The following is a 60,948-nucleotide window of genomic DNA, read 5'->3' on the forward strand; positions in this document are numbered from 1 at the left end:
GAACGCACACCGGGACCTAGTGGCCAATGTTCCCGGGTGGGAGAACCGTTCTGTCACTTACCTTCGGCTCTTCTCTAGGCTGTCTCCCTGACTGACCATGTCAGTCGGGTTTTGTAGAGCGAGGTATTACGTAACGTGTGGCAAGGTCATTGTCCCACGTGTATGTATAGACGTAAGATCCGGCGACGTTAGGAGGTGTTAATTGAAATTTATAGATAGCCCTGGAGATTAAGGGTCCTGCCCGGAGGGGCTTATGATAAGAGGGGATACGTCGAATGTTTGCTGAATATATTAAACAAAGGGCATAGAATTTCGGTGCACTTGGAAACATATTGAACCTGTTAGGTATTTAGACAAATGAAATGTTAAAAAAGTATTGAAATGGTTTGCACTGTTTAAGTAAAAGTATTGAAATGGTTTGCACTATAACAATAGGAAGAACCCAGCTATTGGATAGAGGGAAATCTTCAGCTCCAAGAATGGAACCACCCCGACAACTCCGGACCACGGACGAATAACCACTTGGAGGGTCGTAACAAACAAACGAAATTAGTGTCCAAATACCATCCTAACATTTTAGAAGCCTTGTACTACATCAGCAGCACCCACAACTCAGAAAAAACAAAGAGGAGAAGAAAATACATAGAGATCGACAACCGCCTGGCATCGTTAAAGCGTGACCTTGCTGCTGGAACCATAGACATTGTATCAGCTTCAGCTTCACATGCCATACATCAAGATTTAGAAAATTAATTTTGGTGTATTTAGTGATTGTATATATGTATCTCAAAGTCAAACGCAAATATATCTATTTATCTATGACTGTAAAATGATAATGATATATAAAATTGTAAATAAAAATAAAAAATACCACAATTTTGTGTTCAGTGATGTGTGTAATCCGGACTAACAGCTTATAACAACATGCGACATGGTCTATTGTACCGCTTAGCCTTTATTTGCCAAAATCTCACGAAGTCGCCCAGGGGGATTAACTTTCCCTTGTCCAGTCATTGGAAAGTCGACTACGTCTGCATAAACCGATTTCAATACCCTGTGCAGTACGCGTACAAGTTCTACTGTTGTATCACAAGGCTACATTCACAGTGTAATCGTGGTATTCATTGTACATGAATGGAGACTTTTGTCATGGCACGCCACGCGTTAACGGCGTAATAGATCAATAAAACTCCTAATTAGTGCAATAAAGCGATGAAATAGTTTTCGCAGAAATCCGCTGATAATCGCGTATTATTCGAGAATTATTTGCAAATTATTTGCAACTCATCCGCGGATTATTCGCAGTGTTACTGCAGAGCACGATAACAACCTTTTGCGGTGTAGTGTAAAACACGTGAAAACAGTGCACCTTGTCACCATTCTCCTATTACTAATGTTAGTTTAAACGCTAATCCAGGAATCGCAGTAAGTTAGTAAACACCACACTTAACAGCCTTGGCTCGGGTGAAAGACTGGCATCACCTGATGCCATCAATCATTCGTGAACATACTGCTTTATACATGCACAAAATTAGACACTAGCAAAGTTCAACCTGAGAAGAGTTCACTTAATTTATGCTACAGATTATAACTCGAGATGAGTGAATAAAATCCCCTACAACAACATTCAGACCGAGAGCACACTGAAATTGTTTGATAGGCGTTGCTAATTGGTGTATATTCTGCTCTTAGACGTGTCTCACGCTGTGCGAGTTCAACTTGTAATTGCTTACTTAAGCCTTGGTGATTATTGTCTAGTGTTAATACATCCTTAAACTTCACTTTGGTTTATCTTTGTCAATGCGCTTTATGACAATATTGTACAGGTATTGTAGATTCACGCAATCTCATTAAAATCATATCTTAGTTCTCGCCACCGGTAAACATAGATCTCAGGACATCTCATTTACGGGTCATGTCAGACCGACCTTGCGCGTACTTTGACCGACCAATGAAATGACTGAAAAGAAGTCAACATTAGCCAACAGAAGGCAGCTTTATCGTGCTTTACGGCACTAATTTCAAATTGGCGACTACGCTTCGAAACATATTTTGACAAATTCTTGATAAAAAAAATTGAAACCTGAACAAAAGAACATTCTGGAATGGTCTAGATTGTATGGATTCAGTCGTTGAGCCCGTAACTATCGTTCGGAATACCCTGTGTTAACGTTTTCGAGGTTGCATGATTAGCAATCACATTCCGACTGTCACTTTCATGATCTGGTAAGCGATGCTCTGATTGGTAGGATGAAAGGTCGTTCTGACTTGACCCCTAATGGGATGTCCTCAGATCTTTGTTTAGCGGTAGCGAGAACTAAGATCTGATTTTAATGAGATTGAGATTCACGTGGAGGAGGAATAGAGAGGTTGGCACGCGAATGTGGTTTTTGGTATGGTATATATCCTGTATGAGGAATAAACATTGTATTCATTGCGAGCCTTGGCGACTGTTCCTGCAGTAAATATCATTATTAGTAGTATACTGACCAGCCTGCAATCAAAACTTTCGTGATATTGTTCCTGGGATGAACTCGTAGCTACTAGCCGAGTGTGGACCACAGCCTACATCAATATCTACATCAACAAATAATTTTTTAATGACACGGGCTAAGTGACACTTTCTCACCCGGCTGACTGTTCCCACGTATCTATAGTATCAGTAAATACATGTACATATCATTTCAAGCAAAACCCACTCTGCTCTTGACAATTAATATTTATGAAAACGAATGTAAAGCGGGATTTAGTTTGTGCCTTCGTTGTATAGGCCGAACCCTCTAATTTATTGTGTTTGTTTTATCTTCCGGTACGTTCCAACACTTTGATTTCTCATGTCCGTTTGTGCAGCGTACACGTCAACTTCCTACAAGTGAATCAGTGATGTGAATCTAATGTAGCCCCAGGTGTGTGTTCGAGGATTGCTCTAAATATGTATGTGGTATCAAGCAGTAATATAAACCGACCGCCAGAAATAACACGCTGGCTCCTTTCCTCTGCGACTAATGCCGCTATCACACTAATCAGAGGGTCAACCAATGTCACTGCTACACTGTTATTCTATCAGTCAATTATTTAGAATAGCTTATTCCCTGCAGGTTTCTGTTGGGGTTGGAAAATAATTTTATTGCGCGGAGGTGGACCTTGTCTACAGAATGCCGTGCTTCACATGATTAACTGATTACTTCCCAGCTGCCTGCCCGACTTGAACCTCTCTCGGGATTTGCCACGTCCATGCCGTCCAGCATCAATAACTTGTTCACCCCCACTTGTCAGCCAATTTGTATCTCTGTTATTTTAATCATGTTTCATAATGCAAAATGTAGCGATTGATTGGCAAACAATGTCAGTTGCTTCTCAAGTATACTCTATGAGTTTTTAGTGAATATCTTCAAAATTCGAAATCACACTTTCAGTCAAGTACATTCTCAAATATCATGTTACATGACTGTATGACTTATCACATCGCTGTGTGTATGACATGTCACATCGCTGTGTGTATGACATGTCACATCGCTGTGTCTATGACATGTCACATTGCTGTGTGTATGACATGTCACATCGCTGTGTGTATGACATGTCACATCGCTGTGAGTATGACTTGTCACATCGCTGTGTGCATGACATGTCACATCGCTGTGTCTATGACATGTCACATCGCTATGTCTATGACTTGTCACATGACTGTGTGTTTGACATGTCACATCTCTGTGTCTATGACATGTCACATTGCTGTGTGCATGACATGTCACATCGCTGTTCCTATGACATGTCACATCGCTGTGTGTATGACTTGTCACATCGCTGTGTGTATGACTTGTCACATGACTGTATGACTTGTCTCATCGCTGTGTGTATGACTTGTCACATGACTGTATGACTTGTCTCATCGCTGTGTGTATGACTTGTCACATGACTGTATGACTTGTCTCATCCCTGTGTGTATGACTTGTCACATGACTGTATGACTTGTCTCATCGCTGTGTGTATGACTTGTCACATGACTGTATGACTTGTCTCATCGCTGTGTGTATGACTTGTCACATGACTGTATGACTTGTCTCATCCCTGTGTGTATGACTTGTCACATGACTGTATGACTTGTCTCATCGCTGTGTGTATGACTTGTCACATGACTGTATGACTTGTCTGATCGCTGTGTGTATGACTTGTCACATGACTGTATGACTTGTCTGATCGCTGTGTGTATGACTTGTCACATGACTGTATGACTTGTCTCATCGCTGTGTGTAAGACTTGTCACATGACTGTACGACTTGTCACATCGCTGTGTGTATGACTTGTCTCATCGCTGTGTGTATGACTTGTCACATGACTGTATGACTTGTCTCATCGCTGTGTGTATGACTTGTCACATGACTGTATTACTTGTCTCATCGCTGTGTGGAAGACTTGTCACATGACTGTATGACTTGTCTCATCGCTGTGTGTATGACTTGTCACATGACTGTATGACTTGTCTCATCGCTGTGTGTATGACTTGTCACATGACTGTATGACTTGTCTCATCCCTGTGTGTATGACTTGTCACATGACTGTATGACTTGTCTCATCGCTGTGTGTATGACTTGTCACATGACTGTATGACTTGTCTCATCGCTGTGTGTATGACTTGTCACATGACTGTATGACTTGTGTCATCGCTGTGTGTATGACTTGTCACATGACTGTATGACTTGTCTCATCGCTGTGTGTATGACTTGTCACATGACTGTATGACTTGTCTCATCCCTGTGTGTATGACTTGTCACATGACTGTATGACTTGTCTCATCCCTGTGTGTATGACTTGTCACATGACTGTATGACTTGTCTGATCGCTGTGTGTATGACTTGTCACATGACTGTGTCTGACTTGTCACCTGGCTAATAACTTTTCACTTGGCTGTGTTTATGACTTGCCACCTGACTGTATGTAAGGGTAAGTGAGTGTGTTTGAGGGCAGTATTTCAGTAATATCACGGCGTGTGAAATTGTGGGAAGAAAACCCGATGTGATGTAGGTCTCAGACGTTTACCTCTTTGGTAAAACCAATGAACACGACTGTCATCATCATGGAAATATGTTAGGATATTGCACAATTAAATATATGTTCAATAGATATATAAACGTTATGTACTTTATTGACATTATCACATGACTCTGTTTTACATACTTCTACATGTATTCATTAGCACATCCACCATGCAAGTCATACAAACCATCACACATGGTGAGCATCAGCCAGCTCTTGTCTCAGCAAACATGTTTCAGAAGCCAACAGATATACACACATATATGTAAGTTAAACTTAGCAATGTCAGTGCATGTACCTTCACAATAACTATTTGTTCAAAACTGCACAAAACAAAAAGCACTAAGTATCACAGTAGTTTAATAGCGCCTCACACGCACAGTGCAGCCATACCGATCATTATTGATGGGTTTTAGGTTTAAGTGTTACGTACAAGTGAAAAACATAACTGCGTGTTGTTTTTGTACCATATCTGTAACATGTACGTTTAATGAATATGACAGACAGGTTACAGCCGTTGCTTCAATGGCTGTCAGCGTTCAAACGTATATCTGCCAGTCACTTGATTTTCATTATGATAAAATACAATTCGTATATGTGAATTATGTACAAAGTGTAAAAATAACAATATATTCTTCGTCTGTTCATAACTAACCTGTACAAAAAAATACCAAAATACTCTTTCTGAAATCATTCGTCACGTTGTCCATTTTGCCAATATAAAGAACATCTGTCAGATGCTTGTCGGGCCAATACCGGGAACAGACTATGTTCAGGTCAACAATACATGTGGTTCAACAACTGAACAACCAAATCCTGTAGCAGGTATATCCTGCAGTATCCTCTGTTTCCCCTTATAGTCAGTCACACAGGAGTTCCCTAACAAGGTTTCCGCCACTGTGTCGGGATGGCGCCGGTCATATCATCATCATCATCATCATCATCATACCTTGCTGTCTCACCAGTCCAGTCGGCTGCAGGGTTATGCCTGATTAGGATGTTTCCCTGTGGATATATATAAGAAGGTTTGTTTGTTTGTTTGTCGCCGCACTCAGCAATATTACATCCATATGCAGCGGTCTGTACATAATCGAGTCTGGACCAGACAATGCAATGAGCATCGATCCCCGCAATTGGGGGACGATGACATGCATCAGCCATGTCAGCGAGCCTGACCACCCGATCCCGTAAGAATGACAATAACAAAATAGTGTAGCTTCGCGAGGCTGCCAGGACACTTGTCCTTATCTAACAACTTATTTGTATACTTTCTTTGGACGTTTCCATTTATGACTGATGTTGAAGATCACATTCACCGTTGTCATAAAGGTTTTGACAATAATTAATACACATAACATGGGGTGTTGATCTCAATATAAACACAACTTCATAAACGCTTTGTAAACCATGTGACGTTGATTTATCCATTGCTTTTTATTTGGTTTCCAAGTTACATTTCATCAGCTGGGATGGGCTGTGAATTCTTCTTCTTGATTACTCAATAGTATAACTAAATATGATTTTATAGAATGCATTTTGGAAAACTGATATTGAAATAACGACATCAAAGAGAATTGATGCTTGATACAGAGGGAAAGAGAAATGTTCTTGACTCAACTTAAAGACCAATGCTAAAAAAATTGACTATTCGAAGTAGGATCTCTACTACTATAAATATTATATCTGAGGCTTGATTCACATTAATGGCATGGTCCTCAGATGCCTATGCGGGAGTCTGACACATATTAAAGATTATTATTTACATATCAATACTGAATGAAGAAATATTAATGGCTGCAACGGTGTTTCATTTTTTAAACATATTGAACTACATTCAAATTTACCACCGATGTCATTCGCCGACTGTAGGTCACAGTATGCAACGGGCATATATTTCTTGATACACCATCTGTTTACACGTGTGTACAATACCATACTTGTCCTAGTTAACATGATTGTTGCAGATGAGCGTGTATTCCGATGACATTTTCTGACAAAAGAAGTACGTTTCTCGACTTCATAAGATAGAGGTATATGTGTGAACCAGGGCTGTACTATGTAGTGTACATTGAAGTAACAAGACATGGCTTACACAAGTCAACGAATTAGTTAACTGACATTGACCAAAGCAAATATGACCAGCTACTTACGACAAGCACATTGCTCCGGACAAGACTGTCTAAGAAGTTCCGCCATATCTGGATGGGAACAGTCATCCCGACCGACCGTAGCACAATAATCATAGTCAGCGTACAGCTCCGGATTCCGACACTCCTCTGTGGAAGAAAACCTTCCAAATGCAGGAATTGCATTGATGTTTTATTTGCTTGTTTGTTGTTTAACGCCACAATCAGCAATGTTCCATCTGCACAACGGTGGTTTGTAAATAATCTAATCTTGACGAGACAACCCAGTGACTGATATCTCGAGCATCGATCTAGGCAAATGGGACACGATGACATGCATCAACCTAGTCAGTGAGGCTGACCTCCCGATCCCGTTAGTCGCCTCTTACGACAAGCATAGTCGACCCTAAAGACAAGCATGGAATGTTGTATTGATGTAACGGTGATAGCCACTTTTATATATTAATTCTAAAATAAACGTCAAAACTTTCGCATCACATTTTGTCTGCCTGGGATCAAAGGACGAAGACTACTCCATCTGACATCGCCAATGGCACAAACCTTGTAAATGTGATAAACCATAACAGTGAGAGTGAAGGCAATAATAGACTACTGCCAATATGATACACGATGAAGTAAACTAATCTTTGCAGTTTTGGAATCGTCAGTATTTTAATCGTTTCGTAAGATCTGATAGCGATTCAACCACAACATGCACGAGCTCAGTCTGAATGTGAAATCAAATGTGAAACATAAACATCCTTATACACTTAATTGCAATATACAATGTCAATATATTTTCTGAAATAATCCGTGTTTCTTACCTGTTAACAATGTCTGTGGAATAATTTAGCTTGACAATGCATCATCACTTAACGTCAATTGACTAACTTGTCTGTTCAAAATGACATAATATATATAATAGTAAGGAACATGTTCACAGTCCGTATGTCATGGGACCTTTCTTTCTCCTGCTGCAATTTTACCACTGTGGTTGGCCTTTAATTTTATCCGATTTATTTTCATATCTTTGCATATACCCATCATAAATAAGACTTGGTCAATTAACCTTGAGTTTATGGCTAAATATAGAAGTTGTTTTCTGAGAAACAGCCCATTAACAAAATCGAACCAATAGAGTACATTCAATTCTCATGTCAGGTACACATGTGGTATGTATGTCCAGGGAAAGGATGCGTGGAAGTTTGCACCCACAACGCTACATTACACTATTGTACTGGCTGTGTATTACATTAATCCATCAACATTTGTTCATACCTGATCATCACAGCTTGTGGTCAATATTAGCGATTGACATGTCTTTTGGGCTTGCTCTTAAGGATGTTTCAGTGATTAGATTTGTATCACCTCAGGTATTAATACATATACGTGTGTAACTCCATTCGATACTTACCACAGATACATGTGTTCACTGAATATGTTCGTTATGTTGTGTTACTACAGGGGCTTCTTGAAGCGAGAAAATAACATTACTAAGCACGAAAATGTCAGATACATTTTCAGACTAGCTGGTAACCCTTCCACTAAGCATTCGTACAATCCTGACTTCAGTACTTCATGTAGTCAGTGTGTGGTATATGGCAACTGTCTGAAACAACAGTGGCACTTACCATCACAATTTGGACCAAGACCATATGTACAACTGCAAGAACAGGTAGATCTTTTGAGAGTTCCATTGCCGATGTCCTCTCGGATGCACGTCTTCCGACAATCTGGGGAAATGGACAAATGCATAGAATAATCATGTTGTCAGAAAATACCTTCTTAGAACATGGCCAAGAATATTCCGTGTTTTTATTTATTCAAATAGTACCCGTGAAGATCCGGGTCAGAATAGGTCTTCAGCAACCCATGCATTCCGTAAAAGGCGACTATGCTTGTCGTAAGAGGCGACTAACGGGATCGGTTGGTTGATGCATGTCATCGTAGCACATTTGTGTGGATCGATTCTCATGATGTCAATCACTGGATTGTCCGGTCCAGACTTGATTATTTACAGACCTACGTCATATAGCTAGAATATTCCTGAGTGTAGCGTAAACCAACAAACCAACCAACAACCTTTATTTTAGTGCATTGAAATGAAAACGGGAAGAGTGAATCTATCACTGAATATTTCATAGAAAAATAATATATGACTCTAACTTACCACAAGTCCTGTAATCTGAATGCGAGCATGCAACTGAAGAAAGGTATTAGTTAGTATGCGAGCGATGTGAACAATAATAATGGGATTTTAAATTATTTGTGTAGCAGTGATGCGTAATATGATAAGATATGTTTCGATGCATTATGTCTATGTTATGTTATTTTTTAAAGTCACGTATAAGGTTTCGGTAAATATTGAAATATAGCTGTAACATTTATTAGTTATCCAGTTGCCATTTCCTTCTATGTTCTATGGTGACACTTACCACAAAGGTCACGATGACAGAACGATTGAGTGTCCCGGCATCGAGTACATGGTGTGCCCGCTTTGTACTTGAAGGAATCTGGATCTCTGTGACAGGCAAATCAAATACATTTCATATTCTTTGGGGATAAAATACTCAAATTCGAGTGATATGTGTGTGGTGGAAAATTGTAAAGTCAAAGTGTCAGTTTGAGAATCTGATCAGCATGTGGCGTTGTGGAGACATACGCTGTTTTTTTGCGGCTATGTGTGTTACTGTGAGGGATATCTTCAGTCTTAGCGGGTCCTTTGTAAAACCTTTGCGAATAGGTACAATAAACATTCAGCTTATATTTCCGGTGTAGCCCTTTGTGAACATCTGACTCTTAAAATCATTTTATTCAATCGTATATTGCTTTAATAATAATTGTGGTCGCATTCTATTTTGTGAACAGGAATGGGGAAAATTGTATCTAGTACTTAGGAAAACTACCCAAAGGATGTCTGTACAACAGCATAGGTTAGGTAAATGTTTCCGTGGGTGTATTAAGACACTACCTCAAAGCAGCAAGCTGTATTCTACTATCGACTATAAGGTACATTGAAACGTTTTCCAAATTTCAATGTGTTTTTCGAAATAACTGTGTTTTACACGATTATTTCGATTTCGCTTCGGCAAATCATTAGAAATATGCTACACAAACTACAAGCATATAAACAGAGGAAATGCGTATTTTGAAACTCCGAAAAGGCAAATGAATTCACTATGAAGAAAACTTTAAATGTAAAGAAAAAGAACCGAAAACTAATTCCGCGGCGGTAAAAATATCACCATCATAGTGAGAACATATTTACACCGGGGTTAGAATATTCGATTATTTGATTATTTTCTAAGCGTTGTGGAAAATATGACGATATATGTTTGGCAGAAAACTCGACGAATATAAACACAAAGGGAGTAGTATCAGATTCAGTACCACCAACACAGCTTGATTTGTGGTGCTACTCTATCACGTACAATGATCTCTTCTTTCAGGTCACAATGCGTGGATTTGACTGTTGAATATTGTGACGTTGAAGTGAGTGACTTTGGCTTTAACGCCGCATTGAACAGTCTTCCAGTTATATCACGGCGTGTAAGCTTAATGTAGGAGGCAAGACTAAGTGTTGCAGGTCTCAGACATTTACCACTTCGGTGAAACCCCCACGAGCACGGGTATGGTGCTGACAAACCTAGGAACATAATCGGGGCGATGTTCAAGTTTATTTTGTCATTTTGTCAATGACAACGTGGAGGTTGGATACTCATAAAATTTCTGAGATTCCTATACAATTTGGAAGATTCGATACTTATTTTTTTTCAAATCCGATACCGAATGAAATTTACAGTTTTCCAATCCCTGTCGGCTGACCATGGAATTTAATTACGCTTCTTCATGCAAACATAATGCTGTGTTGGAAGAACATCATGTTACCATTCTGCGAATAGTAACAGGGAATTTGAGACTTAATCCTTCTTCGTAAGCACATATAGAAGATCAGCATGTACACTTACCCCCCTTCGTATAAGCACATTAGAACATAGATAGGCTGCGATGTGCGCCGCGGACACATCTTCAAGCTGCACCCAACTCTCTCCCGATCCGCTCCCACCATCTACAATATCATACAGGATGGAAATATAGAACTTACACGATGGAAACATTGTCAGTGATGATTATTCCACTAAGTCACCTACCGACGTGCTGATATGTGTAAAAATGCATTGGTAGTCAAAATAAACACTTGTTAAAACCTTTTTGTAACATCTATATTTTCTATATTCATTCATACTGACACTGCACACAAATGTAATGCGCCGATGAAACGGTTAACTAGTAGCCAGCTATGTCGCATACGCTTTCACTTAATAATACATTTCCGACATAATAGAATCACGTACCGTATTGTGCGCTACCTAAGGAGGTTTCTGAAATGTCCGTCACCCCACTACCCAGCTACCACAATGGCTAGCACCTAGAATATCTTGAAATATACCCTTGTGTGCAACCCACATGGTGTATGTGGACCAGTGGTGTCTGTCCACACCTTTAGTCAGCAGGCAAAGCGTTGTTATATGCAATGACATCATTGTGAAGTCAAGAAACAACATCAGTTACAAAGGAATGTTTACTGTATGTTGTTCACTGTTAATGTTGTATTGTACACGGGTTTTTTTCAGCACACGGCCGATAATACACCAACTATTAGACGTCCACAATATTTATGTCAACATAATGGTGTTGTGGGGAAGTTCATTACAACTACGAAGTATCGTATGGACAAAAACGACATATCCAGTTTTATCCTAGACGTCTCCGTTTGTTTATAATAAATAACATAATAATACCAATTGTTAATTCATTGTCATTGTATGTTATTGACGCGTTAAATTATGTTTCCATTATTGAACGAGATAAAAACAGAACGCATAGTAGGCGTGAAACATAAAGCATACATTTCTATGTATTTCTTACACCCCCCGTAAAGGATTAATCAATGGCTTAACTAAATACACTCTCATTGCGTTTCTTCGTGACTTCAAGCTTAAGTACATGGTTGTCATTTTAACACATGAAAAACCAACATTAACTTAATATACTGAATTGCCATCGTAACTAACAAAATCACAAAAACTAAAATACGGCTTTGTACCTTGGCTGACTGCCTGTCACCGTGGCCAGCTGATCGTTCCTCGTCTTATCAGTCACTGCTTTCAAGATTCGAGTATTTACAGGCCCCCGATAAATGGGTGGAATGTTGCAGATTGCGACGTGATATAACAACATTCACTCGCTAAGTATTGCAATTAACTCACATCAAGTCATTGCAACGTGCACATGTTCGTTCGTTTATAATTAATATACTGCACAGAAACTGAAGGCAACAACATCTAGATGTTTTTATAAGACATCGGTAGCACTGCAGAACACAGCACAATAACATGAAACATTAATAACTACACCTCACTGAAGAAGGTAAGTGTGTATGCGAGTCGCAAGACTAAAACACGTATCCCATCACGATCTGTTCACACAATCATTAATCATAGATTGCAATCACGAAGGGCCATTATGTAATCCAGAACACACCTTAAACTGATGTGCAAACACATATTGATCCTCTCCTGAATTATTTCTAGAATTTTGTTTCATTCAGTGGCTTGTGCTAAAAATAGATGAAGTGGGATGGGAGGTTGTCGAATTGTATTTTATTTCGAGTATTCTATGTTAAGGCGACGTCCCTCGTGAACGTGGTTTCCGCTGAGGGCATGTCCTTGTTATCGATCAAGCAGGTGGCTCTTAAATCGGCCAGCAACCACTTCCGTGCTCGCTTGGTTTACATTAACAACATTTCCAAATCCTCTAATAGGCATCGAGGGAACTGTGAATAGTGACATGGATACGAGTGCGTGTGTACGAGAACCGCGTTCTTACACAAGGAAAATAATGCTTTACTGTTGCTTTATAACGCCAATAAACACTGCGCCATTCCTCGTCATAAGACCGAAAGACTACATAGCTGTACAAAATTGTTGTTTGTCATAACGACATATTCTGCTGTCGTCAGAAGCATCCTGTAGAGTGATTAATGAGGACATTGGTCACTCTATATATTTACTAACGCTTACGTTCACAGTGATTTACAATTTGACAAGGAATAAACAGTAATTATTGAGTCAAATTTATAGAACCACTGAAGAGTACATGACTAAACGATTTAGCCAAACAGATTATGAATAACAGATTTTGTTCAAACAAAAATAGTGATCACTCCAAAGATAACCTGTCATATACTATTACCTGATGGTCATACAATAGCAAAGAAAGAAGTATGAATGTGTTGTCCACTCACCGCGCGGTACCTGTTGCAGCTGTCCCAAGGTATACAGTCGGCAGCTTCTGGCACATAATGTCTGCTTTCCCGATGCCAGAATGTCAATATCTTGGTGACATTTAGCGCCCTATACCTTCCATAGTTAATCATTGGCATGAGGAAGTTGTCGTCATTGTGTACAACGTTTCTTGAACACGTCAGCATATTTTCAGCGTTTTGTTCCAAAGTCTGACTCCATACCTTCAATATTAAACCAAAAGTTTTTTTCTAATACCTCTTGCTTCTGTTTATGGATCATACATCATTTTCATTCAGTTAAGAATTATATGAGAGGTGTGTAAAAATATGGGTTTTGCATTTGACAATAGAAAACAGTTAAGTGCTTGCGTCTATCAGAATATAGGCGTGAATATGCAGGGAAGGTAATGTAAGCGTTAAAAATACTGAGTGTAGCCCATTATCTATTATCTAGTCATAATGCCCATTGTGAAGACCATTGTGTGTTTGGAGGTCAGATGTTATAATGTATGCTACAATGAAGAATAGCCTACGTCAGGTCTTGACTCCATGACTCAGACAATATAATTTTGCATTGTTGAAAAGAACGTGACTTCTTAGTTGATGCCGCTATTTAAGAATCTTGTATTCTGTACCTACGGTCTCGGAGCTATGTTAGACCATGATATTGATGTTGACCGGTAGGCAATTTAAATGCGAATTTTACTTAATAAACGTTGCGAAATACCTTCTAGTGGGTATTCAAGTATCTAAAGCAATATGATCATGACGGAGAGCCAGACGTATAACGACTAACGAAGGGTATTGAGAACTTGTATACATGACGCCATAATATATATATTTCATATATGGTTCATTTGAAATTAAATTGAAATGTATAGACTGTTTGGTTAAACTGACTATGTGCATTGCTAGGCCTATGAGTAGGTGGAACATATTAATGGACATGAGAATGCAAATACTCTGTTATACATCTTGAACGAGAGATGACTCTACAACGAACAGGGTGTTTTCATAAAATATATGAGATATCTCACCAGTTCATTCATGTTGGATATGTAAGGTCCATGTCCTCCTGTGGCGATGTCGTGCCGGAACCTGTTGTGTAGTGTAAGGATTTCTTCCCTTTGTAAACTGTTGAGCGACGTGCAGATTAAAGGCATCAGAACTGAAAGTTTACAGAAAACATACAGAGCCAAACAGACCGATTTCCATCGTGTGTTCCATGTTTCGAATAGGGATTCAAATATGCGTGTGAATGAAGCGAAGCCCTGACCTCGCTGTGTTTTCCAGATGTATTTGAGACTATATTGAATTACTTTAATAATTCGAAAAAAGTATAGTTCCCTCACACAGTCCATGTTTTTTACGACCGCTGGACATATGTTATGTTTAAAGTTTAAAACACATATATAATTATCATTGGTGTACACTAGCCGACTGCAAACAGTCGACACTTGTTTCTGTAAATGTTCATCCAAAGATCAACATATCGATATTGTGTTCGCTACAGAGTAGCCAAGCTATTAAAGCGTCGATATGCCTCGCCGAAGGCCAGTTATATTTCCCACATTGACACCGTGTGTGAAAACCTCAAGTCTGACAGTCTCAAGCATTCGTAAGCCAGAACAGTGTGTCTGATGAAGGCGGGGGCCGAAAGCTTTAGACTGTATATTTACGTATTATAATGTTTGTCACAAAGCCATGGTAACCGAAATGGTGTAAAAGGTGGCTTTAAATCCTCATCCACTCAATCGATTTAAACCCTAAATGCCATTGAATCATTCTTGCTTATGTATTTGACTGTTTTTGTTAATAAAAGTAATTCGCACCTATTTATTTTAAGTGAGGATCTATCATTTGCCCTCAACATAGATGTAAATAAAAACGTCAAAACCCTTTCCATATTCTTAAGAAATATCTACCCAATGCAGAGTCAATTGTACGTTTCCGACCAAATCACGAGCATGTGTTTATGAATCATTATCAAAAAGTGAATGGTACCAGGTGAGCGTATCCTGCCTCGCTGTTGGCACCCGTCGCAAACACATGCAAAGGCAAGTAAATTTTTTCACAAAAAAAACACGGGAACATATATTCAAAATAGGGAAATGAATAGGACACCATTTTTGTCACTGATGATTCAAATTTGGAAATGTCCTCCACATGTCTACCATAAAACCCTTTGAAAGCTTTACTGAGGGCTTGAATGTTGATCTTTGATCCATAGCTCTCAATATGAAACAGATGAGGCGGCCTCACTGGTCTCCTTTATTTCTAATTAAGGTGGGTCGATCAGTGGAAGGGACTATCTTTTTGTGGTTATTGAACGATATTGTTTTTCTGAGTAATCGTAAGATGACTTTTGATTTCATTTTTGACAAATTGACCTGAACCACTGAAGATAGATATTTAACTATATCTATGGCCACCATGTTTTATAGCAAAGCCCCATGGATCAAGGAATGAAGTTTTCGCTGAAGTTTGTCATGTGGGATAGTAGTGTACAAAGTTGAAAAATCAAATGTTTTGACAGAACTGAACTTGGTTCTTTTCTTAGATTGTAAAATCTCAAGCAAATCCTTTGCGCTTTTTGAGAATCCACATGGTATTAATTCCATTTGTCTCAAATACTTTTTGTGAATACAAAGAAAGTCCTTCCTTGATTATGAAGTATTATTGTTAATCACTGAGACTGGGATTTGGTGGTACATTTGCTGTACCCAGCAACATCTCTCATGTAGGACAGCCAGACTTTGGATGACAGCAGGCTGGGACAGAAGGGGTTTATTCACCACGCACTGACTTCAATCACTCTGAAAGACATCCAAGAGGCCTCTCTTCTCTTTTGGTCCATTTTTCGGATATCTTGTCTCATAACATTTATTGTGGATGAAATTGACTTCCAAACATGTGATCTATAAACCTGTGATAGAAACAATCCTCCTGCAATTGGTTACAGTGAGGCTGAAAATGTCCTGAAAATGTGGAAAAAACTGACGTTCTTCTTCTTGACAACCTCATTGTTTCTGAGTCACATTCATTTCCGACAGTGCTGTTAGTCGTTTATTTCACGGTTGTTTGTTCTCAAATACATATGAAGAGGTATGGTAGGGACAGTTACAGACAAATTGTATCTACTGTGAGGAGAGCTAACATAAGTCTCACAAAGAAAACACCTGCTCAACAAAACGAATTGCCCCACCTTCAACCTTGAACACAAAATGCTACACGGGAAGAGAATTTTGAAACAATCGTTTTTAGTTACCTGAGAATTCGATTGTGATATAAGGCCGGATTTATTCTATCAAACCTTTCTAGTTAATCCATTGTTTGTCAACATGGCTCCAATTTATCAGTTCGCCTTCTTTTTTTGTGAGTTTTCGTCAGTCGCTGTTGTGAACACTATGTTTAAGCGTAGGAAATGTCATCGCTCTCATTAGTCCTCAGACTATAAATAAACTTAGTTAACTAAACTACGATACGTTTATTTTCAAATATATTTTTAGTAAATGGTTTAAACATGTATTGATACTTTACCACGTTGTGTGCTCTTACTGTATTATTGTGTTAAAATTGTGTCTTACAGGCATTTTAGGCCGGACGATTTATCATTTTGCAGTGATAATTGTTTTAATTCCAGAGTAACATATGCCGTGTGACACATTAAGACAATACTACTTTATCTTGTCTCATCATCTTAAACATCAAACACTAAACCGGTTGAGGGGTCCCCTTTGTCTATGCATCGCCGTGTGTTCAAGTTCACAATTTCCTATAGAATGCCCCCAGGTTCATTCGATTCACTGATTACTCACGTTTAAATTTTGAATTTCCCGATGTTCGAAGTCGATTTTGGCGAATCAGAAGGAACGCTTTGTGTCCTACTGTGTGGGTGATATGACAGATGAAGTGTCGGGTGAGTTATGATTTGGAGGGGAATAAGTTTGAAGTTTAAGGAATGGAACATTTAGGCCCGATATCGTTTACGGTATCCTTCATCCTGTGGTGAGACCATACGCTGGTGTCATCACATACAATCTTGGGATAAAAAAATATCTTAAGATTTTTCCTGCACATTCTTGGAATATTCTCCTCTTCAAAGATTGTACAAAGGTGGGTCGTGCTGCCAGTGGATGGGTTGTTACCAGTTCCTTGTCAAACGGGTATCCTCATAGCGCCTAGAGGGGCGGCCAAAGAGACAGGCGCTTGTGTCTGAGATTCTAGAATGTCCGTCATGAGTTATTCCTAGTTGGTAAGGGCCATTATACATCATCACATTACATAGAGGTGTATTATTCCTGTTTGTACATGTGTATTGGTCATTCTTAGTTGGTATGGTCCATTATACATCATCACATTACATATACATGTAGGTGTATTATTCCATGTTTGTACGTGTGAGTTGGTCATTCTTAGTTGGTTTGGGCCATTATACATCATCAAATTACATATAGGTGTATTATTCCATGTTTGTACATGTCAATTGGTCATTCTTAGTTGGTATGGGGCATTATACACCATCACATTACATATACATGTAGGTGTATTATTCCATGTTTGTACGTGTGAGTTGGTCATTCTTAGTTGGTATCGGCCATTATACATCATCACATTACGTATAGGTGTATTATTCCATGTTTGTACGTGTGGATTGGTCGTTCGTAGTTGGTATGGTCCATTATACATCATCACATTACATATAGGTGTATTATAACATGTTTGTACGTGTGAATTTGTCATTCTTAGTTGGTATGGGCCATTATACATCATCACATTACATATAGCTGTATTATTCCATGTTTGTACGTGTGCATTGGTCATTCTTAGTTGGTAGGGGCCATTATACATCATCACATTAGATATAGGTGTATAATAACATGTTTCTACGTGTGCATTGGTCATTCTTAGTTGATATGGGCCATTATACATCATCACATTACATATAGGTGTATTATAACATGTTTGTACGTGTGAATTGGTCATTCTTAGTTGGTATGGGCCATTATACATCATCACATTACATAGAGGTGTATTATTCCATGTTTGTACGTGTGAATTGGTCATTCTTAGTTGGTATGGGCCATTATACATCATCCATTACATATAGGTGTATTATTCCATGTTTGTACGTGTGCATTGGTCATTCTTAGTTAGTAGGGGCCATTATACATGATCACATTAGATATAGGTGTATTATAACATGTTTGTACGTGTGCATTGGTCATTCTTAGTTGATATGGGCCATTATACATCATCACATTACATATAGGTGTATTATAACATGTTTGTACGTGTTAATTGGTCATTCTTAGTTGATTTGGCCCATTATACATCCTCACATTATATATAGGTGTATTATTCCTGTTTGTACGTGTGAATTGGTCATTCTTAGTTGATATGGGCCATTATACATCATCACATTACATATAGGTGTATTATAACATGTTTGTACGTGTGAATTGGTCATTCTTAGTTGGTATGGGCCATTATACATCATCACATTACATAGAGGTGTATTATTCCATGTTTGTACGTGTGAATTGGTCATTCTTAGTTGGTATGGGCCATTATACATCATCCATTACATATAGGTGTATTATTCCATGTTTGTACGTGTGCATTGGTCATTCTTAGTTAGTAGGGGCCATTATACATGATCACATTAGATATAGGTGTATTATAACATGTTTGTACGTGTGCATTGGTCATTCTTAGTTGATATGGGCCATTATACATCATCACATTACATATAGGTGTATTATAACATGTTTGTACGTGTGAATTGGTCATTCGTAGTTGGTATGGGCCATTATACATCATCACATTACATATAGGTGTATTATAACATGTTTGTACGTGTTAATTGGTCATTCTTAGTTGATTTGGCCCATTATACATCCTCACATTATATATAGGTGTATTATTCCTGTTTGTACGTGTGAATTGGTCATTCTTAGTTGATATGGGCCATTATACATCATCTCATTACATATATGTGTATTATAACATGTTTGTACGTGTGCATTTGTCATTCTTAGTTGTTATGGGCCATTATACATCCTCACATTACATATAGGTGTACTATTCCATGTTTGTACGTGTGCATTGGTCATTCTTAGTTGATTTGGTCCATTATACATCATCACATTACATATAGGTGTACTATTCCATGTTTGTACGTGTGAATTGGTCATTTTTAGTTGATTTGGTCCATTATACATCATCACATTACATAGAGGTATATTATTCCATGTTTGTACGTGTGAATTGGTCAGTCTTAGTTGGTATGGGCCATTATACATCATCACATTACATAGAGGTATATTATTCCATGTTTGTACGTGTTAATTGGTCAGTCTTAGTTGGTATGGGCCATTATACATCATCACATTACATAGAGGTGTATTATTCCATGTTTGTACGTGTGAATTGGTCAGTCTTAGTTGGTATGGGACGTCGTACAGCATCAAATGAGATAGCACGAAATGTATTCCATACCATCTGTCGCTTAATACAAGACATACTGTCACGCGAGATAAAAAATTAGCAATGATCATAAAATTCTATTCCCTATACTACCTTCCCTTCTCTATATAAGACATATTAGTGTCTAGAAATAGTTGTATGATGATAATTATGAACGAATTTGGAGAACAAACACTACAACTGGCATTGAAGAATGAAAGTATGAAAGTAGAGTTCAAGACCGCCGACGACAGGGGTAAGATGGGAAATTTCGACGATTTTGGTTTCGACGATTTTGGTTTAGTAGTGCGTGGTACCGCCATGTGTTGCCAAACGTGTATTCACTGGACTGATTGTGAGTCTCCCAGTTGCGCTTTGAAGGAGTCCGTCCCACTCCTCTTGCAGCGCCTGTTCAGACAACTAGGATGGCGGTCTATGTTATTGAAGCACACGTCTCCCTATCATGTCCCAGACGTGTTTAATGAGGGAAAGGTTTGGGCTCATTGCTGTCCATGGCATTCTGTGGATGTTGTGCTGCTGGGGGTGAGCACTGACGATCGGGCGTTGCCGTCCTAAAAGACGAAACGTCGATCCACACGACATGCAAATGGGACAACAAAGGGTGTGAGTAATTAGTTGTCCCGACAGTTCTATCAAGCGACCCTTCCTTGCACAATATGGTGTGGGGTTCGCGCAGTCATCGTCATGCCAACCCACGCCATAAGCGATCCACCGCCAAACCTGTCAATAGATCTCATGTTGACATTGGCTTGACGTTCATTTCGACGTCGCCAAACACGACCACACCCACCAAGGAAGTGTATAGTGAATCGGGACTCATCAGAAAACATGAGACCCGTGAAGAATATGTCTTCAGCAACCCATGCTTGCTGTAAAAGGCGACTATGCTTGTCGTAAGAGGCGACTAACGGGATCGGGTGGTCAGGCTCACTGACTTGGTTGATGCATGTCATCGTATCCCAATTGCGTGTATCGATGCTCATGATATCAATGACTGGATTATTTACAGACCGCCGTCATATAACTGGAATATTGCTGAGTGCGGCGTTAAATAACAACCGACAACAACGGAAACATTTGACCAGCGACGATTACCTCAGTTTTGATGTTGTGTACACCATTGACGTCTGTTTGCAAATAAGATGATTTGTAAGGGGCTGTACAACACGTGGCCGTCGAGCGCGGAGATGAACTCCATTAAGACGATTTCTAATCGTCTGACCCGTACCTCTTACTCCAGTAACCAAATGAAAGTTTGCCGCAATTGTTTGAGCATGATTTAGTAGAGCCTGGTCAATCGATCCTGTGCTCTTGTTGATCTGGGACGCCCTGAACCGCATCGGGTCGATCGTCAACATTATGGGTTTGTTGGTACCTGTTCCATAGTATGCAGATCACGGAATGTAAAACAGTGAACGTATCGGCCACTGTACGTTGACGTCTGCCAGTTTCTACAGCCAGTAGACGACCCGCGCGTTGCACACGCCGCATCGCTAGTTCATACACAACAATGAATATAATCAAGTACTGTATGATTAGCAGAATAAAAACAATTGACAGAAATAATGGTCCACGGGGATTAACCGACTTCCTTGAAAGTGTCAAAATCAGGAATGACACCCTAGGCACGTGTGTTGCGCAGGATGTGTTTTGATGTTACGTTTTACAGACACGAACGTTCTTGCACTGGATGTTTCTCGTCACCAGTTACCTTTGTTATAATACTTGGTATTAAGATTTATATTTCATTTTCCCCTACTTTTTATGTTTATGTATATAATGGTAGCCCTCTCCGTGTTTTTACTCTAACTATTTTATTGATGATGAACGCCATCTTTTACTCAACTATCCTTAATATACTGAGTCAAACTTCACATTTTTAAAAGTAATCCCACATATGATATACAACGGACAAATGTGTCAGAGAAGGTAATTTTTAATCATTAATGTCCAAAGAAGGATTTTAATTAACGGTGGTAACCATAATTTGTTCCAAGCACCTAGGGTATTCGGTAATTACATCAACAGTTTAAATCATAAGTCCCAAGCACGAGAATCTGATGGCACACAAGTTCAGTAGCGTGTATGGCAACCATGTGCGTTGACAACTGCCACACAACGCCTCCGCATGGACCTTGTGATGCTTGTGAACACATGATTGGGAAGACGACGCCACTGTTGCTGCAAAATGGTGCCAAGATCTTGCAAATTCTATGGTTGGTTCTGGAGAGTGCGCAGACTTCTGCCAAGAGCATCCCAGACGTGTTCGATGGGATTGAGGTCGGGAGACCTTGACGGCCAGTTCATGACGTTGACTCCCGCATTCTGAAGGAAATTCCTTGTCAAAATTGCTGTGTGGGGTCTGGCATTGTCGTGTTGGAAGATCAAACCGGGTCAATGTGCTGCCATAAAAGGCAGAAGTTCTGGTGCCAGTACCTAGTCGCGGTAAGCAGCAGCATTGAGGTTGCCACGGATGACAAGAAGCCTGGAACGTGCATTGCCACAGAAATGACCCCACACCATGACACTTCCGCCTCGAAATCTGTCAACTTCCTGTACACAACACTGGGCGTAACGTTCATGACGGCGCCTCCACACCCTCGCCCTACCATCAGCAAATCGAAGATTAAATCGGGATTCATCACTGAAGACTACTTGATTCCATTTCCTCCGAGTCCATCGTAAGTGTCGCTGTGCCCACAATTGACGTTGACGTCTGTGTAATTGGTGAGAATCGGCCCGCAGTATGGCCGTCCTGCTTGAAGGTGAGCAGTTCTCAGACGGTTTCGAACAGTTTGCGCACTCAGTCTACCCCTAAACAGTTCATTTCTGGTTGATGTAGCCGTCAAAAATCGGTTACGGAGGTGACCTAAGACAATCTGACGATCCTCTGCATGTGACGTCACATTTGGTCGACCTGGCCGAGGGCGATCAGCGATGGTACCCGTTTGCTGTAGACGCGTCTGTAAATCATAAACAGTCCGTCGACTACAACCCATCGTCCTTGCGACTTCAGCTACGGACGTTCCCGTCTGCAACATGCCGATGGCACGTTCACGTTGCACATTTGAAAGGCGTGTCATTATAAATGGCCGTAAAGACTTTTGTTTTCTTGTGTTTTTCTTTTTTTTGTTAATGACTGCTAACAAGTATGGCTGAAAACACGTGCGGTATTATGGCCACGTGACCAGTTGCACGTGAAAAACCACTTTTGACATTATAGTGCTGTGCACATGATTTTGATCGATTCACCTGCACAAAGACGGGTGTTATCTGAAGACAATACGTGGCCATTACTGTTTAAATACACAATAAGGGCCCACAATGATAACTGGTCAAAATGTTAAAATTTTAGGATTGTGAAGTTTTTAATTTGGTTCAGTATATAAAGATGTAAGAACTTGTCTATTTAACAAGTGTAATAAACTTTTGTGATAACTTCGGTAAGTTTACTGAGAAGGAAAAGTACAGTTTGTTTTATCCAGCCCTTATGTGTGTCTTCTAACAACCGAAACCTGCTTATATATGCTAAAAATGAAATCTCAGTTTGTACAATGTCGTATAATATAACATGTAATGTTTCACATTTTAGGATGTACAGTTAATGTTTAACGTATGTGTACGCATCCTACGCATGCGGTTTTACCCGTAAATAGACTATTTTAATTCCGTGTGGAATGGCTCAATTATTGTATTGTAGTTGTGTATTTTTATGTTGATTAAGGTGAGGCTCAAATAAAATCTATGTCTGTCTGTCTCTACCCACATTGATGAAACTTGTAACTTATTACTCTGCAGCACGATAACCACAGTGTGAGAGAAGAGGATGTTCATATGAGATGCAGGTCAATATGGGACAACCTTAAAGTTACTGACATTCCAGAATCTCAGACACAAACTTCTTCACATCAATGTGAGGGAGTACGGAAGGATCTTATTAAGAATGAACCAAAGTTGAACCAAAGTTGGACAGTGATCATGGGGTCCATCGCATTAGGAGATACCTCCGACCTGGGACGGGTGGCAAGCTACGTCAAATGAGGTTTCCAAATTCGTGTCCTTGTGCCGTTGGTGTAAAGACGAAAGATGTAAAGACAAGAAGGCCCACATCACTGTAGACAAATATTTTGCAATCACTCGTCAACAAATGTCTACCATCCCACAACCCACAACCCACAACCCACAACCTACAACCCACCACACACACACACACACACACACACGCACGGTCACGCACGCACGCACGCACGCACGCACGCACGCACACACACACACACACACCAACCCAAGACTCATACGAGGTTACAAGTCGCTCAACAAAATCATCTGGTCTCTGCTTCAAAACGACGTAACTTCTCGTGAAAGATTATGAACCCCGAGCATTTCTGATCAGGCGTCGGAACACGCATGCTAAAACCTGTTCATTCCACTGCATGTTCTCAACACTCTCAAGAGAGATGTCTGTTGCACTGGCTATGTGAATATTGGTGAGTAGCCTATCATCCATAATCTTTTTATATCAACAAGCAAAGGAAGGTTGACATCATGTCCGTATGAAGGCTGTTGGCGTTAGCCCCTTCAGTTGGAGATGCTTGATGACAGCTCGGTAGCCAATTTTGTTCATTTTCATCAACAGAGAATACCTAGTTACTTTGATACCTACGTATACATGCTGTCTGGTTGAGTATTTAGTTTAAATGCCGCCTGTAAACATTAGAAGTATTTAACTTAATACACGCGAACTGTGTACAACTGTGCATCTTTCTTAGTGGGGCTCGGAACTGTTGCAGCCACCCTTCATATACACATGCACAAAAGTTAAGCGTCACCCACCATATTTGTGAGCTGTTACTTTTGGCACTTAATGATTTACGATCGTTATAAGCCGTATATGTAAACCTCATGTGATGCAAAAGTTGTCCCAAAGCAAGTTTATCTTGTGTTCCAAAAGAATATGAGAAGAAAGGAATTTTACCGAAGACCAGAAATTGAAGGATTAGAAAACATTGAAAAACTTGTTTGTCATGTAACTGTCATGATATCAGCAGACCATATCAGGTGTCACATAGACACCATAGGGAGTGCAGAGTCTATTGCAAGACAGAAACGTCAGTAACGTGTGTATGATCCACGGACATTGACCACAGCTTCAACCCTACGCCTCATACTCATTACAAGTCGTTGAATGCTTCTCTGAGGCAAACGGATCCATTCTTCATGAAGTGCGGCTTCAAGTCCAGCGAGATTTTGAACTGGGGGATCACGATGTCTGATTTTCCGGCCAAGATTGTCCCAGAGATGCTCAATCGGATTAAGATCCGGACTACAGGCCGCCCAAGGAAGAGTGGCAATAGCTTCTTGACGCAAATAAGTCAAAATTGCCCGAGATCTGTGTGGTCTAGCATTGTCGTCCATGTAAACAGGTCTTGTCTGAAGAGGATGGTTGTCAAAATGAGGGACTACCACTGGAAGAAGAACGGCATCTAATTGTTTGCCGTTCAGGTTTCCACGAATTGTCACCAGCGGAAGTTCGCAGCCGAAGGAAACACAACCCCACATCATGACAGACCCCCCGCCACATGCTAAGGTCTTCTGGGTGTTCCTTGGTGCAAAACGAGTGTTACGTTGCCTCCAAACACGTATTCGACTATCAACAGTCCGTAGCAGCATTCGACACTCGTCAGACCAATGGATCCTTCTCCAGTTGGCCAAGTTCCATCGACTACGGGCACGACACCATATCAGACGATTCCGCATGTGCCTCTCAGTCAGTTGAGGACGTTTTACTGGTCTTCTGGCGTTATAACCTGCCGCTCTGAGGCGACGCCTTACGGTCATCGTCGAGAGTCTCTGATGGGTAATCCACTGCTGTCTTAAGTCTGCTGAAGTGGCAATTGGTGTTCGTCTGACTATCCTGAAAAGACGTCTATCCTCTCTGTTAGAGGTCTTTCTTGGCCTACCAGACCTATGCCTGTCATTGACATCATTGGTTTGACCATGTTTGACAATCAAACGAGTGATAACACTGTGGTGACGACCCATTTGTCTTGCAATGGCCTTGCATGACATGCCAGCATTTTTCATGCCTATCACTTGCCATCTTTCAGCGTTCGTTAACTTTCTCCTCACCATGGCTGATTTTCAACCTCTATTGGAAGGGGAATCTCACACAGGAGCAAAATGCAACCACGGGTCTGAAACTTGAATTTCACTATTTATAGGGTAGGGAAACTGCAGCAACACGTAAAGCACACTTTCCTTGTGGTATCTGGACAAATTTGGGTTCATGAAACTATGGAAGCCTAATTCAGTCATACATCATCATATTTCGTAAAACGTGAAATCAAGAGACTATGAATATGGTGGCGCTCAACTTTTGTGCATGTGTATATTTCAAATTGCTTGTAGCTTCATGTTTATGTTAAACAGCATTTATAATGAAAATGTGTATTTTTGACCGGTGACTTAAATACGGAACTAAAACTGTCTGACTGACTATTTATCTGTCTTCGTCGTCATTATGTTTGATCAATGATATGAATACTCTATACCCTTATGCAGACGATGTGATAAAATGAATGCCAGTAGTTTGTGCGAAAATATGCTAAAAGTCCTTGCAATAAAAACAAATAGTGTACATAAGATCTTCTTTATGTTCAATTCTTTATTTCTGAACATGAGACTAGTGGTTCATATACAAGTATATCATAGTGTAACATCAATAACATGTCCGGTTTGTACATGTATAGGATATTAGCATTTGCTTGTACTTTGATTGCATGCCAATATGTTTGTCTTAAGCTTTGAACGGATTGAAAACAGCATCACATAAACAGTCGATTGTACTAACCCGTATGTTTCAGAGAATGAGATACACTGGAGTACTATACCATATGAATAATTCGCTATTGAGGTTTATTACGAAAGATCAATTGTTTTGTTATCATGGTAAGGGGCAGAGAGGCATTAGCTGATAACCCCTTGTATTGTAGAAGGTGAGAAGGGTCATTTTATGGGGGAAAGAATCCATGGTATAGTATACAGAGAAGTTGGGGATATCTAAGAATGACAACAGATCTGATAAATGTGCAGATGTGTTTAATATTGGTAATATTAAAAGTTTTAAGTTTTGTTTTAAACATATTTTATTGACATATATGGTCAACGGGATTGGGCAAAAGTTATCCAACTTAGGTGGCCCTTTCCCTACTCTATATGTACAGACATTGATTAGACATATATATACACATATATACACACACATACATATACATACGTATAAAGAAATGCATACATATACACATAATCATATATACACATAATCATACATAATCATACATACTCATACATACATACACATACTCATATACATATGCACATATTACATTTATAGTAACAAAGAGAAATATATTTACACAAGAACATAAACATAATGTTTGCAAGAATAACATAGACATACATACGAATTGACTATATAAACACAATTTATTTGTATATACACATAAATCCAAAATACATGCAAGACTACATATATAATTACACAATCATACATACACTTATATACATGTACATATATGCACACATACACACACTACATGTACATACATACGCATATACCCTTGTAAACGCATGCATACATATATACATACACATACACATACACATATTTAGACACATACACCAGGATATACATACCCGTAAACATTTTGCTTACAGAAGGAGGTAGAGACACCCATGTATTCATATACATGCATGCAGTTTATACACTCATGGCGTAATTAATAATAAGTGGTCGCAGAGCGATATTCTGTATTTATGATAAAGGGTTATTCGAATCTATTAGTCGACAGTATGTATTTTTGAACGCTGTTGAAGATGAGGTTATTGTGACTTTCAGCTAGGGATACATCAACGTAGAGAATATTTTCTATTGTACATGTAGTTCCAGCTTTTATAATGTTAGCGAACATGATATTTCTTGGAATAGTGTAATTGGGACATTCAAGAAAAATGTTTATGTTGTTTTCACATGGGTTTCCACAAGAGCAGGACAAAGAATTAGATAAATTTACTTTAAAGAGGTCTGCATTTAGGGAACTGCAAGAATGCCTTAGGCGTGTATGTAAAATATTAGCTCTTCGGTTGCCGGTTGAGAAGTATGGAGGTTGAGCTGCAATGGTTGTTTTAATCATATGATTAAAATTTGATAATCATGTTGCACTTCTGTATTCAGGGGGTAACTCATTCCATAATTTGAATGAAGAAGGTATAAATGATTGCTGGTATGTAACTGTTCGTGCATGCGGCAAATTCAGATTGTTCTGATTTCGTAACTCATATCTACTAATAATTGATACTTTGGGTGGTAACGTGTCATGTAAATACGATGGACATTATTAACAATACTGTAGATTGTACAAAGTTTTTTTATTTTTCCTTCTATAAGATAGTGATTCCCATCCTGTCTCAAAATATAAACTCGATCTTAAGGAGAATTTAGGGAGACCTGTTACTATGCGAGCGGCTTCGAGTTGAATCATTTCAAGTTTTTCGGAGTTTTCTTGACTGCAGTTATCCCATACCTCTGAAGCATATTCTAATATAGGCCTTATGATAACAAGATAGATTTTGAACATGGTTGGTCTGTCAAGTAAATATTTAACGGTTCTTAACGAACAAATCATTTTGGAAGCTGAGCGGCAAATGTTAGCAACGTGAGTTGTCCACTTTATATCATGAGAGAGAGTAACGCCCAGATGTTTGTGCGAGATAGATGCGCTAAGTGCGGTATTGTTATAAATAATATCTGCAGTGCGGTTTTTACAATGAGTGAACAGAATAAATGTTGTTTTGTCCGGGTTAAACTTAACTAGCCATCTATTGGCCCAGGTATTGAGAAGCTCTAGATCACTGTTTAATCTGTGTTCTATCATTTGTAAGTGAAGAGATGATGTACCAATGGAAGTATCGTCTGCAAAAAGGCGAGTAGAATTCACTAGATTATCAGCGAGGTCGTGAATGTAGACTTAAAACAAAAAGGGACCTAATACCGAGCCCTGGGGGACACCGGCTCTGGTGAATTTCAAAGATGTAAAGCTGCCATTTACAAAAAACTTTTGTCTCCTCTGACTAATATAGTCTTCTAACCATAGTAATAGCTTGCCCGTTACACCGTATTTTTGTAATTTATGAAGTAATCCTTTATGCCAAACTCTGTCAAATGCTTTCGATATATCACAGAATACCATACAATAGTATTCGTGCTTGTCAACAGATGAGACAATATCATTATAAATTTCTATTAACTGTGAGGTAGTAGAATGTCCTGGTACAAAGCCGGATTGATATTTGTACAGGAGACTATTCATATTGAAATAGTTGTATAAGCTTTTAAAAACTAATCTCTCCTGTAGTTTTCCAAGAATAGATAACAAGCTAATTGTAGTTTGAGGGTAAGTGCTTTGTCACCTTTCTTATATAATGGCATGACGTGAGCAAGTTTCCAGTTTTCTGGAAAGATTGCTTCTTTTAAAGATCGATTGAAAATTATACATAATGGGATGGCCATACTGTCAGCCAAGGGTTTTAAAAGTCTAGGGTTTATATTATCTGGTCCGCTTGATTTATTGCATTGTAGTGACTTTATGAGATCGCTTATTTCTGATTCAGTAACTGTGATATCCGAGAGAGAGGTTTCACAACGTTGACTGAAATCCGGAAGTGGCTGATTGCCGTCATCAACATCACAAATAGAAACAACATAATTATTGAGTACATTAGCCTTTTCGACATCGGTAAATGCTGTGGGTTTATTAAGGTCGGTACACAGAGGGGGGATACATGCTGGTGAATTAGCATTTTTGATGATGAATTTCCATAATTTCCAGTAGTTGGTACTGTTTTAGTTCAGATGTGTTTCCAACAAGCCGTTAAATGTTTCTATAGTATTTTTCTTTGGCTATCTTTTTCATATTATTAAATTTGTTTCTTTGCTTTTTGTAATTGACAAGATCGCTTAATTTACCAGTTCGTAATGCCTTTTTTCGATAGCGGTCTCTGGAGCGACGCTCCCTTCTGAGCTCATTATCGAACCATGGTTTGTCCGTTGGGCGAATAGTTACACACTTTGAGGTTATATAGTCGTGCATGTAATTTTTTAGTTGGGAGTGGAATTTGTCACACATTTCATTAACGTCCGTACATCGAATGTGTTGTAATTCGTGCTGCTTCATTTATAATACTGCGTAAGTTCTTGCGTGTTATTATGTCACGTAAGTGGTGATTATTCGTATTGAAAAGATCTTCATTTAGGTCACCAACAAGTACGATGTCACGGGATACATCAAGTGCAGTTTCTATCATATGCAGTAGTATAGGTAATGGGGGTTCTGGACCACTTCCACTGGAGCAGGATTCATATACCCATACTGCTACTACAGATGGAATTTTTTATGCCAAAATGATTATGCGATTCAATGATAGTCATGAGATTAAGTTAAATTGACCACCACCTGGAGCCAATGATATAAATTTTTATAGGTAATAGGGGTTCTGGACCACTTCCACTGGAGCCAGATTTATTACCTATACTGCTACTACAGAGGGGATTTTTTATGCCAAAATGATTATGCGATTTAACGATAGTCATGAGATGTATTAAACGAAACATCAATATTAATTAATAATGAATAAAATTTACTATAGCCCACGAGGATATTGGAAAGGTATAGGAGCAATAAAAAAATTAGCCACCGCGGCTAAGGTATCTAAAGATGTGGCTAAGGATTGGTTAAAGAAACAAGCGTTGTGGCAAATATATTTACCGGCACCGCGTTATATACCGAGGAAGAAGTTTGATATTTTTACGACGAATGAAGTTCATCAGGCTGACCTCTTGTTTCTTCCCCACGAAAAGGTAAAACGCAAAACGTATAAATACGCTTTAACAGTAGTGGATGTGGCTAGTCGATACAAACAGGCTGAGCCATTAACATCGAAAGAATCAACAGAGGTAGCAAATGCACTGAGTCGCATATATAAACGCGGACCGCTAAATTGGCCTAAGCTATTTCAAGTAGATCACGGTCGCGAGTTTATGGGATCGGTAACTAAACTGTTAACAAAGCACGATGTCAAAATCGTCCGTGGTGAAAGAGAGGCCCACCCCAGTCAAGCTATCGTCGAAAGATTTAACAGGACATTAGCGGAACATTTGTTTGGCTATCAGTATGGGATTGAAATCTAATCGGAACGATTGAGCTCAACCGAATGGGTGACACGATTATCAGCCGTTGTATCAGTGCTGAATTATGAAGTAACGAGATTAATAGGGAAGAAACCATCCGATGCTATTACAATGAAATCCGTGACTTCCGAATCTTCAGCACCGAGGAGAGGCAAAGAACGAAAACTTCCGGATAGAGTAAGGGTAAGATATTTATACCAGGCCGGTGAACTCGAAGGAGGCCAACGTCGCGCAACCGATCCCATATGGTCCCTTAAGACTTATAACATTAGTCGATTGGTTACGAAAGGAGAGCCTATTCTTTATTATCTTCAAGATGGACCGGGTAGGGCATTTGTACGAGAAGAGTTGTTCATAGTTCCCGACGGTACGGTATTACCACCATAACCATAAGCATAGGTAGTTACACCATCATTATCAATCCATCTCTCTGTATCTAAGGGGGATAATGATGCCTTGTTCATTCTTAATCCATATATCCTATGATTGTAACTTCTTAAAGAGTTCATCTCGTGTTTGAACGTTCTACCGTTAAATAATGATTCTTTATACTGTTCGTGTTTGATATGCTTTTTTACAACATACTTCTTAACACCCTTAGCTTTTCTTATCTCTCCATTATTGGACTTTTTTATAGAATACATCTTAGGTCTTAATCCCACATACTCCGCTATAGGGGTCCCAGCACATTCATCCTTCATCTTACCTAACACCTTTTTATTTACAACGCTGTGCAGTGGATTATCTTTAGGATAATCGCACGTGTCGTACATATCTATTTTTTCTGCCATATCTTTATAGACATCCTCGGTTTGTATTTCCATCAACAAAGAATCTGTGTCGGTATATAACACCTCACATCTATCGCCATATTGCTTCTTAAGTTCGTTGTAATAAAAGTCATACATTAAGTGTTTTGACAAGTCGAGAATACTCATACCGACGTACACCGGTCTGTTGAATTTTATATTACTCTTCTGCATATGCAACGCGGCTAAGTCGTTATCGAATATCTTGCTTCTGTTAAAAGCCGGACTGGCTATAAGTTTCCTGAGTCTTTCTTCCTCATTAGACCTGACTAATTTAACATCAACACGCTTCCTTAGATTCTCCATAGTTTTACCAAATACTGAGTTATTCATGAGCTTATATAGATTCTTTTCGAAATCGCTGGTGGCTATCTTTCTTAAATCTGTGTTCAACCTTATATAGGGCTCCATCCAAGGGCTTTGATCAAACTTTAGAACTCTGTGTATTTTCTTAAGTTTCATACCTAGCGATAGATAAAACTGGAGATTTCTGTAGTGAACTATATATTTTGTCTTATCCATCAAATTTGGTGCAAGTTTTTCTACGTTAGCTAACCTACTATTACCCATCAAGGAGCGTTGATATTCCGACATCCAATCTTTATTAACCATTAATCTTTCGGGAGCTAGCGGATAACTGTTATGATCTTTATGTAACGAACTTGGATATTCCAAGTCAACTTCTAGTATGTACCCTTTATTCGCATCATTATTATGGATATTATTGATATCATTCACATTAATATTATGAATATCATTGACCCATTCAAAACCACCCGTGGGTAAAGGTTGACTCATAGCCCATCCGTACAAATTGTTAGCGTCGAGATATAATATATGCGTGTCGGGTTTACTCGGATCGTATCCTTCCACTAATTTATTATTAGCCTTAGAATACCTTTTAGCTGCCATCGATATACCACCTCTTAATCCTTTCTCAATAAACAAGTGCATATCGTAATCTGTGAGTAATTTTAGTTCTACACTGGTCTTCTTCAACAATGCATCCCACGATAGTCCGGGACTGGAATAGTACCATGCCGGGTCCAAGCCGTATTGTTTTAAACATGTCTTTCTAAATATCTCGAATATATCGGCGAGTAACAGTACATCGGTTTTTAAGTACAGATCATGATAATCGCCTAAATTCTTACAACCTAATTTATCCCAGACCGTCAGAGCGTGTTCATAATCGGCATCTGTTATTCTAGATTCTGTTAAGTTACTATAGAATGATTCGAGGGGTGGTAATTCAGTTTCTTCGAATCTAGACCAATCATCCATATATCTGTAAGGATATACACCTTTTCTCAGCAACAAATGATGAGTTATCTTATCGGTATATTGATTTGTTATCACGAAGTCATCGGGATTGTTCGCATTAGCTAAATTGTCCAGGGAAGATAACAGAAACTGTACGGAGTCTATGAATCTAAGCCCATTACTTTGCTTTGTTCTAGATTTCCCATCCTTGTCCCTATAATGTATAGGTTTAGTCAACGAGAACGATATGTATTTTTCCATATTGTTAGGAATGCACGTTAAACCGCCGTCGGTCTTTGAGATAGCTTGCATAATGAGATGTGAATCGTATCCCCTAAGGTTATGAAACACAACGGGGATGGGTATTGTTTGAGAGTTCATTTTTAGTTTCAAGTTACACTCGTTATGAGCGGCCCCCTGATAATTACCCGTGACGTGGCAATGATCTCTTACGGAATCCCAATCCAGGGGTTTGTTACAAACGTGACAAATCGTTGACTTCTTATGAGCCCTCCAATCATCCCTCGTCATACGCATGGGTTTCTTACACGATAATTTTTCCCTGATTATTCTCTCTTCATTTTGTAGATATTCTAGGAACTTTCCCGCTGCATCGGGTCCTCTGTAAATCACGGGTGGTTTTGTTTTCCCATCATACCTTACAACTATATATCCAAACCCACAAGGAATATGTTCTTGAGTTTTGTACGTAAAACTACTATCTTGATTGCTATGGTTGGCATTTTCTATGGGTTTGATAAGCGCTTCGAAGTCGGCGTAAATTACGTACGGTACTGGCATTTGATTACAATAATGTTCAAATTTTAATATATTTTTTCCCTCTTTAGGCATATCGATCCTGATAGTATTCTGTCCAACACCTCTACAGTCTTCTTTATGCGCTTCTAATAGATCTTGTCTGCTGTACCCATGTAGGCATCTTTCGCGGAAATATTTCTTTTCTTTATGTTTTGTTTGATCGTATAGCAGCCTGTTTAAACTCTTTATCGTCGTATAATAATATTTACCATCTTTTTCGATCAGAAATGAATTGATTCTGGGGATATGTTCCGGAGCGGAGCTTATCCTGTGTACAACAATTCCTTTAGAATGTCCGAAAACATTTATAGCTAAATTATTTTGCTTTTCCACCTTATCAATTTGCGATATTGGTGTAGGTTCGTCTATACCATCGAAGTTGAGTCCATCGTTTTGGGGATAGCTAGAAGGTATATCCGGATGCTTGTCTACGGGGAACAATGCAGATCTTATCATCATTCTTAAACAGTCATCGGATTTATTTTTTACGTTAATTATGGCTTTTTTCTTCTTATAATACGGGGGTAAATCTATATAAGATCCACCTTTGAAGGGCATATAATTCGCCATATCTAAATATAAACTATCGATTTTATCCACACCCCAACCAGAACCTCTATTAGTCCAGCGTTCTAAAGTTTCCTGTATCCTCTGAATTGATGTATCTAATGATGCGTTTATAGTATCGGATTCGGTTATAACTTCTTGATTGCTTCGGAAATATGGTTCGGTATATTCAGTGCTATCGTCTGTGTTACTTTTACTCAATGTCATTTTAATCGTCAGCTGGTATTTTATTCTATGTAAATCATCTAACTCCTCGTTAATTTTACTCGATATGATGGGCTTAATATCGTTAACATCCATGTTTGAATTAATATCCATCTTCCAACCTCTTAGATATTTACCAACGCCGGCGGATGTGGGTACAAATATTAATTCTTGTTGTTTATTCTCAACATCATTATCAATATCAACATTATCAACATTATTATTATCTAGTAAAGCGATCAATTCAGCTCTTCTCATTCGAGAATAACCTCTCAGCCCACTGTTTCTCGCTCGAACTTTGAGTTCTCTAACAGTCTTGGGTTTGTTGTATTCCAAACCGAGTAAGGTAATCAATTCAGCTTTTCTCATACGAGAATATCCACGCAGTCCACTTTGCTTTGCCATAGCTTTTAATTCTCTGACAAAAACCATTGTGGTTGAATGGTATATGCAAAATGAGACAAATGTCTAATTGGTTGTTTTCATATATCTAAATACGTATTCTCCCCAACCTATTCCTCTCATTGATGTAATCTCTCTTCCTAGCATAAATAATCTGGTTCCAGACCCTATCAGCACCGTGTTTCTTGCATAAACAATAATGACCTTTGACCCCTATCCCGCATTCAGAACACTTATAGTTTATGTGTCCGCGCCTGATGTAATAATTGTGTATACCGCAGTAAATTTCATCAACACAGCGTCGGTTACATAGAGTAGTCTTACCCATGAGTGTAAACTTGCAGTTATTCATGGTATATACATCTATCGTATCATTTGTCTAAATGCAAATCACATCTACACTAGGCGAGATATTGATTAGGCTATTTATAGATCATGGTTTATGCATAGCCACAGCTGTCACTGCGTATTCATGGTATAGCTGAAAATCAATAGAGAAGTCAATCCAATAATAACAAATGTGACCTCTCGGTCTTTCTGAGCTTCTGACGGTGTATAAAACTGACTCATTGTTGGTATCGGTATTGGGTCTAGTTTTTTCCCAAAAACGAGGTAGTATTCGTGCATGGCAGATTCGACATCCTTAAACGTTTGAATTAAATGTCCTTCCTTAATCAGTTGTTCATGAATAAAGTCTAATCTCTTCATTCTCTGCTGTGTATATTGTAACTGGGCTGCTTGGTATTGTTCTAAAGCTTCGTTATGTCGTTTACGCTCCTCTTCAACTTCTTTAGCGTTTGATTCCCTCATACTGGAAAATAAATAATTACTCCCCGAAAAAGCTAGAGCATTAACAACAGCTCCAACGACCATCATCGCAATTGTTGCCATATAATATATTCAAATCTTTTTTGCATATAAATATTCAAATGTTTAATTACTTCATTATGTCTTCCGGGATAAGTCCTTGTTTGATGAGCATATCCTTCGTTGCCACTGCTAATCCAATATCCAGAATCATCATACCAATGTCAAATCCATTAAAATCTAGCTTGGGTGGTGTGGCTTTAGTAATCATTTTAGCCATACGAGCATAGCCAATGGCCAAGCCGGTGACCACCGCTGAATGATACGTCGCGTTTACCAACATTTTACCGTCTGTAACTGGGGTAGTCATGCTCCTTATAGCATTATATGCGGGATAACCTCTAATTGAACTTGTTGTTGCGGGGGGGGTGATGTTTTCTCTTCTCCGGTCTTATAAAAGAACCATACAGCCGCTATACCAGCAACTCCTACTAGTGCCCATGTTTTAATCTGATTAATATTTGAATTATTTATTAATTTCGCTTTGCGCGCCAGCCCTCCCTTTCTTCCTGCGGCTATTTTGGGGGGGTTCTTAGTAACTCTGGGTTGTTTTTGTGTATTCTCATTCACATGTGATGCATCCTCATTCACATGTGGTGGTTCCTCATTCACTCGTTGTTCCGCAATCTGTTGTGGTTGTGTGTTCACAATCTGTTGTGGTGTCACCTGTTGTGATTGTGTTTCCGCAATCTGTTGAGTCTCCATTATTATTAAGTGGGCACGTATGTTTAAATTGACAATACCTAGCCGTTATTAAAGCTGTGGTGAACGGAGCTAAGAACATTCCGAATCTATGATCAAACTCACAGCTCACTGAGCTTATAGCGTGTTCAATGAATGGGTCTTTCTCGAGAGATTCGCATAAATACAAGCGATTTTCTGCCGGTATAGGAAGAAACGTACTAGCTACGGCTCTGTATAGTTGTAATATAGACGACCCTATCGTTTTAGTCATGGTAGCTCCCAGTCTAGACTCGTAACGCGCGTACAGTTTTTTAATCTCTTCGTCGGTCATGTTATCAATTTTTTCGATGGTATAATTTTCCCCCAAATATTGGGAACATTTTCCACCGGCTACCAAAGCGGCGAGTCTTTCTCTATGTTTATCTACATGTTGATGTGTATGTTGATCAGGCTCAGATTCTTTGAGCATTTGTTCGATGAGTTCGTCGCATTCCATAATGTAATACCTAAGGAGATATTTAAGTCTAACATAATATAATATGACATATCCAATACATCCCGTAATAATGAACTGTTGCGAAAGAATGAGGATTTCGAACCACATTTTATGTAATATTAACCGCTAATGTTCAATTTGCTACAATTTGCTATAATTTTGCTATATTTGCTACTTTTTGCCACATTTATCTACAATTTGCTACATTTTTTGCTAAGCAATTGCATAAGCAGCTGGTTGATCGGTTTGTAATACCAGTTTACAGTGCTTCGTTGCCGCTAACTATTTTCTGACTTTATCTCGTTCGAGCTTGGTATAAATGACATCATTTTCGTGTAAACATTCCTTGAACGAATCTCGATCTTTGCAATGAAACAGTGCTACCCATTTAGTTTGCTCTCTGAGATCTTTCAGGACAGAGTTGTATTTTTGAGTAAGTACCCAAACGCTATGTTGAGTATGCCAACTGGAGAATGCTAAATCTATCTTTCTTTTTTGTGAGTTCTTTAGTCGCGCTGCAGTCGTCTATTACGAAAAGGGTCGATTCTCCTTTGTATTTTTCGTGACATACTCGGAGGATCTACTCTGTGTACCCTGTCGTCATTCATTACCCAATCTCTCGATAGGTAGGTTTTATTAACGCTTATAGTCGGGCACAGAATAATAATATGATCGAAAACGTCCCGATAATGACTTTCTAAAATATCTAGAATAAAAGCTGTTTTTCCGCAGCCCGTTTGCCCGCATATGATAGCGCAGTGCGGATCTTTAGGTAAAGATTATTAATAGATTGCTTGCACGAATCTTCCATTCTGTATATTAAGTTGCGCATCCATAATCACGTACAAATATATGTTTAATTTACCAGCCGATTCCTGAAGCTTCGTTATCTGTATGGTGGCACCCTCGCTGGCATTTTCTATTCTCCTCCCACTGCCGTGTAATTGGTCATCGTCCGTTGTTCGCATGTCGAGCCATAGCGCGTACTTCGTGGTGAGGTATTCACCCATCGATACACTCCCGAGAGACAGATCTTTCACGACCGCGTTAACTTCCGGAGAACGTTTTATAGAAGGAAGTTTTTTAATCTCATCCCACTGGTGATACGCTAGCATTCCTTGGCTATATAGTTGATTAGGAACGCCCTCGATAGTCAATTCTACTTTTGTAATCTTGGGATTGTAAAACTTCTCGGTATTTCTTTTAAATGCATCGGAGGGGTCCTCGAACAACATTAAAATACCCTTCAACGACCTCGTGGGAACGTTTAGATTGATATTCCACATCGTATCTTTTTTGTCCCTCGTGATCTTTCGGTGTCGCAGCACACGATCGTACAAAATGGCTAAACTTCCCGAATAATGGTTACGAATTTGTCTGGCTAATTCGGGATCCGTTATCATATCGTACTCCAGCGAGATATTGTCAATGGAATAGCTAGCATCTTCAGCAGCTCTGATTACTCTGCCGTAGTCGTTAAAAGTGAGTTCGTATTCTAACCTATCGCCTAGGGATGCTTGATAAAAGGGCATGTGGGAATCTAGTAATTCAAAGTCTAGGGGAACATAGAATCGGTTACCTAATGCGTCGGCAACGGCCTTATGTTTTTCATTGGTAAGAACACCATTTTCAGCGCCCACGCGCAGTCTCAATGTGTTCTTATTACAAATACCTTGGTACTGTAAGTTTTCCCGCTCTTTATCTGTTCTCCAGAGATCCATGTAACAATAGTATACATCGCTATCGTCGATACTCAAAACCTCATTACCGCTAATTTTAATCGCGATTTTCTTAACGATAGCACGACCAATGTTCTGAACGGGCTCCCTGTTAACGTCGGTAGAAGTCAAACTAATCGTAAATGCTAGTCGGACAGTTCCGGGAACTAACACATCGTGTGCGCTGAGATTAGGAAAGGGAACCAGAAGCGTTTGATTCTGATCTATGGTACTAGGGTTATTTGTTATAGTTACAGACTCACGAATTGCTTTGACCCCTTATGGATCTCGAAGTCTACGTTGTGGGTTTAACTTGCGTCCGTATTGCGAAGACATTGTTATATTGAAAACATGAACCCTATGTTTAATATAAAAATGACTGATTTGGAACATAATGACTTTGATCTAAGTACCTTTGATGACTTTGATAATCCAATCGAAGATACTGGTGAAACCAACTTTGGTGGCACGAATCTTAACGATGAAATTTTACAATCAACCGTCAATGATTATTACGATTCCTTTAAAGATGATAGTCCTATTGTTCGTGAATATTCAAAGTTTGAGATAGATAGTAAAGGAATATTGCGACTTCGTGGCGCTCCGGATATTGATCTTATGCATTCTCGTACTCGTAAGCCCCTAGCCTTGTCTACGATAGCCGCTAAACATGGCATCGGCAGTGTTCGTGATGAATTAGGTTTTGTCGACTACCGACGACTTTCCGCAAAGACTACTAAGGTTCTTCGAACCGTGCGTACTGAATTCTGTAATACAGATGATTTGGAGGCTTTCTCGAAGGTGGCGTCGGACGGACTCGAAGAAATCTTAGATACCTATTACGATAATTCCACGTTACAGGTATCGGAGTTAAGTATTAGGGAATTACGAGGTCTTGACAAGGCAATGCAAACAATGCGGGGAGAACTCATCAATAATATAGCCAAGATATCCGAAATCGACAAGCATATAGCTTACGAGAAAACAAAACTCGAACAGGCGGGCGATGAGTTCAGTAGACGCCGCGTAGCGGAAAGATTGCGTAACTTAGAAGACGAAAGATCGGCCCGCCTCGAAGCAGCTTCCAGTAATAGAAAGGCACTTAGTTTGCAAATCAGTAGAATTCGAGAAACTATCGATCAAGTCCTCAACGATGACACTACACTTGCCGATAAAATTAAAACATTGTTCAGAGAACAGGGAATAACAATTGGCAGTATTTTAACCGCATTGGGATTCATTATATCGACTTTGACTCTCGCGTTAACAGGTGGTAGTACAGGTGGAGGCGGATCACCTCCTAGCGATAAAAATGGTATAAAAGAGTGGATAAAAAAGCATTTAAAAGCATTAGGTTCAGCACTGGGAAAGCTTGCTGAGAAAGCCGCGGCCGCACTTCCCGGTATAATAGGGAGTGTTGTTTCCTGGCTCTTGAATTTATTAGCTAAGACCACCACTTGGCTTAGTCAAAACTTGTGGGGGTTGATCGTAGCAATTGCAAGGCTGTTGTACGTATTCGCTAAGAACTATTTAACCAAATCAGTTCGCTAACCAAATCATGAGTAAACCAACCGAGACTCCACCCACTACAAGCGCTGTTTTTTCATTGATATGTTGTTGATTTTTAGCCTCAATATGCGGTGGCACTTGTGCGTTAGTAGATGGTTGAGCATTAAAAGATGTTTTAGTAGATAACTGCGACTTGACTATTCCCTTTTCGCCAGTGATCGTTTGCGTTATTAATTCGACATTAATATCTGAATTTATACCTGGTTTTTGTTGATCGGTAGCGATAACAATTTTATTATTATAGCCTATCACTTGACCGATCTTAAGTTCCATATTACTCGGAGACATGTATAGTCCCGGCGCATAAACGTAGTCCACTTTGGATTGAGCGTACTGTAATGCATCTTGAAAAGCTTTATAGACGATGGTATGTCAACTGGTGAATTAATGGCGTCCTCTACGTTTGAGACAAACTGTTTTTGCGCATCGAACGCCGTCCCAGTACCGATAATTCCCGCTCGTGTTTGCGATTGCGCACCGAGAATTGCCCATACATAAGTTCTTATCGATTCATTAACTCTTTCAAATCCGGGGTTAGTAAAATTATTTTCCGTTTTATCATTAAGAAATTCATTCCAAGCATCTGTTGTATCGTTTGGATGCACAAACTTTGTTATAATATAAGGAATGCCACTCTCAAAGTTCATACGATCTGCTCTAAACTGTTTACTCGAAAGAGCAAAGCCTGAAGGGATCACACCCTCTTTAATTAAATAATCGCTTTTATCTTTAATAGTTCTTTGTCCATTGTACGGATTACCTAGACCATGGCTAGGTCCTTTAATGCGCCAATCTTTACTCGTAGAAACATTAAATTCATTACAAATACGTTCGAAGGCCCTCTTATTATAATGATTATTTGCGTGATTCCATGCTGGATCCAGCGGTAATGGAGCACTAATTTCTTTAAGTATACGTCTAATCTGATAATACACGTGAAATAATATAACAGACTTATATAGTTTAAATCCTGGGGCATTAACAGATACGCCACATCCCGTTGTGGCACACCATACGGCAAAGTTTAACTGATTCTGCCAAAATTGCATCGGACGGTTAAACCAATCGTCCACCATTGTATCGTTAGTTGCCGTGAAACTGTATTTTTCAAAGATATCGTGGAATTTAACGGTAAACTCAGCACCAGAGGCAGTTACTATAATCGATTGATTAGTAATGTGAGTTGATTTCATATTTGAGTTATTATATAGTATCATTGTATATTTAATATGTATGTTACACTCCCGGGAATAACAAATGGTCAGTCTAATCAACTGCTTCATACTATCGATAACTCGGATGGTCAACTCGATGTAGCTCTATGCGATGTAACGTATTACCCGCTGTGGACCAATATAAATGCTATAAAAAGAAATAATAATATGATTATACCAGGTGAAAACAATGGTATTGACAAATCCATTATTATACCTGATGGGTATTACAGCGTATGCTCCCTCAATGATGAAATTTTTAAGTCTAATGGAATTAGTATCACACAAAATGAGGCGACTGGGACAGTGAAAATAGACACTGGAGAAACAAGCATACTTATTGGTGAGAACTTAGCAATTACACTTGGATTTGGACAGCCAGTATTATTACCACCCAACAAATCAGTGACTGTATATGCATTACCCGATTTAGTTCCCTATAAAGAGTTGTGTATCCATCTTGATCAGATCAGTACGATGGATAATATTCAACAAGAAAGTCCTTCAACTCTACTCAGATGTGTTCCAGTGAAAAATGAAAAATACAATAGTGGTAGAACGGAATCTTTCTCAACATTACAATATAAAAAATTAAAGCGGGGTATTATTTCAGACCTTAAAATTTCTATATTAGATGTAAAACACCAACCTGTACATATAGGATACTTAAGTGTAACACTCCATATTATAAATAATGGTTGATTCCATATTTAAGTTATGATATAGTATCATTGTATATTTGATATGTATGTTACACTCCTGGGAATAACAAATGGTCAGTCTATTGAACTGCTTCGTACTATCGATAACTCAGATGGTCAACTCGCCCTATGCGATGTAACGTAGTACCCGAGGTGGACCAATATAAATGCTGCGAGAGGTAATAATAGGATAATGATATTATCCGTACTTGGTACTGTCAAATCCATTACTATACCTGATGGGTATTACAGCGTAAGCTCACTCAATGATGAAATTTTTAAGCCTAATAGAATTAGTCTCACACAAAATGAGGCGACTGGGACAGTGAAATTCCACCATGAAGAAACTATAATTGTATTGGGTCAACCAGGTAGAGAGGAATTTAGTCGCTTAATTGACACACATCCTTATGTTAAATTACCCGATTTAGTTCCCTATAAAGAGTTGTTCATCCATCTTGATCAAATAAGCACAACGGATAATATTCAACTAGAAAGTCCTTCAACTCTGCTCAGAAGTGTTCCAGTGAAAAATGAAAAATACAATAGCGGTAGAACGGAATCTTTCTCGTCATTACAATATAAAAAATTAAAGCGTGGTATTATTTCAGACCTCAAAATTTCTGCATTAGATGTAAAACATCAACCTGTACATATAGGATACTTAAGTGTAACACTCCATATTAAAAATAATGGTTGATGCATCAGGCCCTGGAACACTAAGACAATGTAATACAATTGCGCTTTCCGATCTCCTCAGAAGGATTTGATAGACCCGGTTACAATGGTAAGTTATACGCTTTACACTTACAAGATAATGTATACAAGCGGAAAGAAGTCACATTCACGGGTAATCTAGGAGATTTAAGCGATGTCGATGTTAGTAGACTCCTTAAAAACACTTCGTACAATATTACTCGCAACGACGATAATAAATGGACTATGGTCGAAGCAAACATCGAGTGGCTACTGAATATCGTCATTACCCCACCTTATGTGATGATGGGTAAGGGTCATAATTTAACTAAGATAATAAATAGTGGCATCGTACTCGCGGCTTATATCCCGTCAAAACGAAAAAGTGTGTTAGTCACTCCCCTGCCAGAAAACCCAGGTTATATGTTATATAGTCGTCCGGCCTTAAAAAATGTTACTTTAAATTTGATTACTGAATTCAAAGATATTAAAGTTAACTTGAGTGCAATACCTATTATTTCTACTCTTATTATTGAAGTCTTGTTCGGAGATGCACCGGTAGAAGCCTTCGAAATATTACCAGGTCTATCGATTAAATGGCTCAAGAAACACGAGCGTCAACGTTGCAGTATTATTCATATCGGAGCAACGCCCGTTGCAACCCTCGAGGGGGTTCAAATTATTAAAAGTGACAGCATTTCTCTTTCTAAGATATTCTTGCCGTATAATATACATTTGATAAGATTGATGTATAGTCTCAAAACATTTAAGCAAGACCAATTAAAGACTATTATATGAACGTAATATACACTATGAGTTTATATCCAGCGCTCGATGAAGCATTTGAAAAGATGGAAACTGTTGATGGATTTCGATTACATCAAATAAGCGACATGAAACATCGAATAGAGAAGGATAGGGAGTTGAGACTTGGATTGTATAAAAAGTATTGCAGAGCCGTGAATGCTCTTGACGGAGTTGACACCGCTCTTGTAGTATCTGGCATGGGACTTGGTGTAGCGGGTATCGGTCTACTATCAACTATAATTGCCGCGCCTATCGTGCTCGGCATGGAAATAACCGCTGGAGTCTCGGGACTGGCAGGAATAGCGATAAAATTCATTTCTCGTAGGTTGCAAAAGAAAGCATTAAAACACGATAGTATTCGGATACTCGCCGAAGCAAAGTTGAACAGCATTGAGGATCATATTTCGACAGCAATGGCCGATTGTAAGATATCCGAGGATGAGTTTCGTTTAGTGCTGTCGGAACTCACCAAATACAATGAAATGAAGCAGGAGATTCGATCAAAATCTCGTTAGACCAGTGGTATTAGCGAAGACGAGAAAAAAAAGTTCATAGAACAGGGGAGGCAACAAGCGCGTCAATTATTCCGTGCCAAAACCAAAGAACTGGTTGGAGATTTAAAATAGATTGCTTACTATCGTTTGATCACATTTAGACAAATGCTTACATAAATATATATAATAATGGAGAAAGCTATTAAATGGAGAGAATTACCACAAGGTTTTTATTATATCAGTGATGTCAAACCAACCAAATACGGTTATCAATTGTTTCTTATCAATTTACAAGAAGAGTGTAGTTATATAGTCTGGTCTCCTAGTAAAATGAACGAAGAACTTAATAAAAATGTTGAATATCGCTTTATCGATAAAACTAATGAAGAATATTTTTATTACCATTTAGGCTCATCTAAAGCAATGATTGGCCCCCGGTATTGGTGAGCTAGACCCAATTTAACTTAATCTCATGACTATCATTGAATCGCATAATCATTTTGGCATAAAAAATTCCATCTGTAGTAGCAGTATAGGTATATGAATCCTGCTCCAGTGGAAGTGGTCCAGAACCCCCATTACCTATACTACTTATGCTCAAGAACAGTCCAATATGCGGTAGGGGTGTTGGGTGCGCGATAGGTGACACAAAATAGAAAACTGTGCTGTGGTGAATAAACTTGAAACCACATTGATTCAGAATTAATTACTTCCAAGTCTGTTCTATGCTTGACACTAAGTGAATTAGAAAAATATACAATTATATCACCTCCGAAACAATCCCTGTCCCTCCTGTGAGGTTCATGGAAGGGATGAAGGAGCAGGTCGGCTGACTGAATGTTGGCGTCCAGGTGAGATTCAGTGAAGCATAACACATCGAAATCGCAGATATCATCGTAGATTTTAGTCAATTTATGCCGGATACTTCTAATATTCAAATGGAATATGCTTATATCATTGGTTGTGTTATATTCTTTTGGGCCGGGTTTTGGATGAATATCACCAGCAATGAACAACAGAAGGAGGGAGATTAATTTCATGTTTACGTACAGGCCATACGTCATGACAAGACAAAAGTGCAGTATGTACATCGTGAAATGCATTTTGAAATGGATATATACTTCATTGGTAAAAGCGTGACGCATGAGGTATGTTGGCATACATTTATTATAAAATAATCCAATCGTCGCCCTGTACGTCATGATGTCAATCATTGGCTAATTTGGAGAGAATAATGAACGAGGTGAGGGCGACGATGAACGTGTTCTCAAAGTGTTTGATAATTGGTTTGGTGAATGTGACTAATCGAATGTTAAACGCGCTGTAGAGGGATAATGAATATATAAGTTCTTCTTGATTGTGTAGTACAAAATGTTCAAAAGTGTTGAACTGTAGTCTGTTTGTGGACAAAGGACAAACACATGAAGTATGTACAAGTAACATAATAAAGATCCAGGAAAAAGCTGGGTCTTGTTCAAAATGAATAGAGGAAATTTTAAGTCAAATAATATTTTCAAAACTATCCATGTAGAAGTGTTCTTCGAGTGCTGGCAGAACAGTTCATTTCTTAAAATATAATATCGTTTTCTGAAGGTATTTTCAACTTTCTTTTGCCCATCAGTTTGTATAATAAGTGAGTGAGTTGGGTTTAACGCCGCTTTAAACAGTTTTCCAGTTATATCCCGGCGATTCTGGTCTTGGACGTTTACCACTTTGATGAAAAGCACGAACATAGGTTTCTGACGTACCCAATGGACGCAACTCTGCACAGCGAATTGCGGCGCCTTAGACGACTGGGCAACCCGTGCAACATCTTCCCGAGGCAAGGGAGTTAACTGACTTTAAAAGTCCAGTTTCTACCCTTGCCGAACTAGGCTGGAATTCCTGGGCTCGACCGTAGCGCCACCAGTGGTTATTGCGAGTTATGTCCCTTCTAAGCCTCTCATTCGATCTGATTGATAATCAAGATTATATTGTGATAAAACGGGTCTTACATAGCAAAGTGCATCAAGTCACGTGAGCAACTTGACTATCTATGGCTTCTCACGTGGATAACATCTGCAAGCGAGCATATCTGAACATCAGGAATATTGGACAGATTCGCCAGTGTATAAATGCAAAAACAGCTGCTTCTCTAGTTCACGCATGTGTTCTATCACAACTAGATTTCTGTAATGGACTACTCATCGGCCTTCCTCATAACCTTTTGACTAAACTTCAAATAGTTTAAACTGTGCTGCCAGGCTTGTTACTAAATCCAAAAAGTTTGACCATATCACACCGATTCTACGGAACCTCCACTGGCTCAAAATCAATGAGAGAATCCAGTATAAAGTGATGCTGATTGTGTTCAATGCGAGACACAATCAAAAACCAACTTATATCAGCGAGCTTTTTGAAGAGTACGTGCCTGAGAGATCTCTCAGATCAAGCTGCCAGTCCCTACTCTCTGTGCCTAGTGTTAGAACGGCGACTTTTGGAGGTCGGAGTTTCGCCAAAGTTGACCCTGAGCTATTGAATAGGCTGCCATTGGATAATAGGAACATTGACAGTCCTACTTTGTTCCGATCAAGACTCAAAACCTATCTTTTCACCAAATCTTTCTTAGAGTATTGAGGCTTTGTGTTTTCCTAGCTGTGTAATGTCTCTCTTTTTTTGTAGACTCAAATGAAGCCTTTTGAGCAGTTCTTCGAACTGGATACCAGCGCTTTATATATATGTAGTTATTATTATTATTATTATTATTAAAAACATGAAAAGAAAATATCTGTTGACAACGAGTTGTCAGTGCACATGCTTTGCAAAGCTTTGCAAATCCTGCAATCGACAGAAATCTGCATGACATTTTACGAACCGGATTGCGATTTCGGTGTGCGATTTTGATTTGACTATGCATAGACTCGTTAGTCCAGCCAAAATGTAACTCCATAATACCAGCGTAGTTCGGCAAGTGTGGAAACTGGACTTTTATATTCAGTTAACTCACTTGCCTCGGGAAGATGCCCGTGCAATCGTATACATTATGAGACGGTTTGGGAAATATATGTAGGTATCAGCGTTATTTTATGAGATACAGTTACAGTAATCAGAACACATTTGCTCAACTGCTGTTACCAATCCTTTAATATGTTTTGATTATCTGACAATAATGGATTCAGGTTTAACGTCGATATAAGGTATGGTTCAAACACTCTTGTGATGGGATAAAGTTGAATGTATCTTTGAACATTGATGGTGCATGATTGGCTAATTGATACCAATAAAAATAAACTTAGGCCAGATCTATAACTTTAGATCTTTCACACAATTCATCCAGGGCTGTCAAATTTTTCGTGACATTTTGTCCAAATTCACCCACTATTGTTACACATAATACCAACATCTGTGTCAGTTTTGTATTTTCCTCTAAGGGGGTAAATCACTGACATTTAGAAGATAAATACTATGTGTGTGTCTATTTCCGGGATTTTATCGAGTAATTGCATCTTGGAAATTCATCTCGAGACCCGAAAGCGTTAGCTTGAGGGCCTCGAATGAAAATTTCCAAAATGCAAATACTCGATAAAATCCCGGAAATAGACACACACATAGTATTTATCGATATTGTAAACCTATTGTTTTATTTAGAAAAAAACATGCGCACTCTTTAACACCCCGTACTTACTCGGTTGTGAGGCGTCAACATCGAACGTTCTGTTGTTGCTATGGTGATTGTGATTTTGGTAATGATGACGGACTACTTTCCTGCGTGTAAGTCATTCATAAGTTGCTGGTGCTTCAGTCGAATGTTCACCGTATAATTGATAATAAAAATAAACAAACTCGAAATCGTCTGTGAGTTTGTTTGTTATTATTATCAGTTACATTATCTGTTGTTATGTCAACATAATCGTTTTTTCAGAGTGTAAACCCCCTGGATGCCACAGCGACACATATGTCCCTCCTCTTCAACCCTCACTTCGAAATCGAATAAAATTCAAAATACATCACGCAGATTAATACACTTCACAGTTTTGAATTCCTTTCTGTTAATCATTTAAGTGACTTCTGAAAATTAGGTACATTGTAAATCTCGCCAAATCACAATTCACGGCGTTATATAAATATTCACTGTCTGTTTAGAAATCTAAATATCGGATATTTAATCGAATAATTAAAGTAGAAAATTAGCATATTAGCGATCACGGGTATCAAATCACTACTGATAATTCTGAAACGTCGCTGATAAGCCTAGAATCGTTTAGAATGTTTTGGAAAATACGCATACACGAACGCCGAAGTGTACGTTCCGCCATATTGGATTGTGTTTACAAAATGCCGGTTATGAGACGCCTATTCGATCAGGTATATTTCAATGTTTAATGCTATACATGCATCCCTCAATTCCTCATACATTTTCGAAACAATGGATAGATTCTAAATGCTCTTTGTCACCAATGCAAATTATCTAGATGAAATCATGCGAAATAAGTTAGGTATGGAAACGAAAACTATGCTCGGAAAACTGTACTTGCTGAAATGTAAACAAAGCAAAATTCAGATTTTACACTGTGTAGCCTTTTTAGAGGTACTTTCGTCTAATTGTTGCATACATTGGCTCGATCACGCGTTTGAGAATATTCATGGGAAGAGTATCATTGCACTAATTATGGAAATACACATATATACATTACAATGATGTGGTAAATTCAACAGAAGCCGTTTACAAAAGTTTCTGTCCTGTGTGGCGCCATGACTGACGCTAAATCACGCACAACGATGACGGTAGATATCTGCATTTCTGACTAATTCTCTTTCTTACATTGGAAAACATGGTAAACAAATAACAGTACGCAGATTGTCAGAATGCTTCTGATTACTTACGTGACCCATTTATGTGTATACGATCCCTCAATCAACGAAAATCCTCCTCTGGAAATCCCGCGTAATGTTGTCAGTGAACACGCCATTTTGTAAAAGTCGGTCACCGGTAGTGTCATACGGAAGTAAACATTGTTGTACATATTTGGTAATATTGTCTAGTTTGCATTTTCATCATCGCCTTGATAATCCAGATATGACGGAAACCTTTTTGTGTCGGGTCACATTATTTATGAGTAGTAGCAGCACATAGGATGACGTCACTTATGACAGTGGTGTCATGTATAATGCGCTACTGCAATCATGACAAATTCATCGGTTCGATGCTAAAAAGGTGCTATTTTGGGGTGTGAAAAAAAACAGAATACCGGACTCGTGCCTGTCAGATACCATTGATCTTACAACTCGTTGTTACAAAGCGTATCTAACTCGCTTTCGCTCGTTAGATACGTTTTGAAACAAGTCGTAAGATCAATGGTATCTGACAGACACTAGTGTAGTAATCTCTATTTCCTACACAGTGATTCGGTTGCTTGCTTCAGGGAATTCAAATCATATTTTCACCTTTGACATTTGGTCATGTGACCCAAATTAGCCAGTCACAACACAGAACACACTTTCTATAGGTTTACAATAGATAATAATGGTTTAATACGTTTACTCCATGTAGACCAATTCCATTGGGCGAGAGACCTCTCACGTGACGGCGGAACTGACGCCAGTAAGAGTAAACACAACACATTTTGACGTCCATACGTTTTTCACGCGACTGTGTTTTTAAAATAACAAAACTTACTTACTTACTTACTTTGGAGATTTAACGTGCGCTTTCCGACTGATGCGTATTTCGCACACGGGCCCGGCCAGGCCATTTAATGTGTTTCCGAAAGGGGCGAAGGTGGTCTGTGCAACCCAAGAGGGGGGTTTTAGGGGTTGCTTATATAGAATTTGGGAATTTTGAGATTTGGAATAGATGCCGATGGGATTGGGGAGGAGAACTAAGGGAGCTGGGTATGGTGGATGTTTGTTTGTTTATGTGATTTTGATTTGGTGAGTTATTGTGTTTTTAGATGCGTTTTATTAGTTCCGTTTTTATTAAGAATACGCCTAAGGCCTTGAAGTTTTCTAGTTTATTTTGTGGGTTTAGTATTGCTTCTAGAGTTAGAGCCTTGTTTAGATTGAGGGTGGTTTGTAATGCGGTTCGATGTGTTAGGTAGTGTGTGCAGTTGATGAGTGCGTGTTCTGGGGTTTCTGGTTGTTTGCAGTGCGGGCAGTTACCTGTAGTGTGTTTTTTAAATTTTTTTAGGTGGTTATTTAGGTTGGTGTGTCCTGTTTGGAGTTTAGTGATTACTCTGTCGATTTTTTTCGATGGATGGAGAATTTTGGGTTTGGTTAGTGGTTTGCTGAGCACTTTTTTGATTTGGCTATTTGAGTTTAGATATAGGTTATGCCATTTTTTGGTGATTTTTTGCTTGTTTACACTTTTAATTTCTGATTTTGAGATGGGTAAGTTTAAGCTTATTTCTGGGATTTTGAGGGATAGTTTAGCTGCTTTATCGGCGTTTTCATTACCGTATATTCCTACGTGGGCGGGTATCCACAAGAAGGTTATTTGTTTGCCTGCCTTAGTTAGGTCGTTGGAGCTTTTAAGTATTTGATTTATTAATTTAGGTCGGTTTTTGGTATTTTTGTTTTGGAGGGCTTGCAGTCCACTTAGGGAGTCGGTAAGTATTAGGATTTTTTTGTGGTTTTTGGATTCTTGATTATGGAGGGCTGAGGCCATGCCCATTAGTTCTGCCGTGAATATTGATTGGTTGTTTGGGAGTCGGAAGGATTGTGTGGTTTTAGTTGGTTGTGTGGTATGGACTCCGAAACCTGTGTGTTTGGAGGTCGGATCTGAGGATCCGTCCGTGTAAATGTGACACCAATTTGGCCAATTTTCGTGTATGTATGCTAGTGTGGTAGTTTTAGCTATGTTTGGGTCGGTTTGTTTATTTATTTGGCTAGCTAGTGTTGTGTCTATTTTGGGTATTTTAAGTTTAGGGGTGAAGATATTTGATTGTTTGCAGTTTTGTTTAAGATTTTTAATTTGGTGTTCATTTAGGTAGTTTGTTATTCTTTGGGATATTGGGGTAAGTAAGGGGTGTTTACGAGCTAGAGCTTGGTTTTTGGGGCTGATGTTTTGGTTTATTAAGTTTTGGATGAGAGGGTTTGATTGGGACGCGGCCCAGAAATTTAAGCTTAGCTGTTCCCTGCGTAGACTTAGTGGCATTTCTCCTGTTAAGGCCTGAAGTGAGGTGTAGGAGGTGCCATGTTGGGTGCGTGTAATTAGTTTGAGAGCCTGATATTGTATTGAGTCAAGTTTTTTAGATAGAGAGTTGTTTAGGGTGTTGTATATGGCGCAGCCGTAGTCTAGTTTTGATCTAATTAGTGATATGTAGAGAGAGAGGAGGGTATCTTTGGATGCTCCCCAGTTAGAACCAGTTAGGCATCTTAGGGTGTTTAGGTCTTTACTGCATTTAGTTGTTAGGTTTTGGATGTGAGCACCCCAGGTGAGATAACAAAAACACTGACTGACTACTTATACATCTCTGGGACTCAGTATCTACACTTCTTGATTATCACCTTTGAATGATCGGCTAACTGATCGACGATGACAGACAACTAATCGCCACAGGTTAATCTACGACATGAAGTTAACTCATTACGACGCACTTTCACTGTGACTGACTTACCGAGGTAGTTTTTCATCTTTTGGTGAAATTATATATATCTGGTTTGTGATATTCCAATGAACACACGAAGTCAACGTCAGTTAAACGTATCTCTATCTCTATTTGTTAACCTTACTTGACGCTTAATTGGGTTTATAAATTACTTGACTTCTTTATCTTCGACTTTACGTTGACATTTGTGCCAACTGTTCACTGTAATTCAACATGCATCATACAACATGGCATTGTTCGTACTCAGCCGAAGCTTTACTGATGTTTATCTGTGACCCCTTAGATGCGTACCAGTGAGTCTCACTAAAGTGCGAGTGTTGGGAAATAGTTTGTCTCAGCTACCCGCCTGACTTTTAAATATATTAGTGTCATGTTTCCGTTTCTAGAGGATGATAATGTGCTTAAAAGTTGTGAAAAAGTATCTAGGTCTTCTTAGAAATGCTTTTTTCCAGGTGTATGATAGTGGTAATTTGAACACTGAGCGAATCTTAGATCTTAATCGTCTTCAAAATGTGAAAACCGGAGTTTATATTTCTCCTGAAACGCAAAAGTATTGAAGTTAATTCTTATAAATAAATCAATAAACAATAATAACTCTATAATAACAGACTGTATTTATAATCATTAACTCAAAAATGATTGTAGAAGCAAATACGAAATCAGTAACATTGTTCATCGCTGCAATGCATAAACGCAAAAACTTTGCATGGTTAGCCTATATTTAGAAATTAACGAATTGACTTAAAGGGCAAGTAAAGTCAACATAGCAACTTTGCAGAATTTAATTCTACAGGGGATACCTAATCACAAATGGTGACAAAAATCACAAACAAATATTTCCGCCACTTAGGGGAATCCCTTTAGTCGAGGTGAGAACGAGTTACTTGTATTTGACTGGCTGTACAATTACAACGATCGGTCCCAGCACCCAGTCTGTCTGGGGGTTTATTAGGGGTATTCCCACTTGTCCAGCACCTATTGATATGGGTACACGTTCACCCGAGTGTGGTGATGGGTAAGACAATAGGGGATTAAGGGGTGCATCTCACATAAGATAAGTAATTGGTGAATATCTCACAAAATATAACGACACAACTAATTGGTGAACTCTATTCACGTACCCTGTACTGAGAGAAAGTCTTTTCAAGTATATATTAATGAGTGATTGAACATTTAGTATGATTCGGACTATAAAAAGGATTAAAGACCAGAAACAGACACACACTCACCCAGCAGGCCAACAAACACATAAACATAGACACGGCCAAAATCCAAACACGAAAATTTGCTACACCTGCATCTAAACCACTCCTCCCTACACCACACCCAAACACCATCCCACAAACAAACACCACACCCATAACCGACAGCTCTGTCTGGGCCCCCTACCGAGAAACCGCACCGACCCCACACACACAAGCAGCCACTCAACCAACCACGAACCCTCCCACATCTCACATAGCCAAAACATCAACCCCCGCATGCAAAACAAACCTCAAAATGACCACCACAACACGACCCTCATCCAAGCACCCTACATCCCATATGGTAACAACACTCTCCCACAAGCAAGCACAACAACAAAACACAAACACTAAGAAATCATCAGCTACACCCATCCCACAAACACCTTCACAATCCTCCACATCACATGCCTCCCCCATGGAAACTCAATCAGCTAAACCTAATCTAACCGATGACGAAGATTTCTCCATTACTGAGGAAACAATAGACACTACTCCAACTAAAACAAACCAAACTCCCCAACCAACCAACACCCAAAACCTAAATAACCTCACATTACTCCTAGCATACATGCATAGTCAAAACTCACCAAAAGCTAGCATGAAATCCTTCCACAAAGTAGCTTTCAATCTAAAATTAACCAATCTTCCCTTCTTCCTCTTTAACCTCCATCTAAAAGAACTCACCGAATAAAATAAAAAATAAAAAATAAAAAATAAATCACCAATCACCCGAACCCAATATTCGAAGGACTAAATATTTTTCAGTGGAACGCCAACGGACTCACCTCCCACGGCCATGAACTAAAAGCTAAATTTAAACTAAATAAAGGCCCTCACATCGCTTGTATACAGGAAACCAAATTCTCAGTAAAATCCAAATTCACACTACCTAACTACAACTCAGTTAGAACTGACAGAGCTAAACCGAAAACAAGAAGAGCCGCAGGAGGACTAATCATATTTATCAGGGAAGATATAAATTACGAAGAAATAAAAATAGACACGCCAAACCTAGAAGCCAACGGCATTAAAATCACATTAAATAACCGAAACATAAACATCATAAATATTTACCACTGGGCGGAACAAAAAGTCCAACCTGAGGATCTAAACAAACTACTCCAAATAAGCGATAAATCTACTATATTCCTAGGAGACTTTAACGCTCACCATCCTACATGGAGCATAGATGATAAAATAGATAATCATGGCAAATTAATCTCCGAATGGATAGAAACAAACGACCTAGTACTCCTTAATAGCAACCAACCCACGAGGTACGATAAGATAAACCAAAAAATGTCGGCTATCGACCTTACCATATGCACCGCAGATCTAGCCCAAAGTACTCAATGGGAAGTGCACGACGACCCGCTAGGTAGTGACCACTTCCCCATAAACATAACCATAGGAAATACAAACGTACCAATCCAAACAGAAAACCAAGAACCAAAATTCCATTACAATAAAGCTAACTGGGACCAATTCCAAGATATCTGCAACGAAGCTAACTTAAACGAAATGGAAAATAATGATCCAGAAACCTATTGTAAAAACCTAACAGACTATATAATAAACGCAGCCAAAACCTCAATCCCCTTCAAAACATCTAAGACAGGCAAACCGACGGTACCATGGTGGAATGAGGAAATAGAACAGACTAGACGAAAACGTAAATCAGCCTTCAATAAAGCAAAACGCGACTACAAATATTTAAACATAGCCCACGAACTAAACCACCAGGTTCAAAAACTAGTCCAAATAGCCATAAGTAGAGACTGGAAAAAATTCTCCGAAGGTATAAATAACCGTACAGATGCCAGAATGGTCTGGCGCAAAATCCACGCCATCAGAGGCTTAAAACGACATAAAAAAAAACCTAACATTGACAACTCAACCAACCCCGCCCAAAAAGCAAATAATCTCGCCAACCACTTTTCGGCCGTTAGCAGTAACACCAACTTCAGTCAAAAATTCCAAGATAAACTTAAAACAGAAAACAAACCCACAAAAGAACCAAACAATAACAATCTAGAAATAAATCAACCTTACACTATGGAGGAACTCCTCTACGTAATCCAAAACAGGAAAAAGGGCACAGCCCCAGGATTAGACCTAACTTCTTACCAAATAATTAAAAAACTCCCCCTAAAACTACTCCAGGCACTACTCAAACTATACAATCTCATCTACCTAAACGGACAGGTTCCTACTCCCTGGAAACAGGCCCTAGTCATACCAATCCCTAAACCTAATAAACCAGCTAATCAAGCTAACTCATATAGGCCAATATCCCTAACTTCAAACTTATGTAAAGTAATGGAATCAATGGCTAAAAATAGATTACAACATTACTTAACCCAAAATAACATCATAAACCCAGATCAAAGCGGTTTCACTCCTGGCCGCTCAACCCTAGATAACCTCGCCCGATTAGAACAAGATATTAAGACAGGACAACTAAATAAACAATATACCACAGGCATCTTCTTAGACTTCTCTAAAGCTTTCGACATGGTATGGCACGATGGGCTAATACAAAAACTTTAAAAAATAGGACTCAAAGGTCAGATAATAATAAACTACATCCAGGACTTCCTAAACAATCGTAAAATAACCGTGGGTATAGACCAAACTCTATCGGACCAATGTCCCCTAGAAAATGGTACTCCACAGGGCAGTATCCTCAGCCCCACCCTCTTCAATATAATGATAAACGATCTATTCGAGGGCCTATCCCCTAAAGTAAACACATCAAAATTCGCGGATGATGGAGCCATCTGGATCCGCACTAAAAGCATGAACATGGTCCAAAATCTACTCCAAAACTCTCTTAATAAAATACAACAATGGGCTGACAAATGGGGCTTCTCCCTTAACTCAGAAAAAACAACAGGAATAGTATTCAAACATAAAAACATGAAACCCGCCTCCCCAATCCTCCAGCTAAACAATCAAACAATCAAATTTCAAAAACAAACCAAATTCTAAGGACTTATTTTCGATGAACATCTCACCTGGGATGCTCACATCCAAAACCTAACAACTAAATGCAGTAAAGACCTAAACACCCTAAGATGCCTAACTGGCTCTAACTGGGGAGCATCCAAAGATACCCTCCTCTCTCTCTACATATCACTAATTAGATCAAAACTAGACTACGGCTGCGCCATATACAACACCCTAAACAACTCTCTATCTAAAAAACTTGACTCAATACAATATCAGGCTCTCAAACTAATTACACGCACCCAACATGGCACCTCCTACACCTCACTTCAGGCCTTAACAGGAGAAATGCCACTAAGTCTACGCAGGGAACAGCTAAGCTTAAATTTCTGGGCCGCGTCCCAATCAAACCCTCTCATCCAAAACTTAATAAACCAAAACATCAGCCCTAAAAACCAAGCTCTAGCTCGCAAACACCCCTTACTTACCCCAATATCCCAAAGAATAACAAACTACCTAAATGAACACCAAATTAAAAATCTTAAACAAAACTGCAAACAATCAAATATCTTCACCCCTAAACTTAAAATACCCAAAATAGACACAACACTAGCTAGCCAAATAAATAAACAAACCGACCCAAACATAGCTAAAACTACCACACTAGCATACATACACGAAAATTGGCCAAATTGGTGTCACATTTACACGGACGGATCCTCAGATCCGACCTCCAAACACACAGGTTTCGGAGTCCATACCACACAACCAACTAAAACCACACGATCCTTCCGACTCCCAAACAACCAATCAATATTCACGGCAGAACTAATGGGCATGGCCTCAGCCCTCCATAATCAAGAATCCAAAAAACACAAAAATATCCTAATACTTACCGACTCCCTAAGTGGACTGCAAGCCCTCCAAAACAAAAATACCCAAAACCGACCTAAATTAATAAATCAAATACTTAAAAGCTCCAACGACCTAACTAAGGCAGGCAAACAAATAACCTTCTTGTGGATACCCGCCCACGTAGGAATATACGGTAAAGAAAACGCCGATAAAGCAGCTAAACTATCCCTCAAAATCCCAGAAATAAGCTTAAACTTACCCATCTCAAAATCAGAAATTAAAAGTGTAAACAAGCAAAAACTCACAAAAAAATGGCATAACCTATATCTAAACTCAAATAGCCAAATCAAAAAAGTGCTCAGCAAACCACTAACCAAACCCAAAATTCTCCATCCATCGAAAAAAATCGACAGAGTAATCACTAAACTCCAAACAGGACACACCAACCTAAATAACCACCTAAAAAAAATTAAAAAACACACTACAGGTAACTGCCCACACTGCAAACAACCAGAAACCCCAGAACACGCACTCATCCACTGCACACACTACCTAACACATCGAACCGCATTACAAACCACCCTCAATCTAAACAAGGCTCTAACTCTAGAAGCAATACTAAACCCACAAAATAAACTAGAAAACTTCAAGGCCTTAGGCGTATTCTTAATAAAAACGGAACTAACAAAACGCATCTAAAAACACAATAACCTACCAAATCAAAATCACATAAACAAACAAACATCCACCATACCCAGCTCCCTTAGTTCTCCTCCCCAATCCCATCGGCATCTATTCCAAATCTCAAAATTCCCAAATTCTATATAAGCAACCCCTAAAACCCCCCTCTTGGGTTGCACAGACCACCTTCGCCCCTTTCGGAAACACATTAAATGGCCTGGCCGGGCCCGTGTGCGAAATACGCATCAGTCGGAAAGCGCACGTTAAATCTCCTAAGTAAGTAAGTAAGTAAGTAAGAAACAGTATTCCACTGTGACAAATGCACAGGTCGATATACAATTTTTTTCCATTTCCAAGATGAATCGGCACTTGGGTTTTGCCCGGATAAGTTCACGATGAAGACCAGACGTCAAACTTCCATCCATTGGGACCCGTGAAGATTCCGGGGTAGAATAGGTCTTCAGCAACACATGCTTGCCGCAAAAGGCGACTATGCTTGTCGTAAAAGGCGACTAACGGGATCGGGTGGTCAGGATCGCTGACTTGGTTGATCAATTGCGTGGATCGATGCTCATGATATTAATCACTGGATTGTCTGGTCCAGACTCTATTATTTACAGACCACCGTCATATAGCTGGAATATTGCTGAGTGCGGTGTAAAACAACAACAAACCAACCAACCAATCCATCCATTGGAAATGTTCAAAAGAGGATACCCACCGTCATTAACACCACAGATGACTTTGTCACGAAGCACTTTTATTTGTCTCTGAGCAGTGGGACGACGCCACAAATCATCACGAGGGGTGGGATGAAAATATGTACAAGTCCGTTGAGATACTGAAGGTTGAGCTGGACAAAACTGCGATCCTAATCCAGGTAGTTTGATGTCACCCAAGAAGAAGTAACGAAACCTAGACTATGCCCTTGAGAGGGAGAAGAGACAACTACTTACTTACCAGAAACCATAGAACAATTATCACAATTCTGTCTTACATCTCGTTGGCCTGTGAATTATATGAATGAAATGTCAAATGTGACGGATGTTTATTGCTTAAACTTACGATGGGGATTATACCTGAGTCAGTGAGTTGGGTTTAACGCCTCTTTTAAAAGTATTCCAGTTATATCGCGGCGTGCCAGCTTAATGTGGGAGGAAAGGCCGAAGTGATGCAGGTCTCAGCGAATCGAGGCGCCTTAGACGACTGGACCACCCGTGCCCCCGGATTATTCCTTGGTCAGCTGCTAGATAAGTAGGAAGTTCTTGTTTATGGTACCCAAACATGACTTTATTCGGAAAAGGCTGTACAGACATTAATTGTTATTTGAAATATTTACAATGTCAAGATCAAAGGTCGTTTCACACAGTAAGCAATGTATCCAATGTTAGTTTGTGGGATTAAAAGAAACAGCAACACTTTTAGAATGACCGCTTCCTGTCGTATCAGTATAGCTGCCAGGCATCACAAGTCAGCCAACATGGCCACTGAAAACAATTGTCACAGGGTTGGGCCGGTAGCCATAGGTCACACTCCTAAAACATTTTGTTTGGAAATCCGATTTCGGAGCGGGTGATTTCAGGACTTTCACTTTGACATTTAAATAGTTTCTCTTTCGCGCGAATTGACTTTAAATATATGGGACATTTGATACTCGCGACAAAGTCGCAATCATTTTGTTCACTTTACTTGCCGTTTAAATGAACCTCCGGATGATGTATTTATCATTATTTGATTTAAGGATACATTATTCCAAACTATACAGCGAGTTGTCGAAATAAGAATTTAAAGAAGGCAAGTAACATATTCTCTGAAAGTGAACTCTAAAAGGGTGGTATGTAGGTTGGAATAAAACATGTTTAAAGAATTTTGAAGAATTCTTGCAATACATATTTGTACTACTGAGGAGTCGAGTATGCTTCTATTTTAGGGTTCTCATTATTGGAATGTGTGATGCAATGTTTTCGTCTACGGAACAATACTGTATTTTTGAGCATATACATTAGAAAGAAAGCTGACCACTGGGTTTATGTACCAGCCATGAGGTTGAACATAGCGAATTAGGCAAGTTTTGTTTCTGTGCGATATTGTATTTTATAAAATTAGGAAACCTTGAGACATGTCAACATAGAAATATAGATAAATTATGAAATTGGTAAGGTAGGAATACAGTTCCACATTACATACAGTTTCAAATGTGATATAGACACACTTTGACATAAGATGAATGCTTCTAACCGAAATATATTATCGTATATATTAAATGCAACCTTAATAATTACCAAATCCTCGCTAATCAATCGATATGATTAACTACATGGTGTCACGAACACAGCCATCAATATTTGGAAAGTGTTGAATTGGAAATATATTCCATCTGACTCAGTACAGTTAATCTTGACACATGTGCGACAAATTGCGCGACTATCTTATCAAAGGGGAATACTCGCTGTGAGTGTCTCTAGTTTGTGAGCGTTGTTAGGAACAAGTGCGTTAACATGTAACACATGGGATGTGAAACAGAAAGCTCCTTACCTTGAATAGCAGAAAGGCGTATGACAAGGTGAAAGTGGTACGGCATAGTCAGATATTTGGATGGAAGGGATACCAAGTGTACATGAAGTTTCTAGTAGGATGTCACGTCATTGTAGCTTATATGGCATCTAGTGTCTTGCCTCTCACCGATGTGAGCCATAGTGTGGGCGGCCCGCCAGGTCTCACTGGTGTACAGCGGGGCGAGGGCGTGGGATTTGATCGTTAAGTTATTGAATCTTTTATCCCATAAGTTTCAACATGTACATTTTCTCGGCAAGTTGGATGGGTAGTTGTGTGTGTTTACGTCACACGTGATGGGAGGAGTAAGTTGACCGTAGTCACAAATAGCCCCCTAGTCCATCACAGTATAATGATACAAGCAAGGTCTGATGTAAGCTGATATAAGGTGAACGGGTTATATGTTTCCGCCAGTCGACGTGCGCCTGACCAAGATAAGTGCCTCCTTTCCACCAACAAAGCGCATGTCACACATCTGTAGCGTCGTGCTGCCAACGTGCTGTACGTCATATAGACCGACCATTCATCATTCCACCGTGGTCTATTTGTAATAGTTTTCTGAAGAA

At 39.1% G+C, this 60,948-nt stretch overlaps 1 protein-coding gene across 1 annotated transcript; it reads right to left on the bottom strand.

Moving 5' to 3' along the window:
* Positions 1-5,212: 5,212 nt before the first annotated feature.
* LOC124113319 (cysteine-rich venom protein natrin-1-like) lies at positions 5,213-60,481 on the bottom strand. Its single transcript, XM_048398844.1, has 9 exons — positions 60,365-60,481; positions 14,505-14,635; positions 13,468-13,689; positions 11,129-11,229; positions 9,596-9,681; positions 9,331-9,363; positions 8,792-8,893; positions 7,185-7,310; positions 5,213-6,039 (listed from the first exon to the last, which is right to left on the bottom strand). Exons 1-9 carry the CDS (start codon positions 60,408-60,410, stop codon positions 6,017-6,019), a joined length of 870 nt encoding a protein of 289 aa, XP_048254801.1. The 5' UTR covers positions 60,411-60,481; the 3' UTR covers positions 5,213-6,016.
* Between the last annotated feature and the right edge of the window lie 467 nt (positions 60,482-60,948).

This window comes from Haliotis rufescens, unplaced genomic scaffold (genome assembly GCF_023055435.1).
Source record: "Haliotis rufescens isolate VD_foot unplaced genomic scaffold, xgHalRufe1.0.p SCAF_19, whole genome shotgun sequence".
NCBI lineage: Eukaryota > Metazoa > Mollusca > Gastropoda > Lepetellida > Haliotidae > Haliotis > Haliotis rufescens.

Excerpts from the sequence above, each read along its gene's own strand:
- LOC124113319 (XM_048398844.1), bottom strand. The coding sequence starts at position 60,410 with ATGCCGTACCACTTTCACCTTGTCATACGCCTTTCTGCTATTCAAG. Across the intron at positions 13,690-14,504 it reads TATCCAACATGAATGAACTG|GTATGGAGTCAGACTTTGGA; the intron begins GTGAGATATCTC and ends TTAATATTGAAG. Across the intron at positions 7,311-8,791 it reads TCTTGGTCCAAATTGTGATG|AGGAGTGTCGGAATCCGGAG; the intron begins GTAAGTGCCACT and ends TTTCTTCCACAG.